The sequence below is a fragment of the Cornus florida genome, unplaced genomic scaffold (assembly GCF_030987335.1).
Source record: "Cornus florida cultivar Cherokee Brave unplaced genomic scaffold, ASM3098733v1 CherokeeBrave_3.0.0_Hap2_Chr09, whole genome shotgun sequence".
Lineage (NCBI taxonomy): Eukaryota > Viridiplantae > Streptophyta > Magnoliopsida > Cornales > Cornaceae > Cornus > Cornus florida.
The window spans coordinates 45,190,306-45,262,394 of record NW_026775579.1 but is presented as its reverse complement, the minus strand read 5'-3'; the positions used below and the strand labels follow the sequence as shown (position 1 = coordinate 45,262,394).

At 34.0% G+C, this 72,089-nt stretch overlaps 2 protein-coding genes across 2 annotated transcripts; both read left to right on the top strand.

Moving 5' to 3' along the window:
- Positions 1–34,866: 34,866 nt before the first annotated feature.
- On the top strand, positions 34,867–35,629 carry LOC132273269 (zinc finger A20 and AN1 domain-containing stress-associated protein 1-like). Its single transcript, XM_059774262.1, has one exon. The coding sequence runs from the start codon at positions 34,945–34,947 to the stop codon at positions 35,464–35,466; it is 522 nt and encodes a 173-aa protein (XP_059630245.1). The 5' UTR covers positions 34,867–34,944; the 3' UTR covers positions 35,467–35,629.
- Positions 35,630–71,072: 35,443 nt separating this feature from the next.
- On the top strand, positions 71,073–71,835 carry LOC132273268 (zinc finger A20 and AN1 domain-containing stress-associated protein 1-like). Its single transcript, XM_059774261.1, has one exon. It carries the CDS (start codon positions 71,151–71,153, stop codon positions 71,670–71,672), a length of 522 nt encoding a protein of 173 aa, XP_059630244.1. The 5' UTR covers positions 71,073–71,150; the 3' UTR covers positions 71,673–71,835.
- The last annotated feature ends 254 nt before the right edge of the window (positions 71,836–72,089 follow it).

Below are 72,089 nucleotides of genomic sequence, written 5' to 3'. Positions count from 1 at the left end.
AAAAAAAAAAGAAGTTACATATCTCCCCATTCTTCAAGTACACCATATATTTTTCCTTTTCTAATTTTTGTTTCATTTTTCAAAAATTTTTTTTTTTTTTTGGGATACATTTGTGATTGTATTTAATTAAAATATTATTAATCAACATTTTGATTCTTATATTTGTCAATTATACTCTTCCTTGTTTCTTCCTCCTCCTTGCCTTTATTAAACTTAAACACTACACATATTTTTCTTCTTCTCCCTTTTAACTTAACACTATACTTACTCATATGAGAAAGACCTGAGTTACATAAAGCAATAGTGGGAATAAGAGCGAATTTGAGTGCGGGAGCGTAAAAACGGCAAAATAGAAGACGATCAGAACGTAAGGGCAACACTCATTAAAAAGAGGGCGACACTCATTAAAAATAATTTTGTGATTTGGACAACGACATTATAAATTACTAATTTAATAAGGAAGGCGACATTCACACTCCACTTTTCTATACTTACACTCCACTTGTCTTTTTCTTTTAAATAAAATGACAAAAAGTCCATAAACTCATTAATGCACTATCTTGTATTTAAAAATACCATAACTATTCTTTATACAATAAATTATATATATATTTTTTACCTTATTTATCTTCTTTAGTACTTTTTTTTTTTTAATCCAATCAAAATAAATGATTTATTTAGGAGAGATAGGTGTGGGGGGACTTGGTCAAAAGAAATAATTTATTCAAACACAAATAACTAATATTTTTAGTCTCAAAAGATAATTTTTCAACAAAGATAACTCTCTCTTTTTTTCTTTTTTTTTTCTTCTTTTTTTTTTTTTGGGGGGGGGGGGAGGGGGGGGGGGGGGGGGGGTTCTTTTTGTTATTGTGAAATCAGATAATTTATTTATATTTTGGGTTGGGGTCCGTCAAAGAGACTAAAAATATTAAAGATGGGAGAGAGTCCGATCATATCTAGAACCTAGGGTGGTCGTGTAATTTAAAAATAAATAACTATTCACTTGTGAAGTTAGGGTTAGAATAATCATTTTCATTTTAAATTGGCACGCAATTGTAGAAAAGTGGAGTGCGAATATCGTCTCCCAAAATTAGTCCATATCATCCCACTCATGATTTGTTTGAAGAAAGCATATTTTCTCTAGTAATCTTCAATGTCACTTGAGAGCATTTATGGTGAAAGTTTCTTGCATAAGCTTTTTTAATTTTATGCTATGTTTGGTTGGAGGGAAGGGTTGAGGAGGGATAGATGTATGAAGCTTTTCATGTTTGGTTGGAGGGAAGGGTTGAGAGGGAGGAAGCATGTCTCATTTCTTCATATTTTTCTATCTGTCCAATTTTGAGGGGAAGGGAGAAGAGAGAAAAAGAATAACTACCTACAAATATGCAATTTTCAATTTTAACATTTTCAAAAAAACTTAAATGAATCTACCTTTTATTATTTTATATAGTGAGATTATATTGGTAAAATATATATAAAAATTTTCCTTTCTTTCCAACCAAATAAAAAAAGAGGATCATCTCATCCATCATTTCTATCATCCATTCCATTCAACCAAACAAAAAATCAGGGAAACACATTCCCTTTCCTAAGGATTCCTCATCCATTCCTCTCTTTATCTCTTCCATCCATTTTTCTCTCCCTCCAACCAAACAAAGCATTAGTATAAAATTTGACCATAAATGCTCCCAAGTGACATTGAAGATTACAAGAGAAAATCAGTTTTCTTCAAACAAATCATGAGTGGGATAATATGGACTCATTTTATGATTAAGATTACGTGTGTGTGTGTGTTTTTGATAAATATATTATACTGTAATACATTTCCATAATTGAAATAGGAATATAGATGTTAATGGTAGGGTTGAATAGAAAAGATAGAGTAAGGTACGAAAGAGAATTTAGAATTAATAATTTAATAACGTCACCTGGCTCAGCTCTCGTTAAAAAAGAAAGAGTAGTTTGTAGTAATATTAGAAAGTGAGGCAGACCAAAACTAACATAAAATCAAATAATTAAAAATAATTTTAGAATATTAAATATTACAGGCAACATAGTGTATAATAGAATATGCTCTAGATCAGACAACAGAATAGTCCGCTCCATTAACTTAGGAAAAAACAAAGAAGGCGATGAGGATTTATTTAAAAAACTTTCAGACTCTACAAATTACGTGCTATTAATAGCTCGTTTGGGATTGCTGTTAAAATATTAAAAGAGTTTTTGCTGTTATAAAAGTGCTAGTAAATCTGTTATAAAAGTGCTATCAATAATAGAACTGTTATAAAATTGTTGTCAGTAAAACGCATTTAAGACCACTTTGTAAATTAAAACTCCAAACTCAATGTAATTATAGCTTTCCAAAGATTAATCAGAATACCATTTGTCCTGTTCTAGAAGAAAAAAATACATAAATAAATAAAAATAGGAGTGGGAACTACATGAAGAAGCTACTGTAATCTGGCCAATAAAATAACACTATATAAATAAAGTATACTATAAAGAGTTTAATGGACTGAATGTTTTCTTTTTAATTAATTGATAATTAGTTTACATGAGGTGGTGTATATATATACATTTAGCTATTGACTACGTTATAGGAAGAGTTCCTAATATCTCTCAACTATAAAACTGAATTTTAACTGCATGATCTGTTACTCCAAAGGAGGACAATCTGTTGGAGTTGGTTCTGATTTGGCATGATATGGTGGAGAGACTGTGAATGGTGGAGAATCAGATTTTGGTGGAGGAGATTATCTGATATGCCCCCACAAGACAGTGCTCCTGTTGGAGATACCTGTAATACCCGTAATTTTAGAAAGGATAGTCCTGGCATTTATTTTAATTATGTATGTGCGTTTTTACTAAATTTATTGTTTAAATTGTATTTTGTTTGTTTAAATAAATTGTTTGCTGGATTAATTGCATTACTTGAATTAAATTGTTTTAAATATTTGGTTAATAAATTATTTACTTGATTATTTGCATTTCGTGAATTAATTGTTTAAATAAAACTGTTTTAGGTTAATTGGTTATTTAATTGTGTTTCTTAAGTTTTCTTAATTACGTGCTTATGTAAAATTAACTGTTTTATAATATACGGTTTAGTTTATTTAGCTGACTATTTGGCCGACACAGGTTTTAATTATGTTTTATGGGCCGGTTAGGATTTAGTTAGGGCTTGAATTAATTTAGGGTTTGGTATAACTCTATAAATATATGGGTATATATCTGCCTAGGGTTTTTGATAAACCCTACTCACCACCTTCAATAACAGAGTCGTACAGAGAGTTGTGAGGGCAGAGAAACAGAGAGGGAGCTTATGTGGTTTACTGAGAGAAACTTTAGGAGATTAAGAGAGGGATTCAAGGAGGAATTCTGGTCCTAACTAGGAGTGGCAGAGGTTAATAACAACAAGTTGACGTTGCCGGAATTTATAGAGACGGTGAATTATAGTTTCAAATCTGAAACTGCAGGCAAGTCTTGTTCTTCTCTATCTCTTTAATCTGTGTTCTGTGCATGTTTAGGAAGACTCCAGGGATTAATCAAAGATTAAAATAGATGAAACGAATGCATGATTCATCTAATATGCAGGTTTAAATCAGTTTTTAGTTCCATTGAATTAAACTGTTTAGTGTTGATTTAAAGTGCTAACTAAAATCTTGTTGCGGATTGTTTTTAAACCTGGAGTTAAATTCTTATTGTGAATATATATTTATGTTTGAGGATTGGTCTGAGACATTAAACGAACCCTTGAATACGTAATAAACACAGTATTGAATTTTCACCAAATTAATCTGTTGTGGGCTGCTTAAAGTTTCAGACTAAGGTTCTGTGATCGTTGTTTCAAAACTTACGTTCCATGCATGTTATCATTGAATATCAGTGGTTTAATATGTACCTAGGACTGAGATTGAACCTAGAATAAGAATTAAAACATACTACAGAGGCTCTGGTAATCACCGGAATTGGAGAAGATAAAGCTGGAACGGACAACGGCTGCTAGGGGAAAAGAGAGCAGGCTCTCAAATACCTTAGAGCCGGCTCCAAACTTATTTGGAGGCGGCTCCAAGTGTCTTAGAGCCAGCTCTAAGTGGTTTAGAGCCGGCTCTAAAAGAAAAATAGAGCAGGCTCCAAATTTTAGAGCCTGCTCAATCTTAAAATGCACAGAATTGAAGTTTTAGGAACTTTTGGCTGAAATTGGTTTTTCTAAAATTATTTAAAGGCTACTGGATGTTGTAATTTAATGTTTAAGACTTGTAAAAATGTTTGGAAGCATGATTACAAGTAGGAATTGAGGACGGGATTAATCTAAGATTAAACAGTGAACCCGTGGGTGGATGATTTGAAAATTAATTTCTGTTGTTTACTATTTTTGGAACTTTATTTCTCTGCATGACTTGGATTTATAAATCATGTTTTGCAGCTGTGTTATAAGCATACTGTGGTATTGTTATATGTATGTTTAGTTGGGATCAACTGGTGTTAAAATCTGTTTTACATTGCATCAGTTATGGTACTGTTTGGAGAGGTAGACTGTGTAACTCTACTTTATCAATTTAACGGACTGTAATTGGGATTCTAAAGCTTATATTGAATGCATAAGTTGGTTATATACATGTTAAACTATATTTATGCTAATTCTGGAGTATGGTTGATAAATACTTATTCCTGTTTTTATCAACTTCGTTAACTGGAGGATTGTATGTACCGGTATGGGACGGTGACATACTAGGTGGACTTGTTCAAACACTGAGTTCTACCTAACTTGGATTAAGGTATGGATTAATCATATAGGTTAAGTCCATCACCTACTTGTCTCATATCAATTGAGAATTGAATGACCTACTATGGTTTCAGGATGAATTTGTTATACATATATCAGACCACTACATAGATGGATGGTATTTTGTATTAGGAGGAGTACGGACTTTATATATATATTATATGGTGCCGTGGTATGAGCTTGAGTCTCATGACCATGGTTAGGGCGCGTATATTGCCTAAGATGGATAACTGGACATAGGTGTTGTTCCCTGGTAGGTCTAGGTACTCATGCCCACCTTCGGGTGCGTATTTGCATGTTGCCTTCTATTCAGGCTGAGACAGACCTACTGGACTAGCGAGCGTCCTATAGTGTGTACTATATACATATATGGACTACTCTAGATATTGTTGAGTCTTCTTAGGATGTATCTGCGTATCGGATTACTGTTTGGATTGTAGTAGATCAGGACTTGCATGTGGGCCTGACCCATTTCTTTATTTTTCAGGTGCTCGTCAGTTCCAGGGTTAGAGTTTGGACGTGCAGAGCAGATACAGCTATTCACTCCTCCCATTATGTAGGAATTTTCTCTATGTTAGCTTTGGATTTTGTTTTTATTATTTCAGTATCACTTAGAGAATTTAAATAAGGGGTCCAATGGATGGATTCCCGAGTTGTAAACTAATGGAGTTTTGGAGTTTGGGTTTGATGGATTTTAATAATTATAATATTTTGCGGATTCTGTTTTTAGTTCCTTTCAGCTTTAATTTCATTTCTTAATTCATTTTGTATTCCGTGTTCATTATAAATACTTTAATTCTTTGATATTCCCTCGGGCTCGGGCCTGGGCCTGATCAACCCGTATCTCGGATCCGAGGGGTATCACAATACCGATCTTGGACCTAAACTGGCGGAAGAGAATGGAGGACAAAGGCTTTGTGAGAGCATCGACAAGATGACCCTTAGATGATATGTGAGAAACACCAAACGAGCAACTGTTGGGAAACGTGCAAATTTTAAAAACTTTTCGAGGGATTTAAATTCGTAGATCTTGATTTATCACATAGAGACAAGTTTTATGCAAAAATAAAACATGATGTATCATTCAATTAAAAGATTGAATACTTACATCAAGGTTTGAGTAAACCTTAGATCTCTCCTCTAAAGTGAATGTTCTCACTTATTGTAGATCCCTTTTGCTAGACACCTTTTCCATTGATCTCCATCTTCTTGGTGATGGTCTTGCCTTTAGGAATCACTCATAAGCCTCCATGAATGACCTTGGAAAACTAGGCTTGTGGGAGCCTCCATTAGATGAGAACACTAACCCTAATTTTCTAGAGAGAGAAAATTTATTCCTTTTTCTTTCTTCCAAAAATCACACCCCAAAATATACATAGACCATGTATATTTATAGGCAACATAAAAATAAAGAAAAGGAAATAACAAATCCTTCTCAATCTCTAATTCATATGTCTCAAATCTAATATGATTCCAATATCAAGTTGGGCTATGAGTGAGAATCCATTGGGCCTATTATTTTATTGGCTACAATGAATTAATAATTGGCCCGGTCCATGGACCCAATTCAATTAATTAATAAAAAAGTCTATAATTTTCTCATGCTTAAGAGTCAAATGTTATGACGGTGATAGGGAGCAATTGCATACGACGGCTCTCGCAATATATCTCAACCTAACGCGGATCCAGTTCAAATCTTAATTAATTATGAGTCCATCCATAATTACCGACTATGAACCATTTATGATTACTATTTATATATCATGCATTGATTGCCATCACATACATATATATAAATATTTCTTGTAATCAAATCGACACTATCAATTCTATAATGAATCGAAATATAATACATTGAATTCACCAATTGTATAAAACATAATTATTTCAGAAACGTCAGGAACATATGTTACTTTAATCCAAACAGGAATTTACTATGCCAGGGCATATAAATCCCAACAGCTCCCACTTGCCCTCATAGCCAATTCAAATTGCACCTAACTCCAATGTTATCCAGATGATGATCAAAATTATTGATCAATGACACCTTTGATAATGGATCAACAAAGTTGTGTTCCAATGCAATGTTCTAGCTACAAGTACATTTTCTTGCCGGACAATATCATGTAGAACATGATACTTCCTCTCAGTGTATCTTGTTCCTCTATAGAACCTTGTGTCATTGGTTTGGACTACTTCTACACTATTGTCGCAACATAGCTCAATAGGCAGGCTAATATACTCCACAACCTCCAAATCAGTGAGATCAAACCAATAGGCTTCCTTTGCCGCCTTTAAGGCAGCAATATATTCCACCTGCAGGTTTGAGTCAGTAGTTGAAATCTGCTTAACAATCCCCTTCCATTAAGTGAACATACACTAAGTCATGAACCTCATAGTATCTACTTCTGATTAAAAATCTGAACTAGCATACCTGACTAGGACCATATCATCACATCCATAAATGAGTATGATATCCTTGGTCCTCCTTAGATACTTAATGATATTTTTCACAACAGACCAGTTATCAAGTCCAGGATTGGATTGATATCTTTTGACTATCCTACTATGTAGCGGATGTCCTATTTGGTATAGACCATGGCATATATGAGACTTCCAAATACCAAAGCATATAGTTCCAGTCTCATTTACTCAATCTCCTCTGCTAGTCTTGGAAAACTACTTACTAGAGAGAGCAATCCATATCAATAAAGCAAGAACTCATTCTTTGAGTTATGCATACCAAACCTGGTCAAAACTTTATTAATGTAGGGTTATTAAGATAAGCCTATTTTCCTTTTAACCTGATCTTGTAAAAGCTTGATCCTAGGAATATAGCTTATATCTTGAAGATCCTTCATTTAAAAGTAATTGAACAACTACCTTTTTATTGATGACAAAACTTCCATATCATCCTAAATGAGTAGGATGTCATCAATATATATAGAATCAGAAAAATAATGACATTCCATTGTACACTCATGATTTATTCACTAAGAAATCTTCTAGTGTCTTCTTGTAGATTAACTTGCTTTCCATAGGTATCACCCTACTAGAAAGTTCTACAAGATCCCATAATTTATTAGATTACATAAATTCCAACTCTGATTTCATAGTAACTCGCCAAAACGATCTGTATCCATATCGGTTCACGCTTCCGTGTAACTTACTAGGTCCAACTCATGTTTAACAGGGATGTCCATAACAGTCTCACCTAAAAACATGATTCTGTTGGATTGGATGATAATCCTCCCACTACATCAATGTACCGATGCAGGAATCTGTGTACTAGATGATGCTAACGCATCAATAGGGAATTCATATATTATTCTCAATCTCTATTATAATAAATGTGTTCATATATGGTACATCTGGTACTCATACCATATTCTCTAACACTATGCTACTAGGTATGTGATTCATAATATGATTCTCCTATAGATAAACAGTGAGTGTAAACAATCAACTTTTATCATTGAGATCATAAAATAATCCGTCCTAGTGACATTTTAGAGTAGCTATTAAATCTATCATGCATATGATCTGTTTCTAACTTACTTGTCCATATCAAGCGCACATGTGCAAGACTACCCCATATGTGCATGTGATTCAAACTAAGATTTAGTCAAAAACACAGCTCAACGGTATCCTTGAGACAGACTAAGATGGAATGCAGTTCATAATGCGCATCGATGTCATTAACGCTAAACTCTTAAATGAAAGAGATAATGTGGCATAACTGATCATAGATCTAACCATGTTAAGTGGAATTCTGTTATTCCTATTTGACACCTAAATTAATTTAGCGTCAATTGCGGAAAACTGGTACATAACACCCTCATTGACCATATAGTCTTTGCACTATCCCAAGAAATACTCATATACTCGATCAGATCAAATTGTCTTGATAAGTTTACCTAATCTGTGCTCCACATCAGTCTTGACCCTCTCGGAATATACCAAAAGTATAAGACTTGTGTCTCAACAGGTAAATTTATCCAAAACGTGAGTAATCTTGATTGGATGTTCATAAGACCACACGTGTCCATGTGTACCGACTCCAATTGTTCTTTATGTCTATTTCATTTGGCTGATTAAGCCCTTAGAGTTATTTATCCTTCAAAACAGGATTCACAAGTTTGGTTTAGGCTCCTCTGCCTCACTAGGTAATAAACCTTCTTTGACCAATCTTTGAATCTCATTTTGATTGATTACAACCCAAAAATAGACACCAAAAAATACAATGAGTCAGGAATAACAAATTTTCTCTTAACATTCAATCTAGAGATGTAACATTAGTTTCTACATCTTGCAAATCTTAAGAGTTTGTGATTATAGTATATTAACCATCTTTCAATGCACCAGAAGCAATCGCATATCTATTTTATAAAACCAGTTTTATAAAATAACGATCTAGTTTTTCATAAACCACAAGTGAAACAAAAATTAGATAGCGTCTAACCTCTGTGCATAAAGATAATTCTCTAATACTAATATCCTCATACTCTCTAATTTCAGATGTAATACTCCCACTGACTTAGCTACAACCTTGACATCAGGTCAAGTACAAATATATTCCATATCATCGAGGTTTCTGGATTCCTGAAATCCTTGCAATGAATTGCAAACATGTTTAGTGGCTCCAGAATCTATTCATTAGGAATTAATAGATACAACCACATAACATGGATCAATGATTAAATATATATTTTCCTATGCCACGTCATTGCTTAGACAGTTTGTCCTTTAGTGTCTTAGTTAGCGACAAAAGAAACAGTTTTCTTTGCCCTCAACATACACTGCCTTATTCCCTTTAACCTTTTGGATACCCATGTTTTGTGCTAGCCTAGTCCTATTATCATCCTTCTTCTTTACTTTGCCCTTCCACTTGGGCCTAGAAGAAGATGGTATAGACTAGGTTAGATTGATAGGAATATTTATACTATTTGATTATCCTTTCATTTGTTACCAATTCTATAAGAATATTAGCGAGTATGAACTCAAACTGATTCCTTATTTAGTTCACTCTAAAAGAGTCGAACGAGTTTGGTAACAAGGCAAAAATCATGTCAACTTGAAACTTACCACCCAAGTCAGCCCTATTGATCTCCAGTTAATTTTTTAAATAATAAACAATCATTTTCAAAATACAATTTCATATTGGAGTTCTTTAGGCTATCTTGATGCTATTCAAGTCTGACATAGTACTTTTGCATACTCTCTATCTAATCTCACCAAAACATCTTATTGACATTTAACATGATGCTTGAAGAAAATAAAATAATGTAAATGTCAGCTTTGGAGCGTATTCGAGGTAAACTCTAGAATATTGCACCAAGTCATCTCATTTACCTTATTTCACTTATTCAAAGCATTAATGTTCTCTTGGGTATCTTAAAGTAAAAGGATTAGGTTTAGGAGTAGTAAATACATTTGTACCCTTACGTTGTGAATAAAATATCTAAGTTCATTTCTCAGTCAATATTAATGAGGTCCAGTTACATTGAATATGTAAGTAAGCAGATAAATTGGATTAGACATAATTAATCTGAATATAAATACATTCATACAATATGCAAGGTGAATTATTAATACTGTAATGCATATTTAAAATTAAAATGAGTTTGTTAACCACATAATATAATAAATCTCAATTGAACAAGATATCATTATCATTATTGGTGAACAATCCTTTTTAATTAATGCGGGTCCCTCAACTCTGTAGCATAATAAATCAACCAATCAATATGTCAATAACTTATCCTGTTGGAGGAGTTCATTATTACTATTGTTGAGATTCATCTACTATTAGGTGAGCACTTCCATTAAAATAGTATGTGGGTCCCTTAACCACTGCATGAAAAATCGGATAACCAATACACCAATAACTTATTCGGTTGGCAAAGTTCATTACTGCTATTGGCGGGCAAATCCCATCATCTCCATATCTCTTAAAACAATGCCTTGTCTATCTATATGAAATGATTCCCGATTATGTTTAGCCTTTTTAAAATCACCTAGTGTAGACCACTCCGTTGGGGAGCTAACACTATTGATTTTAGATTGAGTGTATAACATTATTAATGCTCTAATGAAAAATAAAACATTAAAGATCTTGTCATTATAATCTAGACTCTTTAAATCATGCGTAGGGCCTTATTTTTAAAGATCTAATTTCAATGAAAATTTAATATTATTATTTTCATGAGACAACTATTTTTGTAGTATTAAGACTCTTCAAATCATGCGTGGGGCCTTATTTTTGAAGATCTAATTACAATGGTGTTAATAACGAAGGCCATGTGGCAATATATAAAAATCCCCGCTCCCACTCAATTTTTAATCATTCATAATTAGGGTTTTCAATTTATACAAATACATGATATGATGCATGCAAAACGCCTTGATCTTAATCCAATTAAATTTAGAAAATATTTAGACTTTAAATGGTTCACTAATATTTAATTTGAGGCACACTTTTTTAAAAATACTTTTCAAAAATAATTTTTCGTTTCCCAATAAGTGCCCTCAAATTAATTAGTAATCAAATCCAATTAATTTTCATAATTTAATTAATATAAATCAAGTCATTTAATAAAATATCATGGATCCAATGCATGAATAATAAATAATCAGTATTAAATTATTCCATGCATCATATATATAATTAAACCACAGATAAAGCAAATTAAATGGCCAATGGACTTAGCTTTTAACATTTAAAAACTATTCTTGCTGTGCGGGCGTCCTTCAACAGTCTATAAATATCCATAGGAAGCTTGTACGCGTTAAGAGAAGTAAAATACTGCTTGAAACGAACCCTGAGGACCCCACACGCGCTCACACGCGCCTGGAGCATACAGAAGGACAACACACGAGCCCCCATGCGCTCCCACGCGCCTGGGACGCGTGGGACGCGCCCCCACGTGCCAGGGGCGCGTGGGACGCGCCTGCACGAGCCTGCACGCGCGTGGAGGAATGTGGCTTTGGCTGGCGCGTGCATCTCACGCGCCAGCATGTTCTTTAAGTCCTTTCTCCTAACACGTGCTCCTCACGCTCCAAGCTCACCATCCCTGCGCCACATGTGATTCTAGCCTCCTCCGACGCCTCTTCTCGCCGCCGGCGAAGCTCCGGTCATCGGAAAAACGCCGAAAAATTTCAGAAAAATCAGAAAAATTACCAGAAAATTAAATTAAGCTTCAAAAAATTGCAGAAAAATTCCAAAAAATTCAAAAAAATTCCAGAAAATTACTAAAGCATAATTTAACCCTTTTGGACCTTCTTGAAGCTTCATAGCATCCTTTGATGAATATTACATGGCTTTAAAAATATTTACAACTTGAAATACAATGGAAAAAATAAATTACATCATTGAACTTTCAAACGGCTAAATCAAAGCCTTAATTACATTCATCCAAAGATAAAATTACATTCAATGAACCTATAAGCTTCATCCATGGCCCAAACACAAATCATCATCCATTCACAATTATACATACATCATTATCTATCAATATATATCAACATATTAAATCATACATCAACATACATCAATAAAAAATATATATGAATATAATTTTGGATCCATGAATGATGAATTTTGATAAAAACATGATCTCTAGTAATGAATCAAACCATGCTCTGATACCACTGTTGGGAAACGTGCAAGTTTTAAAAACTTTTCGAGGGATTTAAATTCATAGATCTTGATTCATCACATAGAGACAAGTTTTATGCAAAATTAAAATATGATGTATCATTCAATTAAAAGATTGAATACTTACATCAAGGTTTGAGTAAACCTTAGATTTCTCCTCTAAAGTGAATGTTCTCACTTATTGTAGATCCCTTTTCCTAGACACCTTTTCCATGGATCTCCATCTTCTTGGTGATGGTCTTGCCTTTAGGAATCACTCATAAGCCTCCATGAATGACCTTGGAAAACTAGGCTTGTGGGAGCCTCCATTAGATGAGAACATTAACCCTAATTTTCTAGAGAGAGAAAATTTATTCCTTTTTCCTTCTTCCAAAAATTACACCCTAAAATATACATAGACTATGTATATTTATAGGCAACATAAAAATAAAGAAAAGGAAACAACAAATCCTTCTCAATCTCTAATTCATATGTCTCAAATCTAATATGATTCCAATATCAAGTTGGGCTATGAGTGAGAATCCATTGGGCCTATTATTTTATTGGCTATAATGAATTAATAATTGACTCGGTCCATGGACCCAATTCAATTAATTCATAAATTAATTTCTACTCCACTAAAGGAAATTAATTGAACTCCAATTAAATAATAAATAACATCTAAGTCAATATTGCACTTTGACCCCTCTATTCTTAATTAGTTATCGGATATATAAAGCCATCAATCCGACTACTTAATTAATATATTTATTTTGGTACCATTGATTATTTCTGGCTCGATCACAATAAAACATTTGTTTGACAAAAATAATAATTTAAATAAATAAATATATAGTAAATCATTTTGTCTAAAAACACACGAAGGCCTTCGAATTTACTTTGTGATCAACCGTAATCAATACAAAATAAATATAAGTAACAATGATGCAAATATTAAAAATATAACCCTCTAACTATTAATTACATAACTACCCAAAGTGTCGGTCTAAGGATACCAAAAAATCCGCCGAACAAATCAAAGTAATTATTAATTAATAAAAGAATCTATAATTTTCTCATGCTTAAGAGTCAAATGCCATGACGGTGATAGGGAGCAATTGCATACGACGGCTCTCGCAATATATCTCAACCTAACGCGGATCCAGTTCAAATCTTAATTAATTATGAGTCCATCCATAATTACCGACTATGAACCATTTATGATTACTATTTATATATCATGCATTGATTGCCATCACATACATATATATAAATATTTCTTGTAATCAAATGGACACTATCAATTCTATAATGAATCGAAATATAATACATTGAATTCACCAATTGTATAAAATATAAATATTTCAGAAACGTCAAGAACATATGTTACTTTAATACAAACAGGAATTTGCTATGCCAGGGCATATAAATCCCAACAGCAACATGATCACGAACGAAGTGATAGTCAATTGAGATATGAGTAATAACGCACAAAACTTATTTTTTTATACTTAATAATAAATGATTAATTAATATTTTTTATTAAATAAATATGCTTATATCTGTTTTTCATGTTTTATAGGGGCTGATTTCGGAATAAGAAGAAAAGAGACAAAAATAGCAGAAATGTGGGATTATACAATCAATCAAAGTCAAATTAAGAAATTGCCTTTTCCATTAAATCAGCAAAGATCAAGCCAAATTGAAAAATATCAAGACAGATTGGGAAGTACGTCAAGTCAAGGATATCAAGCCAAATTGGAAAGCAACAAGATTTAAGGTAGATTTTATTTTATTTTATTTTATTTTTACTTCTGTAATTAGAATTTTCTCCCCCCCCCCCCCCCCCAGGATCGTTCCATTGTAAACTCTATAAATAGGGACATATGTAGAGGAGGTTTGAGGTACATTGTGAGTGAGATAAAATAATAAAATTTAGAGAATTTTTGTCTTCAATTTACTTCTTATAATTTTTGTTATGAAGATTGTTTTTATTTTTTTATTTTGTTTTCTTATTATGCTAGCTTAAACACCCCTTCTCAAGGGAGTGATGAAGCCACCATGGCTGAAATATAATTAAATTTAGTTTAATTCTTTTATGAAATTTTCTTCTGAGACCCTTACTCTACTCCTCTATTCTGTGTTTTTTTTGGAGAATAACTATTTCTATTTACCAAAGATATATCAAATTAAGTAAAATATGTTCTCAAGCAATTGTTATTTCACGCTATTATTTTCATTCATCTTTCCAAGTTGTAATTGGACTGGTGAAGTGATTTGCTTATAATAGGAAAATTTACATAAAGATAAATATACAAATTTATTTATAGTAAACTGTGGTGGTGGATTCTTTCCTTGAGATTTTTCTTATTATTTGATCAGAATTTATTTCGTCTTATTTAGTTATTTTATTTTTAGTTCATTAGTAAAAAAAAAAATCATTAAATTGTTTTAAAAGTGTTCTTCTTTCAATTTTGGTTTTAATTTTGAGTTCAAATCTTGGATGTGTGCTCGACCCTGCTTATCACTATTTAATTGTTAATTTAATCTTTGCAGGTTTTTCTTTTATTATTTTTGAACGAGGTGTAGAAAAGTAACCACAGAATTCATAATTCTAAACTTGTCGATGAGAGAGATAGGTCGCACCAATGTTGTCTCAAAAGATTTGCGGAAGTGATGAACAAGTAATATGCAGCTCATGGAGTAAATTTTTAATCCAAAACAATTCGGCTGCACAAGAAACAAGCACTCTATATTCTGACTCGGTAGAGGAATGAGCAATACTCTTTTGTTTCTTAGAACACCAGGTGATGGCATTGCCGCTGAGGTAGAAAATGTATGCCAAAGTGGATGTGCGATCATCGCAATTACCAGCCCTGTCTGCATCCACAATGCTGAAACGTGAAGATTCTGATGACATTTGAGAAAGAGACCATGATGGATGGTGGACTTCAAATACCACAAAATTCTTTTGGCAGAAGTCCAGTGATTCTCATAAGGAGTGTGTATGAACTGGGCTAGCTTGTTGACTACATAAGAAACATCTGGTCTAGTGAGAGACAAGTACTGTAGTGCACCAATCACTTACCTGAACTTTATAGCATCTGTCGGAGGGAAGCCATCATTGAGCTAAAGAGATTAAGTGGAGGACATGGGCGTTGCACATTCTTTTGCACCAGACATATTAGTCCGTCCCAACAAATCACGGATATACTTGTGTTGAGTGAGAAACAAACCGAATTTAGTTGGAAGGACTTCAATGCCAAGAAAATAATTGAGATCGCCAAGATCTTTTACAGAGAATCTGTTGGCTAGAGCATACAGAAAGCAGATAAGAAAGTCATTGTTATTGCCGGTCACGATCAAGTCATCTACATAGACCAAAAACTAAAGGGTGATAGAGGATTTATGATAAATAAAAAGGGATGTGTCATTCTTGGAGTTAACAAACCCATAGGAGAGCAAGAACCCCTTCAATTCATTATACCACGCCCGCAGAGCCTGTGTGAGACCATAAATAGCTTTTATAAGTTTGCACACAAAGGCCGGATAATTTCGATCCACTAAACCTGTAGGTTGTTGCATATAGACGAAAGTGTACCTTGTAAAAAGGCATTGTTCACATCCAATTGGTGGAGAGACCACCCATTGGATAATGCAAGACTAAAAACGAGCCGAATACTAGCAGGTTTAACAACCGGACTGAAAGTATTATGAAAGTCCACACCAAGGCGTTGATGACATCCTTTAGCAGTAAGACGACCTTTGTACTTGGAGGTAGAGCCATTAGGGTGGCGTTTTATTCGAAATACCCATTTGCAACCAACAACATTCTAAAAGGGAGAAGAAGGAACTCCCATATACCGTTTTGAAGAAGTGTAGTAAGCTCATCGGACATAGCATGCCACCATTCAACATATTTAATTGCTTGAGTAACACATGTGGGTTTAATAGAATTAGGCAGAGGATGACATGTGTTGACTTTGTTGGGATTTATATGCCCTGGCATAGCAAATTCCTGTTTGGATTAAAGTGACATATGTTCCTGACGTTTCCGAAATATTTATGCTTTGTACAATTGGTGAATTTAATGTATTATGTTTCGATTTATTATAGAATTGATAGTGTCCTCTTGATTACGAGAGATATTTATATATGTATGTGATGGCGATCAATACATGAATATAAATAGTAATCATAAATGGTTTATAGTCGGTAATTATGGATGGACTTATAATTAATTAAGATTTGAACTAGATCCGCGTTAGGTTGAAATATATTGCGAGAGCCGTCGTATGCAATTGCTCCCTATCACCGTCATGGCATTTGACTCCTAAGCAAGAGAAAATTATAGACTCTTTTATTAATTAATAATTATTTTGATTTGTTCGGCGGATTCTTCGGGATCCTTAGACCGACACTTTGGGTAGTTATATAATTAATAGTTAGAGGGTTATATTTTTAATATTTGCATCATCGCTACTTGTATTTATTTTGTATTGATTATGGTTGATCACAAAGTAAATTCGAAGGCCTTCATGTGTTTTTAGACAAAATGATTTATTATATATTTATTTATTTAAATTATTATTTTTGTCAAACAAAAGTTTTATTGTGATCGAACCAGAAATAATCAAAGGTACCAAAATAAATATATTAATTAAGTAGTCGGATTGATAGCTTTATTTATCCGATAACTAATTATGCATAGAGGGGTCAAAGTGCAATATTGACTTAGAGGTTATTTATTATTTAATTGGAGTTCAATTAATTTCTTTTAGTGGAGTAGAAATTCATTTATGAATTAATTGAATTGGGTCCATAGACCGAGCTAATTATTAATTCATTGTAGCCAATAAAATAATCGGCCCAATGGATTCTCACTCATAGCCCAACTTGATATTGGAATCATATTAGATTTGAGACATGTGAATTAGAGATTGAGAAGGATTTGTTGTTTCTTTTTCTTTATCTTTATGTTGTCTATAAATATATATGGTCTATGTATATTTTAGGGATGATTTTTAGGAAAAGAAAAAGAATATATTTTCTCTCTCTAGAAAATTAGGGTTTATGTTCTCATCTAATGGAGGCTCCCACAAGCTTAGTTTTCCAAGGTCATTCATGAAGGCATATGAGTGATTCCTAAAGGCAAAACAATTACCAAGAAGATGGAGATCCAAGGAGAAGGCATCTTGCTAAGGGATTTACAATAAGTGAGAACATTCACTTTAGAGGAAAGTTTTAAAGGTTTATTCAGACCTTTAATGTAAGTATTCAATCTGTTAATTGAATGATACATCATGTTTTTTTTTTTTTTTTCGCTTAAAACTTGTCTTTATGTGATGAATCAAGATCTATGAATCAAAATCCCTCGAAAAGTTTTTAAAATTAGCACGTTTCCCTGCAGTGGTATCAGAGCATGGTTTGATTTATTACTAGAGATCATGTTTTTATTAAAATTCACCATTCATGGATCCAATTTTGATATGCATATATTTATTTATTGATGTATGTTGATGTATGAATTAATATATTGATATATGATGATGTATGTATAATTGTGAATGGATAATGATGTGTGTTTGGGCCATGGATAAAGCTTATAGATATATTGAATGTAATTTTATCTTTGGATGAATGTAATTAAGACTTTGATTTAGCCGTTTGAAAGTTCAATGATGTAATTTAAATTTTTTTTTTTCCATTGTATTTCAAATTGTAAATATTTTTAAAGCCATGTAATCTTCATCAAAGGATGCTATGAAGCTTCAAGAGGGTCCGAAAGGGTTAAATTATGCTTCAGTAATTTTCTGGGATTTTTTATTGATTTTTTAAAATTTATCGGCGATTTTCCGGCGGCCGGAGTAATGCCAGCAGCTAGGGACATTGCCGGAAGGTAGAAGGATGATCCGATGTGGCGCAGTGCATATGCACGCGTACCAGCAGCCTTCAGATCAAAGATCAGAAGCAAAAAAGATCCTATGCAGCGCATTCCATGGTGCGCTATATGAGCGCCCAATGGGAATGCACGTGAGTTGCACGTGCCGAGTGATGTGGCCCAAGTACAAGACAGGCGCGTGGAATGATGCGCTGCAGCATCTACAAAGCGCGTGCAGGTGCGTCTCACGCGCACACATAGCGCGTGTAGGCGCGTTCCACGCGCCCCCGGCGCGTGCCAACGCGTGGGGGCGCGTGGAGGCCCGTGCAGTGTCCTGCTGCTTGCCTCACGCGCGTGTGAGCGCGTGTGGGGCCCCCCGGGCGCGTTCCAAGCGGCGTTTTGCTTCTCCAAACGAGTACCAGCTCCCTGTAGGTGTTCACAAGCTGATAGAAGACCCTCGTGTAGTTATTAGAACAATTGAATGTTAAAAGCTGAATCCGTTGGTCATTTAATTTATTTTTGTCTGTTGTTTATTTATTTATGTGATGCATGGAATTAGATAATTGTTAATTATTATTATTCATGCATTGGATCCATGATATTTTTTTAAATGACTTGATTTATATTAATTAAATTATAAAAATTAATTGGATTTGATTACTAATTAATTTGAGGGCACTTATTGGGAAACGAAAAATTATTTTTGTAAATTATTTTTAAAGTGTTCCTCAAGTTAAATATTTGTGAATCATTTAAAGTCCAAATATTTTCTAAATTTAATTGGATTAAAATCAAGACGTTTTGCATGTATCATATCATGTATTTGAATAAAATGAAAACCCTAATTATGAATGATTAAAAATTGAGTGGGAGCGGGGATTTTTATACATTGCCCCATGGCCTTCATTATTAAAACCATTATAAGTAGATCTTTAAAAATAAGGTCCCACGCATGATTTGAAGAGTCTTAATATTACAAGAATGGTTGTCTCATGAAAATAAAATTATTAAATGTTCATTGTAATTAGATCTTTAAAAATAAGGCCCTACGCATGATTTAAAGAGTCTAGATTATAATGACAACATATTTAATGTTTTATTTTTCGTTAGAGTATTATTAGCGTTATACACTCAATCTAAAATCAATAATGTTAGCCCCCCAACGGAGTGGTCTACACTAGGTGATTTTGGAAAGGCTAAACATAATCGGGAATCATTTCATATAGATAGACAAGACATTGTCTTAAGAGATATGGAGATGATGGGATTTGCCCGCCAATAGCAATAATGAACTTCGCCAACCAAATAAGTTATTGGCGTATTGGTTATCCGATTTTTCATGCAGTGGTTAAAGGACCCACATACTATTTTAATGGAAGTGCTCGCCTAATAGCAAATGAATCTCAATAGTAGTAATAATGAACTCCTCCAACAGGATAAGTTATTGACATATTGATTGGTTGATCTATTATGCTATAGAGTTGAGGGACCCGCATTAATTAAAAGGGATTGTTCACCAATAATGATAATGATCTCTTATTCAATTGAGATTTATTATATTATATGGTTAATAAACTCATTTTAATTTTAAATATGCATGATAGTATTAATAATTCACCTTGCATATTGTATGAATGCATTTATATTCAGATTAATTATGTCTAATCCATTTTATCTGCTTGCTAACATATTCAATGTATGTGGACCTCATTTATAATGACTGGAAAAGGAACTTAGATATTTTATTCACAACGTAACTGTACAAAATGTATTTAATACTTCTATACTTAATTCCTTTACTTTAAGATACTTAATGAGATGTTTTAGTGAGATTAGATAGGGCATGTGTCTACATACTATGTCAGACTTGATCACCATCAAGATAGCCTAAGGAACTCCAGTATGAAATTGTATTTTGAAAATGATTGTTTATTATTTAAAAAAAAAATTGAACTGGAGGTCAATAGGGCTGACTTGAATAGTAAGTCTTAAATTGACATGATTATTGCCTTGTTACCAAACTGGTTTGGCTCTTTCAGAGTAAACTAAATAAGGAACCAGTTTGAGTTCACACTCGCTGATATTCTTATAGAATTGGTAACAGATGAAGGAATAATTAATAATATGCGTGTTCCATCACTCTAACCTAGTCTATACCATCTTCTTCTAGGCCCAAGTGGACGGGCAAAGGAAAGAAGAAGGATGATAATAGGACTAGGCTAGTACCAAAACATGAGTATCTCAAAAGAATAAAAGGGAATAAGGCAGTGTACGTTGAGGGCGAAGGAAATTGTTTCTTTTGCCGCTAACTAAGATACTGAAGGACGAACTGTCTAAGCAATGACGTGGCATAGGAAAATATATATTTAATCATTAAGCCATGTTATGTGGTTGTATCTATTAATTCTTGATGGATAGATTCTGGAGCCACTAAACATGTTTGCAATTTATTACAAGGATTTCAGGAATCCAGAAGCCTCAATGATATGGATATATATTTGTTTTTTGACCTGATGTCAAGGTTGTAGCTAAGTCAGTGGGAGTATTACATTTGAAATTAGAGAGTATGGGGATATTAGTAATAGAGAACTATCTTTATGCACAGAAGTTAGACGCTATCTAATTCTTGTTTCACTTGTGGTTTATAAAAAACTAGATTGTTATTTTGTAAAACTAGTTTTATAAAATTGAATAGATATGCGATTGTTTTTGGTGTATTGAAAGATGGTTAATGTACTATAATCACAAACTCTTAAGATTTGCAGGATGTAGAAACTAATGTTGCATCTTTTAGATTGAATGTTAAGAGAAAAATTGTTATTCCTGACTCATTGTATTTTTTAGTGTCTATTATTGGGTTGTAATCAGTTAAAATGAGATTCAAAAATTGGTCAAATAAGGTTTATTACCTAGTGAAGCAGAGGAGCCTAAACCAAACTTGTGAATATTGTTTTGAAAGATAGAGAACTCTAAGGGCTTAATCAGCCAAATGAAATAGACATAAAGAACAATTGGAGTCGGTACACACAGACACGTGTAGTCTTATGAACATCCAAGCAAGTTTACTCACGTTTTAGATAAATTTATTTGATGCGACACGAGTCTTAAACTTTTGGTACATTCTGAAAGTGTCAAGACTGATGTGGAGCACAGATTAGGTAAACTTATCAAAACAATCCGATCTGATCGTGGATATGAGTATTTCTTGGGATAGTGCAAAGACTGTATGGTCAATGAGGGTGTGGTGTACCAGTTTTTCCGCAATTTACAAGATTGCATTGTAGGATTAGAGATTGTTTTACATTGTGTTGTGGTTTGAGAGATAAGATTTTCTCACTTTACATCTTCAACACCAATGAGTTGTTGTTGGTATGCCTTGATTGGTTGCTTGCATCTTCGACACCAATGACTTCTTGTTGGTTTTTCTTGATTGGTTGTTGCTCAGGGAGCTGCTGCTACTGGAATTTTTTGATAGGCTTATTAGTTTTTTTTAATGTATCCTAGTTTCAGATTAGGATGGTTGGAAATGGGTTAGTCCATTTTCTTTTACGTATTGGAGAATTTCTCCTGTTGTAATTGAACTACTATTTTGATTTTTTTTTTTTATAAAATACCCCATTCAGGGAAAAAAAAAAAAAAAAAAAAAAATTTTTATCACATTAATTTTATTTTCTTTTATATCATTTTGTTTTATCTCTTTTTTTTTTATTTTATTTTTTGGTCCTTTTTTGACCTACTGCATTTTAGATATTTGCTTCTTTTTTATTAGGTTTAATTATAGTTTTCTTTAAATGTTTACAATATGACTTGGAATGTGCCTAATATTAATATAACTGATGCAAATATGAATGGTGGGAATGGTAGTTGAAAAAGAATGGTGGTTGTGTCAAAAAATAGTATTTTGCATGAAATGCACCATAATAGCAGAATTGCTAAAATGTAGCATTTTGACACTGTAGCACCTATCAAAATATAGATTTGGCATCCGAATTTAGCTTTTAGCATTGGAGATGCTCTTAGGGATGAATTAACTAAAAACTTTAAGTCCTACCTATTCATGTATAAGGAAATGGATTAACTAAAATGTTAAGTCCTACTTATATTCGTGTCAGGTCAACATCATAGTTGGATGACATACCATGGTTTATTTTATGTTTGGATAGGACGGATTATATATATATAGTTATATACCATGATATGAGCTTGAGTCTCAGGATCATGGTTAGGGTGCGTATATTGCTAGGAATGTGTAGTTAGATATAGTGTAGTTTTGTACCCTGGTAAGTCTAGGTATTCATGCTCACTATATGTGCGTTTTGCATGTTGCCTATTATTCAGGTTGAGACAACTCTATAGTCTAGTGAGGTTTCTATAGTGTGTATCTATATATATATATATATGTGTGTGTGTGTATACGTGTATCGGATCTATCCTTGGACTGTAGTAGAGTAGAACTTATTTGTGGGCCGGGCCCACTATTATTTTTCAGGTGTTAATCAGGAGTAGAGGTTGTTCGTGCTGAGCAGGGATCAGTCTACTTCATTCTTCTGATTCTACTTAGGAGATTCGTTTATGTTTCAGTTTTCAGATATAATAATTATTTCACTTACTTATTCAGTTTGGATTTTCTAGGGGTCCACATAGTATGGATTCCTGAGTTGTATTATTTTGGAGGATTAATTGTAGCAGAAGGATTTATTGATCAATGAAAATTTATTCTGAGGTTTTCATTTTTAGATTATCGTTTTAATTTTCTTTTAGCAATTTATTTATTCTTATTTATTCTTTTGTACTCTGTGTTCAATTGTTGCTGATTTATTTTTGATATCCTCGGGTATTCGGGCGTGGGCCTAGCCAACCCGCATCCGAAAATTTGAGGGTATCACAACAACTTCCACACATGATAGTGAATTTCATAAGAGAACAATATAGTGGCCTCCCTCAAAGTGCTCGCATGTACTTAAGGCCTTACACAAAAAGAATTGATAGCTTAAAAATGTTAATTGGGTATCAACCTCCAGAACTTCAACAACTTGACAGAAAAGGCAATACCAAGCAACATGTCGCACACTTTGTGGAAACTTGTGACAATGCTGGTACAAACGGAGATCTCCTTGTCAAACAATTCATTCCCTTAAAGGGATGCATTTGATTAGTACACTGACCTTAAAGCTAGGAATGTTGACAGTTGGAAGCAGATGGAATGAGAATTTCTCAACCGCTTCTATAGTACTCGCAGAATAGTGAGCATGTTAGAGCTTATTAACACCAAACAAATGAAGAACGAATTTGTGGTAGACTACATAAATCGTTGGTGAGCTTTAAGTTTTGATTACAAGGATTGTTGGTCTAAAATTTCTGCAGTTGAAATGTGTATGCAAGGCATGCGTTGGGAGCTTTTATACATCCTATAAGGATTAAGCCTCACACTTTTGAAAAGCTCGTCACACGAGCCCATGATATAGAGCTTAGCATAACAAGTCATGGTACTAGAGAAGATGTTCCAGATATACCCGACAACCTTCTTGAAAACGAGGGAAGTGAGTCCGAAATAGAAGACAAAATACTTCCTAACTCGGACGATGAAGTAGCTTTATCTTTCATTAAAAGCATCATCTCCAAAGACTTGTATCAAGAAATGCACCATATTACTACAATGACTTCAAACGAAAGTGCTAAGTCACATGGGGTATTGAGTCAAAGAACCATTGGTAGAAGAGTGAACTCGACAAGAACATTAACTCTCAAGCACAAGAAATTTGAGGAAACTCTATCTGTCCGTCACAACTTGAACAAGGAAGTTGATTCTTACAAAGTTGAAGAATAATTAAAAATCAAGTGTTCCCCAATACGAGCATAAACTGTCGATTACATTCTTTGACACGAGTACGTATAAATTGTTTGTCAGAAACAAAACAAAACAAGCAAACAAAAAAACTCCTTAACATGAGTATAAACTGTTTACAAAAAAAATAAAAATTATGACATTCCTTGACATGAGTATAAACTACTTGCAAGGAAAAAAGAAAAGAAAAAAGGAGAGGTCCAAATATGGCAAAGTGTGCTCATCGCATGATATCAACGGTGTTCGTTGTTTTAATCAACTTGGCTTGTTGTCAAGATATTGTTGTCACTCGTTACAGGATATCAAAAGTGATCATCGCAATTTGTCAACTTGGCTTGTTGTTAATCTACCTATGAAAGTCATTGAGCAAGTTAAATCAAATCTTAAGAAGCTTCTACTGGTCAGGGGTTGAGTTGAAGAAGAGTGGTGCTAAGGTTGCATGGTCTGCCATTTGTAAACCTAAATCAAATGGTGGACTTGGTTTTGACTGTATTGATTTGGCTAATAGAGTTTCAAGTTTCAAATATATATAGAAGTTATGTTCTAGGAAGAACATCTTTTGGGTGGATTAGACTTATAGGTATCTTATCAGGGCTAAAAGTTTCTGGACTTTTAAATTAACCTCTCTCAGTTCTGGTTTTTGGAGAAAGCTTCTAAAGCAGAGGGATATGGCTAGGGGGTGATCAAGGACAGAGTTTGAGCTGGAACTAATACTATGATATGTTATAGTGTTTTTCAAGTTCATCATAGTTCTTTTGTTCGAAGTGGAGAAATCTTTAATTGAGATAGAGCTATGAAAAGATCCTTGTTCGAGGTAGAGCTATGGAAAAGCATGTAAAGATTCAATTTTGAGCCAAGGTGGAGATTGTTGGGTTTGTGGCTCAAAATTTGTATGCAGAAAATTAGTTTCCTTTTTTGTTTTGGAAGGCTAAAATTTGTGGAGAAAATTGTATCCCATTATGTTTCAATTTTAGAGTTGTGATCATTATGGTAACTTCTTATAGGCGAGTTGAGGAATATTTATCTAATAAGGAATTGGGTTTGAAGACTCTATAAATAGAGATGGGTGTGAGGGGTTTAGAGAGAGAGAGAAGAGAAAAAAGATGTAAGGGGTTTAAGGGTGAATGTTGTGAGGAGATGGGAGAGTATATATAATTCCCGAGTGTATACATGTAGTCTCATAAGAGATGATGAATAAGTAAGTGGGGTTTTGACATGTGATTATATGTTATCTTCCTTGATTTATAATAGTGAAATCTCTCTCTCCTATTAATGTAACCTTAGAGTTGGGTGAACTAAGTAAAATATTGTGTTGTGCATTGATGTGTATGATTGTTATCTCCATATATGCTTGTTGATGTTATGTGATGATGTTTCCGCTGTGTGTGATGAAAGAGGGATTTAACTCTCAACAATAGCCGGCTGTTGAATGGATTGGAGGGAGTTAATTATCCCCAACAACTGGTATTAAAGCCGATGGTGCGCTAGAGCTTGTGATTGGTCCTGAAGATTAGTAGAAGAAGATTGCTGCGAAATTTGTCAGAGCAAAAAATGATCGTGAGATGCTATGGAGATTCAATCAGAGTTGATGATGGCACGAAGGTATAAAGAAGGTGATGGTGTGAAGCCCATGAGGAACAAATCTTGGGACAAGCTGGAGGATGCTCTTTTTCAAGATTGGGCAAATGTGATAGAGGTGAAGCCCATGAGGAACAAGTTTTGGGAACAAGCCAAGAGTGGGTGGTAGTTCTCAAGATAGGGCAAGGGGTGTGAAGAATGAAGTGGTTTGCTCTAAGCTCAATAAAGAGCAAAGGGGAATATGAAAAGTGAAGAGGAGATGTTTGTTACTTTGAACCAGAAAAACAATTGACGAAGATGAGTTGAAGATTGAACACCAATGGGGTGGATAGAGAATATAGAAGAATAAATGAAGAATGATGAATTCGAGAAAAGGTGGAGATTGTTCGAGTGTTTCTCAAGTTCATTATAGTGTTTTTGCTCAAAGTGGAGAAATTTTTAATTAAGATGGAGTTATGAAGAGATCCTTGTTCGAGGTGGAGCTATAGAGAAGCACGTGAAGATTGAATTTTGAGCCAAGGTGGAGATTTTTGGGTTTGTAGCTCAAAATTTATGGGCAGAAAATTATTTTCGTTTTTTGTTTTAGAAGGCTAAAATTTATGGAGGAAATTGCATTAGCCCCATACTTTGCAATCTTGGCTCCGCCCCAGATTTTCTTAATAAAAACGATGAAGTACCAACTACTGCCACTTCACTTTCCTTAGAAGAGACCCACCCTTCAAGTCCTGAATATACAATGTATTGCACTTGATGGTTCCATTCCGGGTTGGTCCGCCGGGGTTTTCTTCTCGCTTGTTAGGTGGTCGCTAAGAGAAACCTTTGCATAAGCCCTCATTTAGAAATTTTGACGGGGGGTTGTCTAGGTCATTCGCTGAACGTAGGGTAACATGGAAGGGTATGAGTATCTCCATTTAACTCTAGTAACTTTAAAGTTATGTAACACAAACATACATGAGCATTAAGGGGGTGGACTAGCTCTTATTTATAGATATAGTTGAGTGAGTATGACTACGAGTATGAGAGAAAGAGGGAGGGTGAATGAGTCTTGAAATATATTTTGGACTTTGAACCGGCCTTTAGACGTTAAGATTTTATGAGTTTTTGTCTAAATAAATTAACTCATCAAATATGGGTCTCATGTTTAATTATTAATTAAATTATTTAATAAACACAAACTTGATCAATTTAAATTATTTTATTAGCGCAACCCATTAGTTAAATAAAAAGATAATTATTTTTAATTAAATATATTTAGGAATAATTATCACAATATAATTGGCTCGGCCCAATTATAATTGTGTCCTTATCAAGAAAGGACACATGCCATCATCATATTCATTCAAGAAGTCTATAAATAGAGGCACGGAGGAAGGTGTCCAGAAATTGAAAGACTCAGAAGTCCAGAAGGCCAAAAATTCAGGGGTGCAGAAATTCAGAAACTCAGAAGTACAGAAGTACAGAAACTGTGATGGCCCAAGTTTTATAAACCTGATGCGTCAGTGATAACCAAAAGATGACCCGATAACGGATCCAAAATGCGGAAGTGAAAGGTGATCAAAGCGAAAGAAAGGAAAGGTTTTGAGGCATGGATGAACGCTTGTCCAAAGCCAAAGCACCGAGCGCCCGTTCGGTACTCACCACTGCTGAGCGCTTTTTCGGCACTCTTCAACACTGAGAGCAACAATCAGCCAAACGACGAAACAGAAAGCAACAATAAGCCAAATGACGAAACAGAAAGTAACAATCAGTCGAACGATGAAACAGAAACAAGTATAAGGCTAACCTTAAGGCTATACATGCATTCCAAATGATCCAAAACAAGTTTAAAACATACTTGTGAACTTTTAAAAATTAATGGCTCTTGGTCTCATGTTATACATACAAAATATGCATTAAAAAGTGTACTTAGATACACATTACATATCAAGGAAGCCATCTTAGCTTTTAAAATACCATACATCAATGGTATGCAAAAATATAACATCCAAAAGTAAAACATGATAAACAAGTGCATGTCAAAACACGAAAATATTCCAAAGTGCTCATAAGCCTCCTAGGATGATAAGTATCTGAGAATATAGTCTCCTTACCTGTAAAATAACCCAAACAACTAGGGTGAGTAATCAAGTTACTCGTAGGAAGAAGCATATGCGTATATCCTAAAGTTTCAATATCATTGCAAGATTAATATACACAAATACAATGGATCATTCCACTTAACGTCTATGTTCAAGGAGAACTCAAACCTCCCGCACTAGAGCCAAACTCTAGCCATAAAAATCGTAACAATGTCCCAAGAGAATCCACAATCATGATTAAGTTCAAAAATTATATACAAAATCAAGGCATGTAACCCACCTTCCATGCACAAGTAATTTGAAACCACACAAACCATGTCTTAGGTTTCCAAGTCTAGAATGGCATAATAAATGACAAGTTCTCATCATGATATAATGTACAATACAATACAACCAACTTATCAATTAAATCATGCCTCAACAATAATATAGAATTATCATCACAATAAATATAACAATTCAAGTCAATAAGAATTGTATATGACATCAATAATTCTACACAATATAAATACATATCATATATGTTTAAATCAATAAATCCTAAGTCACATGTAATGATTTCCTATAATATGTAAGACTACAATATGAAAAGCATGTGCACAATATATATTAAACTCCAAAGGATCATAAAACACTTAAAGCATAAACATACTACCACCATTACCTCAATAGAGAATTGAATCTCTATAATCCAAAGAACCAAGCTTAAAACGGAAAACAAAACTAGGGTTTTATAGAGAAGAGTGAGAGGAAACTTTTACTTCTCAAGGTTAAAGGTCTAAGGTGAGTGGAAGGAGGCCAAAATGAAATAATAAGCTCTAAACCAAACTTTTCTTTAATGGAGGCTAAGTTCTGATTTTGAGAACAAGGGAAATGAAAGAGATAAAATGAAATGTGGTGGGTGGAGGATCTAGTATTCCTCTACTCATTAGGTGTTCTTATACTATCTCTCTCACACACACAATGCAAGACTCAATTTGGTGTCTACACTTGTCACCAATCCATGACTCCTTCCTAGGCTTAATCCTAAGCCTATACTTGTCACCCATCAAAGCCAACAAGTGCACCTATCCTAGGCCAACAAATGCGTGAATCTTCACCCTCCATATGTCAAAAAGATAATGCTTTCAAGTGACTCCACGCCAATGCCAACAAGTGGCTCCATAAGAGTGTAACACTTGTCACACTTTTCAAAAATTACAAAAAGGTCATTTTTCCAAAATATTTTCCAAATTAATCTGTAAAATGGTCCCCAAGACGAAAAATAATTATTTTACATAATTACACTAAAACCCCAAAAATCAAGAATTTTTTCAAGAAAATATGCATCCATACCCTTTACGAAAAAGTAAGTAATCAGCATGCTTTTCTACGAAAGTAAAAATACAAATATCTTGGAAATTAAATATCACGGATGCATACAAAGCCGGAATCAAATCCGAGCATGAAAAGTGAGGTTATGCAATGAAAAACAATAAACGGAAAAAAGACAAATTAGGGAAAAGGACGAAAAGGAAATTACCAAAAAAAAGAATAGAAGGAAAATGACCGGGTCATTACAGAAACTCTGCTGACATTCATCCCCAACACCCAATCCTTGAAGAAGAACAACAACAAGCACAACCAAAGCCCTGCTGTTCTTCCACAAATTTAACAAATTCTCTAAAGACGAAGAACAACAAGTACATCAAAGTCATGTCATTCTTCCTTAAATTCAACAAAGAACAACAAGTATATCAAAATCATGCCGTTCTTTTCTCTGCGATTCAATAAGTTTGAAGAATCACTAAACAACACTGTTCGAGATCAAGCTTCATCAGCCCTCGATCAGAAATTATCGTTAGTCTTCCTCAAGTACAAATTGAAGAAGATTTTTAACAAATCAATTCAAAATCAAACTCCACCAGCCCTTGGATCCAACCAATAAAAGAGATCGAATCAGAGGATATTTTCTTTCTTTTGCAAAGCATACCTCGGAGGATTATACTCAATTTTCAGAAATCAATAAATTATTATTTGCTCCCTATTTCATTCTTTTATTTGCAAATACAAAATATGTGTGTACAAATTTCTGGCACGTCTGGTGGAACATCCTTTGCCTCTCATCTCTTTCTCTTACATCAAATTTTCACCGTGAGAATTTATGGTTTCCGACAAAATTCAGACAAAGAGCAAGAGCACCACTATGGACACCACAATCATAGAAAACAATATCAATATCACCACAAAATGTGGTAAGAAGGTTGCAACTTCGTCAAGTGGTATCAACATCTCTACAAGTCCAATGATGCGGAGTATAGCCAAAGCATCCGTTCCCGTCAAAAGGCAACCCAATGTGGTGAGAGTCAACTCCGTCAAATCCATCAAAGCAATAAATCAAACACATAACACTTTTGCCTCTTTGGGGGGCAAGGGAAAGGTTTTTGCAAACTTAGAGGTACGTTCAACTTATCTCAGAGAAATTGTTGTCAAATCCAAGTTCAAGGTTAGTCCACCCAAGGCCAAAGATTTTTTCTGACTCCATCACTATGCCAGTAATGATGATGAGTATTATCTCGTACGAAGAACAATTGATGAGTATGGCCAGTGCAACTAAAAGATTACAACAGACTCTCAAGGAGCAAGATCTGAAAACTACCTCGCTGACAAAAAAGTTAAAATTACGTGACGATAATGCTGAGTCAAGCAAAGGCCAAATTCCTTTTGATTCCATGCTAGAGATCACTCCAATTGACAATCAAAATGACACGTCCACCAACCCAGTAATTAAAGCTGCCTCTGTCGCCTCACTTTCTGTCCAATAACTTAAAGACATGATAATGAATTGCATAAGAGAACAATATAGTGGCGTCCTTTAAAGTGCTTGCATGTACTCAAAGCCTTATACAGAAAGAATTGACAACTTAAAAATGCCAACCGAGTATCAACCACCAAAGCTTCAACAATTTGACATAAAAGGCAATCCCAAGCAATATGTCGCACACTACGTGGAAACTTACGGCAATACTGGTACAAACGGAGATCTCCTTGTCAAACAATTCATCTGTTCCCTCAAAGGAAATGCATTTGATTGGTACACAGACCTCAAAGCTGGGAGTATTGACAGTTGGAAGCAGATAGAGCTAGAATTTCTCAACCGTTTCTACAGTACTCGCAAAATAGTCAGCATTTTAGAGCTTACTAATACCAAACAAATGAAGAACAAACTTGTGGTAGACTACATAAATCGTTGGCGAGCTCTAAGTCTTGACTGCAAAGATCATTGGTATAAATTTTTTACAGTTGAAATGTGTATGTAGGGCATGCGTTAGGAGCTTCTATACATCCTACAAGGGATTAAACCCCACACTTTTAAAGAGCTCATCACACGAGCACATGATATGGAGCTTAGCATAATGTACAAGTCACGGTACAAGATAAGATGTTCTGGATATACCCGACAGCCTTCTTGAAGACAAGGGAAGTGAGTCTGAAGAAGAAGATAAAATATTTCCTAGCTCGGACAACGAAGTAGCTTCATCTTTCATTACAAGCATTATCTCCAGAGACTTGCATCAAGAAACGCACCATGCTACTACAATAACTTCAAACGAAAGTGCTAAGTCACAGGGGGCATGATTCTTGCAAAGTTGAATAATAATTAAAAATCAAGTGCTCCCCGATACGAGTATAAATTATCGATGACACTTATTGACACGAGTATAAACTGTTTGCCTGAAACAAAACAAAATAAAGAAAAAAAGACAAAAACTCCTTGACACGAGTATAAACTGTTTGCAAAAAAAATAAATAAATAAAATAAAATTATGACACTCTTTGACACGAGTATAAACTGCTTGCAAGAAAGAAAAAATAAAATAAAAAACTCCTTGATATGAGTATAAACAGTCTAAAGGAAAAAAAAAAAAAAAAAAATTAAAATTCCTTGACATGAATATAAACTGCCTCCAAAAAAAAATTCAATCCCTTTGCGACCTTCTTGATTCCCTTGCCACTAAAGAGAGAGACATTAGGGGTAAATAAAAACAAAAAAGAAGTAGAAAACTGGTGACGCGAAATTTTATACAACTAAAAATAAAAATAAAAAATAAAAAATATTGAACAAAGACTCCTTGACATGAGTATAAACTGTTTACAAAAAAAAAAAAAAAAAAAAAAAAAAAAAACGGGAGAGCTACAAATATGGTAAAGTATGCTCATCGCATGATATTAAAGGTGTTTGCCATTTTAATCAACTTGGCTTGTTGTCAAGATATTGCTGTCGCTCGTCACAAGATATCAAAAGTTACCATCGCAATTTATCAACTTGGCTTGCTCCCAAGATATTGTTGTCACTTATCATGCGATGTTTAAAAGTGCGCGTCGCACCCTTTAGACTTGGCACGTCACCAAAGTGTAGTTGAAAAAGAAATTTTGGTCCACCACCGAATTATAGCAGTAAAGGAAATTTGGCCCATTACCAGAGTATCATTGCAAAGGAAAAGTTTTTCGGTTTGCCATCAAGGTGTCACTGAAAAAAATAAAAAATTTTGACTTGCCGCCAAGGAGTCACTGAATAATTTTGGTTCATCACCAGAGTTGTAGCTGCAAAGGAAAATTTGATCCATCACCAGAATGTTGTTGCAAAGGAAAAGATTTTTGGTTCGCCGTCAAGGTGTCGCTAAAATAAATAAATAAATTGACTTGCTTTAAAAGCGTCGCTGAATAGTCCGGTTCGTCGTCGAGGTGTGGCTGGAAGATATAAATAAATTATGCTCGCCTTCGAGGTGTCGCTGAAAAATAATAATAATAATTCTGCTCGCCATCGAGATATTGCTGAGAGAGAAATTTGGATTTTTGTCAACATATTGTTGAAAGAAGAAAAAAAAAATTGCTTTCCCCCAAGGTATTGCTGATAAAAAAAAATAAAAAATAAAAATAAAAAAAAACTACTCGCCTCTGAGATTCGGCTAAAAAAAAAATTCTGCTCACTGTCAAAGTGTTGCTGAAAGAAAATTTTGACTTTTTGTTGAAATATTGCTGAAAAAAAAAAAAAAAGAAATTTTGTTCGCCCCCACGGTGTTGCCAAAGGAGAAATTTGGCCCCATTTGCTCCAGTAAATCGTGTTGGAGTTCATATAATTTAAGTTGATGAAACTCAATATATTTGAATTTGTTTAGGGCAAGTTTTAAATATGGCACTATACAATGTCTATTTTCTAATTAAATTTTTTCTAGGCAACAATTATAGTCACACGGGGCCTATGACGGAGTAATCTACTTCTATGGTGGTAGTAATTTCACCTACAATCAAATTCACATTCTTGCATTCATGAAAAAAGAAAAAGAAAAATCACATCCTTGCCATCACCTTGTCACAATCCTCCTATATATATATTTTCTTTATTATTATTATTATTATTTCATATAGAGTAAGAGTAAGATTCAATTAGTATTCAAAAGATTTGCATGATATTTAATTTACAGAAATGTCGGTTATGTCATTCAAGAAATCAAAGGGATTCGTTCTTTCATCTAGCTTTTAAAGTATTGTTACCATTGAAGACATGACCGGTGTTATGAATCAATAAATGAAATTCATTTTAAAAAAAATCATCACATCAGAAAAGAGTGGAATGGAGTTTTTTTGAAATATCAAAAGAAAAAAAAAAAAAAAAATCCATTTTGCCATATTTATGAAAAAAATATATATTATAATTATTAAGAACTCAATGGACCTTCCCCCTCCAAACATTCTTGCATTGAGCATTCAGGAAAAAAGAAAAGGAAAAATCACATCCTTGCCACCACCTTGTCACAGCCCTCCTATTCTTTCTCTTTTCTATTATTATTATTATTATTAATTTATTATTATTATTCTTTTTCTTATTTTAACAAAATTTTATTATTCCATATAGTATATTATAATAATAATATTAATATTCCATATAGTAACAGAATAGTGATTAAAAATAATCTACCAATCAGGACAATAGTATTTGGTGATTAAAGCTGTAAAATGTGTCGAGTTTTATATTGAGTATAAATTTAGAAGAAGTCTAAAAGGAGAGGTCATATAATTAGGAGAAATGAAAGTGAGAAGAATAAAAAGGATGAAAGAGTCCGAATAAGAGGATTAAAAAGTTAGTAGTTGTTGGCTAGAAATCTCTCACACATGCAGATTTTATTTACATAGAACTAATATATATTGTAAACATTGATCAACAACCAGATCAATAGAACAGCGGCAGCATAACCTGAAACTAGAAACATTGATCAACCACCGTATTGATGATATTCGTACTCCCAGATCAAACCTAATAGACCGACTAAATAGAGTGACAAAATACTAGAGGAGATTTAATAAAAATATGAGTAATGATGGTGAGTTCAACAGTCAGATATATTTTTCTTAATTTACGTTAGTGAAATTAGTGAAGAATGACGTGATGATATAATCTCCGGCTTACATAAAAAAGTCATATACATCTGACTTTTAAACTAAAAATAAATAAATAGAGTAAGAGTAAATTTCAGTTAGAATCGAAACGATTTGCATGATATTTAATTTACAAAATTATGGATTATGTCATCCAAAAAATCGGAAGGATTTGTTCTTTAATCTAACTTTGAAAGTATCCATACTATTAAAAACTTGAGCAATGTTATGAATCGAAGTTCATTGTTTTAAAAAAATATATATATTATGATTATTAAAAACTCAACCGGACCTTTCCCCTCCGGCCGAATTCTTATGCTTTCATGTCTACAACTTTTCAACACTTAAATCCACTTTGATAAATTTTATCCTGATAATTGGATTATCGTATCGTATATTAACATGACAAACTCGTTCCAGAATTGGATGGGAGTTCGGAAAGTGTGTCTTGTTTGGCAAGTTGGATTTTGGTTTAACGCGTCGCCTTTCTGGAAAGAACTAGAAAAACAACCTAGAAATACTTGGAGGAGGGGTATATTAGGAAACTAGAACTCCAAGAAGCACTTTGACCCAACTAACCCATCAATCATTATAAATAAACGCAAGGCGTCACAGTTTTTGGATTCAATTCAAGAACGCGTAAGACTTGAGAGTAATCTTCTCTCTGACTTGGTAAAACCCTAACCCTAGTTTTCTGAATTTGAAGGAAAAGAAGGATAATATATGGGTTCTGAAGATAGCTGGAACAAGATGGACGACGGCACTAGTTTTCAACCATCTGAGCCGGCTCCATGCGCCAACGGCTGTGGCTTCTTCGGCAACCCAGCGACTATGAACCTCTGCTCCAAGTGTTTCAGAGACCTTCGCGTCAAGGAAGAGCAGGCGGCTTCGGCTATAGCCGCCATGGACAAACTGGTGAATAATCAGAATCAGACGGTGTTTTCAGGAGAGGTCCGTGTGGGGCCATCTTCGTCGACCAAATCATCATCATCAGCACCGTTGGTTGTGCCGACTGTTGGCGTTGATCATCAGACGGAGGCCCCGAAGGTGCCGTCGAACAGGTGCTGGAGTTGCAGGAAGAAGGTAGGGGTGTTGGGGTTCGCGTGCAAGTGCGGGAGCACGTTCTGTGGGAACCACAGGTACCCAGAAAAGCACGAATGCCCCTTCGATTATAAGGGTGCGGGACGAGACGCCATTGCACAGGCTAATCCGGTGGTGAAGGCTGATAAGGTGCAAAGGATCTGATTTCTTAATCAAACAATCGGTTTAGATTTAAATTGTTTTTAGCTTTTTTCTTTCTTTTTTTCTTTCTTTCTTGTATCTTGGATATTAATTTTGGTTGGGTTGGTTGAGAAAGCATTGAGGGTCGATTCCATAATAAAGTGGAACAGCCATTAATTGTTTGTAACTTCTGTTGTCTTACCCTTCTTGGTAAGGTTTCATTGTTTCAAGTAAAATTGCATGTTCAAAAAACATGAATCGACTCTATGAATGAATTTCGGTCTTATAATGTTTAATAAATCTAAAATGTAACAAGAGAACTCATCTAAATTGCATGTTCAAAAAAATGGATCAACTCTGTGAATGAATTTTGGTTTTATAATGTTTAATAAATATAAAATGTAACAAGAGAACTCATCACCATGAGAGGCATAGAGACATATCACCATGTCTTTGCTCCAACCTATTATATGTACGTATATATTTTTGCTATATATATGTTCGGTTCTATTACAAAAGTTTTAAACTACTTCGTCATCCTTCATAAATAATATTTAATAAATTTCATAAATAAAGTAAGGATTGAGTTTAATGATAAAAACTTAAAAATTTATTTTTCTTTTATCATACTGGTTTTCAACCGAACAAAAAGAGGGTTTTTTTCATTCTCTTCCATTTAACCGAACAAAAAGAAGGAAACGCTTAATCTCTCTTTTTTTTGAAAAAAAAAAAAAAAAAAAAAAAGAAGTTACATATCTCCCCATTCTTCAAGTACACCATATATTTTTCCTTTTCTAATTTTTGTTTCATTTTTTAAAAAATTTTTTTTTTTTTTGGGATACATTTGTGATTGTATTTAATTAAAATATTATTAATCAACATTTTGATTCTTATATTTGTCAATTATACTCTTCCTTGTTTCTTCCTCCTCCTTGCCTTTATTAAACTTAAACACTACACATATTTTTCTTCTTCTCCCTTTTAACTTAACACTATACTTACTCATATGAGAAAGACCTGAGTTACATAAAGCAATAGCGGGAATAAGAGCGAATTTGAGTGCGGGAGCGTAAAAACGGCAAAATAGAAGACGATCAGAACGTAAGGGCAACACTCATTAAAAAGAGGGCGACACTCATTAAAAATAATTTTGTGATTTGGACAATGACATTATAAATTACTAATTTAATAAGGAAGGCGACATTCACACTCCACTTTTCTATACTTACACTCCACTTGTCTTTTCTTTTAAATAAAATGACAAAAAGTCCATAAACTCATTAATGCACTATCTTGTATTTAAAAATACCATAACTATTCTTTATACAATAAATTATATATATATTTTTTACCTTATTTATCTTCTTTAGTACTTTTTTTTTTTTAATCCAATCAAAATAAATGATTTATTTAGGAGAGATAGGTGTGGGGGGACTTGGTCAAAAGAAATAATTTATTCAAACACAAATAACTAATATTTTTAGTCTCAAAAGATAATTTTTCAACAAAGATAACTCTCTCTTTTTTTCTTTTTTTTTTCTTCTTTTTTTTTTTGGGGGGGGGGGGGGGGGGGGGGGGGGGGGGGGGGGTTCTTTTTGTTATTGTGAAATCAGATAATTTATTTATATTTTGGGTTGGGGTCTGTCAAAGAGACTAAAAATATTAAAGATGGGAGAGAGTCCGATCATATCTAGAACCTAGGGTGGTTGTGTAATTTAAAAATAAATAACTATTCACTTGTGAAGTTAGGGTTAGAGTAATCATTTTCATTTTAAATTGGCACGCAATTGTAGAAAAGTGGAGTGCGAATATCGTCTCCCAAAATTAGTCCATATCATCCCACTCATGATTTGTTTGAAGAAAGCATATTTTCTCTAGTAATCTTCAATGTCACTTGAGAGCATTTATGGTGAAAGTTTCTTGCATAAGCTTTTTTAATTTTATGCTATGTTTGGTTGGAGGGAAGGGTTGAGAGGGAGGAAGCATGTCTCATTTCTTCATATTTTTCTATCTGTCCAATTTTGAGGGGAAGGGAGAAGAGAGAAAAAGAATAACTACCTACAAATATGCAATTTTCAATTTTAACATTTTCAAAAAAACTTAAATGAATCTACCTTTTATTATTTTATATAGTGAGATTATATTGGTAAAATATATATAAAAATTTTCCTTTCTTTCCAACCAAATAAAAAAAGAGGATCATCTCATCCATCATTTCTATCATCCATTCCATTCAACCAAACAAAAAATCAGGGAAACACATTCCCTTTCCTAAGGATTCCTCATCCATTCCTCTCTTTATCTCTTCCATCCATTTTTCTCTCCCTCCAACCAAACAAAGCATTAGTATAAAATTTGACCATAAATGCTCCCAAGTGACATTGAAGATTACAAGAGAAAATCAGTTTTCTTCAAACAAATCATGAGTGGGATAATATGGACTCATTTTATGATTAAGATTATGTGTGTGTGTGTGTTTTTGATAAATATATTATACTGTAATACATTTCCATAATTGAAATGGGAATATAGATGTTAATGGTAGGGTTGAATAGAAAAGATAGAGTAAGGTACGAAAGAGAATTTAGAATTAATAATTTAATAACGTCACCTGGCTCAGCTCTCGTTAAAAAAGAAAGAGTAGTTTGTAGTAATATTAGAAAGTGAGGCAGACCAAAACTAACATAAAATCAAATAATTAAAAATAATTTTAAAATATTAAATATTACAGGCAACATAGTGTATAATAGAATATGCTCTAGATCAGACAACAGAATAGTCCGCTCCATTAACTTAGGAAAAAACAAAGAAGGCGATGAGGATTTATTTAAAAAACTTTCAGACTCTACAAATTACGTGCTATTAATAGCTCGTTTGGGATTGCTGTTAAAATATTAAAAGTGTTTTTGCTGTTATAAAAGTGCTAGTAAATCTGTTATAAAAGTGCTATCAATAATAGAACTGTTATAAAATTGTTGTCAGTAAAACGCATTTAAGACCACTTTGTAAATTAAAACTCCAAACTCAATGTAATTATAGCTTTCCAAAGATTAATCAGAATACCATTTGTCTTGTTCTAGAAGAAAAAAATACATAAATAAATAAAAATAGGAGTGGGAACTACATGAAGAAGCTACTGTAATCTGGCCAATAAAATAACACTATATAAATAAAGTATACTATAAAGAGTTTAATGGACTGAATGTTTTCTTTTTAATTAATTGATAATTAGTTTACATGAGGTGGGGTATATATATACATTTAGCTGTTGACTACGTTATAGGAAGAGTTCCTAATATCTCTCAACTATAAAACTGAATTTTAACTGCATGATCTGTTACTCCAAAGGAGGACAATCTGTTGGAGTTGGTTCTGATTTGGCATGATATGGTGGAGAGACTGTGAATGGTGGAGAATCAGATTTTGGTGGAGGAGATTATCTGATATGCCCCCACAAGACAGTGCTCCTGTTGGAGATACCTGTAATACCCGTAATTTTAAAAAGGATAGTCCTGGCATTTATTTTAATTATGTATGTGTGTTTTTACTAAATTTATTGTTTAAATTGTATTTTGTTTGTTTAAATAAATTGTTTGCTGGATTAATTGCATTACTTGAATTAAATTGTTTTAAATATTTGGTTAATAAATTATTTACTTGATTATTTGCATTTCGTGAATTAATTGTTTAAATAAAACTGTTTTAGGTTAATTGGTTATTTAATTGTGTTTCTTAAGTTTTCTTAATTACGTGCTTATGTAAAATTAACTGTTTTATAATTTACGGTTTAGTTTATTTAGCTGACTATTTGGCCGACACAGGTTTTAATTATATTTTATGGGCCGGTTAGGATTTAGTTAGGACTTGAATTAATTTAGGGTTTGGTATAACTCTATAAATATATGGGTATATATCTGCCTAGGGTTTTTGATAAACCCTACTCACCACCTTCAATAACAGAGTCGTACAGAGAGTTGTGAGGGCAGAGAAACAGAGAGGGAGCTTATGTGGTTTACTGAGAGAAACTTTAGGAGATTAAGAGAGGGATTCAAGGAGGAATTCTGGTCCTAACTAGGAGTGGCAGAGGTTAATAACAACAAGTTGACGTTGCCGGAATTTATAGAGACGGTGAATTATAGTTTCAAATCTGAAACTGCAGGCAAGTCTTGTTCTTCTCTATCTCTTTAATCTGTGTTCTGTGCATGTTTAGGAAGACTCCAGGGATTAATCAAAGATTAAAATAGATGAAACGAATGTATGATTCATCTAATATGCAGGTTTAAATCAGTTTTTAGTTCCATTGAATTAAACTGTTTAGTGTTGATTTAAAGTACTAACTAAAATCTTGTTGCGGATTGTTTTTAAACCTGGTGTTAAATTCTTATTGTGAATATATATTTATGTTTGAGGATTGGTCTGAGACATTAAACGAACCCTTGAATACGTAATTAACACAGTATTGAATTTTCACCAAATTAATCTGTTGTGGGTTGCTTAAAGTTTCAGACTAAGGTTCTGTGATCGTTGTTTCAAAACTTACGTTCCATGCATGTTATCATTGAATATCAGTGGTTTAACATGTACCTAGGACTGAGATTGAACCTAGAATAAGAATTAAAACATACTACAGAGGCTCTGGTAATCACCGGAATTGGAGAAGATAAAGCTGGAACGGACAACGGCTGCTAGGGGAAAAGAGAGCAGGCTCTCAAATACCTTAGAGCCGGCTCCAAACTTATTTGGAGGCGGCTCCAAGTGTCTTAGAGCCAGCTCTAAGTGGTTTAGAGCCGGCTCCAAAAGAAAAATAGAGCAGGCTCCAAATTTTAGAGCCTGCTCAATCTTAAAATGCACAGAATTAAAGTTTTAGGAACTTTTGGCTGAAATTGGTTTTTCTAAAATTATTTAAAGGCTACTGGATGTTGTAATTTAATGTTTAAGACTTGTAAAAATGTTTAGAAGCATGATTACAAGTAGGAATTGAGGACGGGATTAATCTAAGATTAAACAGTGAACCCGTGGGTGGATGATTTGAAAATTAATTTCTGTTGTTTACTATTTTTGGAACTTTATTTCTCTGCATGACTTGGATTTATAAATCATGTTTTGCAGCTGTGTTATAAGCATACTGTGGTATTGTTATATGTATGTTTAGTTGGGATCAACTGGTGTTAAAATCTGTTTTACATTGCATCAGTTATGGTACTGTTTGGAGAGGTAGACTGTGTAACTCTACTTTATCAATTTAACGGACTGTAATTGGGATTCTAAAGCTTATATTGAATGCATAAGTTGGTTATATACATGTTAAACTATATTTATGCTAATTCTGGAGTATGGTTGATAAATACTTATTCCTGTTTTTATCAACTTCGTTAACTGGAGGATTGTATGTACCGGTATGGGACGGTGACATACTAGGTATGGACTTGTTCAAACACTGAGTTCTACCTAACTTGGATTAAGGTATGGATTAATCATATAGGTTAAGTCCATCACCTACTTGTCTCATATCAATTGAGAATTGAATGACCTACTATGGTTTCAGGATGAATTTGTTATACATATATCAGACCACTACATAGATGGATGGTATTTTGTATTAGGAGGAGTACGGACTTTATATATATATTATATGGTGCCGTGGTATGAGATTGAGTCTCATGACCATGGTTAGGGCGCGTATATTGCCTAAGATGGATAACTGGACATAGGTGTTGTTCCCTGGTAGGTCTAGGTACTCATGCCCACCTTCGGGTGCGTATTCGCATGTTGCCTTCTATTCAGGCTGAGACAGACCTACTGGACTAGCGAGCGTCCTATAGTGTGTACTATATACATATATGGACTACTCTAGATATTGTTGAGTCTTCTTAGGATGTATCTGCGTATCGGATTACTGTTTGGATTGTAGTAGATCAGGACTTGCATGTGGGCCTGACCCACTTCTTTATTTTTCAGGTGCTCGTCAGTTCCAGGGTTAGAGTTTGGACGTGCAGAGCAGATACAGCTATTCACTCCTCCCATTATGTAGGAATTTTCTCTATGTTAGCTTTGGATTTTGTTTTTATTATTTCAGTATCGCTTAAAGAATTTAAATAAGGGGTCCAATGGATGGATTCCCGAGTTGTAAACTGATGGAGTTTTGGAGTTTGGGTTTGATGGATTTTAATAATTATAATATTTTGCGGATTCTGTTTTTAGTTCCTTTCAGCTTTAATTTCATTTCTTAATTCATTTTGTATTCCGTGTTCATTATAAATACTTTAATTCTTTGATATTCCCTCGGGCTCGGGCCTGGGCCTGATCAACCCGTATCTCGGATCCGAGGGGTATCACAATACCGATCTTGGACCTAAACTGGCGGAAGAGAATGGAGGACAAAGGCTTTGTGAGAGCATCGACAAGATGACCCTTAGATGATATGTGAGAAACACCAAACGAGCAACTGTTGGGAAACGTGCAAATTTTAAAAACTTTTCGAGGGATTTAAATTCGTAGATCTTGATTTATCACATAGAGACAAGTTTTATGCAAAAATAAAACATGATGTATCATTCAATTAAAAGATTGAATACTTACATCAAGGTTTGAGTAAACCTTAGATCTCTCCTCTAAAGTGAATGTTCTCACTTATTGTAGATCCCTTTTGCTAGACACCTTTTCCATTGATCTCCATCTTCTTGGTGATGGTCTTGCCTTTAGGAATCACTCATAAGCCTCCATGAATGACCTTGGAAAACTAGGCTTGTGGGAGCCTCCATTAGATGAGAACACTAACCCTAATTTTCTAGAGAGAGAAAATTTATTCCTTTTTCCTTCTTCCAAAAATCACACCCCAAAATATACATAGACCATGTATATTTATAGGCAACATAAAAATAAAGAAAATGAAATAACAAATCCTTCTCAATCTCTAATTCATATGTCTCAAATCTAATATGATTCCAATATCAAGTTGGGCTATGAGTGAGAATCCATTGGGCCTATTATTTTATTGGCTACAATGAATTAATAATTAGCCCGGTCCATGGACCCAATTCAATTAATTAATAAAAAAGTCTATAATTTTCTCATGCTTAAGAGTCAAATGTTATGACGGTGATAGGGAGCAATTGCATACGACGGCTCTCGCAATATATCTCAACCTAACGCGGATCCAGTTCAAATCTTAATTAATTATGAGTCCATCCATAATTACCGACTATGAACCATTTATGATTACTATTTATATATCATGCATTGATTGCCATCACATACATATATATAAATATTTCTTGTAATCAAATGGACACTATCAATTCTATAATGAATCGAAATATAATACATTGAATTCACCAATTGTATAAAACATAAATATTTTAGAAACGTCAGGAACATATGTTACTTTAATCCAAACAGGAATTTACTATGCCAGGGCATATAAATCCCAACAGCTCCCACTTGCCCTCATAGCCAATTCAAATTGCACCTAACTCCAATGTTATCCAGATGATGATCAAAATTATTGATCAATGACACCTTTGATAACGGATCAACAAAGTTGTGTTCCAATGCAATGTTCTAGCTACAAGTACATTTTCTTGCCGGACAATATCATGTAGAACATGATACTTCCTCTCAGTGTATCTTGTTCCTCTATAGAACCTTGTGTCATTGGTTTGGACTACTTCTACACTATTGTCGCAACATAGCTCAATAGGCAGGCTAATATACTCTACAACCTCCAAATCAGTGAGATCAAACCAATAGGCTTCCTTTGCCGCCTTTAAGGCTGCAATATATTCCACCTGCAGGTTTGAGTCAGCAGTTGAAATCTGCTTAAAAATCCCCTTCCATTAAGTGAACATACACTAAGTCATGAACCTCATAGTATCTACTTCTGATTGAAAATCTGAACTAGCATACCTGACTAGGACCATATCATCACATCCATAAATGAGTATGATATCCTTGGTCCTCCTTAGATACTTAATGATATTTTTCACAACAGACCAGTTATCAAGTCCAAGATTGGATTGATATCTTTTGACTATCTTACTATGTAGCGGATGTCCTATTTGGTATAGACCATGGCATATATGAGACTTCCAAATACCAAAGCATATAGTTCCAGTCTCATTTACTCAATCTCCTCTGCTAGTCTTGGAAAACTACTTACTAGAGAGAGCAATCCATATCAATAAAGCAAGAACTCATTCTTTGAGTTATGCATACCAAACCTGGTCAAAACTTTATTAATGTAGGGTTATTAAGATAAGCCTATTTTCCTTTTAACCTGATCTTGCAAAAGCTTGATCCTAGGAATATAGCTTATATCTTGAAGATCCTTCATTTAAAAGTAATTGAACAACTACCTTTTTATTGATGACAAAACTTCCATATCATCCTAAATGAGTAGGATGTCATCAATATATATAGAATCAGAAAAATAATGACATTCCCTTGTACACTCATGATTTATTCACTAAGAAATCTTCTAGTGTCTTCTTGTAGATTAACTTGTTTTCCATAGGTATCACCCTACTAGAAAGTTCTACAAGATCCCATAATTTATTAGAATACATAAATTCCAACTCTGATTTCATAGTAACTCGCCAAAACGATCTGTATCCATATCGGTTCACGCTTCCGTGTAGCTTACTAGGTCCAACTCATGTTTAACAGGGATGTCCATAACGGTCTCACCTAAAAACATGATTCTGTCGAATTGGATGATAATCCTCCCACTACATCAATGTACCGATGCAGGAATCTGTGTACTAGATGATGCTAACGCATCAATAGGGAATTCATATATTATTCTCAATCTCTATTATAATAAATGTGTTCATATATGGTACATCTGGTACTCATACCATATTCTCTAACACTATGCTACTAGGTATGTGATTCATAATATGATTCTCCTATAGATAAACAGTGAGTGTAAACAATCAACTTTTATCATTGAGATCATAAAATAATCCGTCCTAGTGACATTTTAGAGTAGCTATCAAATCTATCATGCATATGATCTGTTTCTAACTTACTTGTCCATATCAAGCGCACATGTGCAAGACTACCCCATATGTGCATGTGATTCAAACTAAGATTTAGTCAAAAACACAGCTCAACGGTATCCTTGAGACAGACTAAGATGGAATGCAGTTCATAATGCGCATCGATGTCATTAACGCTAAACTCTTAAATGAAAGAGATAATGTGGCATAACTGATCATAGATCTAACCATATTAAGTGGAATTCTGTTATTCCTATTTGACACCTAAATTAATTTAGCGTCAATTGCGGAAAACTGGTACATAACACCCTCATTGACCATATAGTCTTTGCACTATCCCAAGAAATACTCATATACTCGATCAGATCAAATTGCCTTGATAAGTTTACCTAATCTGTGCTCCACATCAGTCTTGACCCTCTCGGAATATACCAAAAGTATAAGACTTATGTCTCAACAGGTAAATTTATCCAAAACGTGAGTAATCTTGATTGGATGTTCATAAGACCACACGTGTCCATGTGTACCGACTCCAATTGTTCTTTATGTCTATTTCATTTGGCTGATTAAGCCCTTAGAGTTATTTATCCTTCAAAACAGGATTCATAAGTTTGGTTTAGGCTCCTCTGCCTCACTAGGTAATAAACCTTCTTTGACCAATCTTTGAATCTCATTTTGATTGATTACAACCCAAAAATAGACACCAAAAAATACAATGAGTCAGGAATAACAAATTTTCTCTTAACATTCAATCTAGAGATGCAACATTAGTTTCTACATCCTGCAAATCTTAAGAGTTTGTGATTATAGTATATTAACCATCTTTCAATGCACCAGAAGCAATCGCATATCTATTCAATTTTATAAAACCAGTTTTATAAAATAACGATCTAGTTTTTCATAAACCACAAGTGAAACAAAAATTAGATAGCGTCTAACCTCTGTGCATAAAGATAATTCTCTAATACTAATATCCTCATACTCTCTAATATCAGATGTAATACTCCCACTGACTTAGCTACAACCTTGACATCAGGTCAAGTACAAATATATTCCATATCATCGAGGTTTCTGGATTCCTGAAATCCTTGCAATGAATTGCAAACATGTTTAGTGGCTCCAGAATCTATTCATTAGGAATTAATAGATACAGCCACATAACATGGATCAATGATTAAATATATATTTTCCTATGCCACGTCATTGCTTAGACAGTTTGTCCTTTAGTGTCTTAGTTAGCGACAAAAGAAACAGTTTTCTTTGCCCTCAACATACACTGCCTTATTCCCTTTAACCTTTTGGATACCCATGTTTTGTGTTAGCCTAGTCCTATTATCATCCTTCTTCTTTACTTTGCCCTTCCACTTGGGCCTAGAAGAAGATGGTATAGACTAGGTTAGATTGATAGGAATATTTATACTATTTGATTATCCTTTCATTTGTTACCAATTCTATAAGAATATTAGCGAGTATGAACTCAAACTGATTCCTTATTTAGTTCACTCTAAAAGAGTCGAACGAGTTTGGTAACAAGGCAAAAATCATGTCAACTTGAAACTTACCACCCAAGTCAGCCCTATTGATCTCTAGTTAATTTTTTAAATAATAAACAATCATTTTCAAAATACAATTTCATATTGGAGTTCTTTAGGCTATCTTGATGCTATTCAAGTCTGACATAGTACTTTTGCATACTCTCTATCTAATCTCACCAAAACATCTTATTGACATTTAACATGATGCTTGAAGAAAATAAAATAATGTAAATGTCAGCTTTGGAGCGTATTCGATGTAAACTCTAGAATATTGCACCAAGTCATCTCATTTACCTTATTTTACTTATTCAAAGCATTAATGTTCTCTTGGGTATCTTAAAGTAAAAGGATTAGGTTTAGGAGTAGTAAATACATTTGTACCCTTACGTTGTGAATAAAATATCTAAGTTCATTTCTCAGTCAATATTAATGAGGTCCAGTTACATTGAATATGTAAGTAAGCAGATAAATTAGATTAGACATAATTAATCTGAATATAAATACATTCATACAATATGCAAGGTGAATTATTAATACTGTGATGCATATTTAAAATTAAAATGAGTTTGTTAACCACATAATATAATAAATCTCAATTGAACAAGATATCATTATCATTATTGGTGAACAATCCCTTTTAATTAATGCGGGTCCCTCAACTCTGTAGCATAACAAATCAACCAATCAATATGTCAATAACTTATCCTGTTGGAGGAGTTCATTATTACTATTGTTAAGATTCATCTACTATTAGGTGAGCACTTCCATTAAAATAGTATGTGGGTCCCTTAACCACTGCATGAAAAATCGGATAACCAATACACCAATAACTTATTCGGTTGGCAAAGTTCATTATTGCTATTGGCGGGCAAATCCCATCATCTCCATATCTCTTAAAACAATGCCTTGTCTATCTATATGAAATGATTCCCGATTATGTTTAGCCTTTTTAAAATCACCTAGTGTAGACCACTCCGTTGGGGAGCTAACACTATTGATTTTAGATTGAATGTATAACATTATTAATGCTCTAATGAAAAATAAAACATTAAAGATCTTGTCATTATAATCTAGACTCTTTAAATCATGCGTAGGGCCTTATTTTTAAAGATCTAATTACAATGAAAATTTAATATTATTATTTTCATGAGACAACTATTTTTGTAGTATTAAGACTCTTCAAATCATGCGTGGGGCCTTATTTTTTATTATCTAATTACAATGGTGTTAATAACGAAGGCCATGTGGCAATATATAAAAATCCCCGCTCCCACTCAATTTTTAATCATTCATAATTAGGGTTTTCAATTTATACAAATACATGATATGATGCATGCAAAACGCCTTGATCTTAATCCAATTAAATTTAGAAAATATTTAGAATTTAAATGGTTCACTAATATTTAATTTGAGGCACACTTTTTTAAAAATACTTTTCAAAAATAATTTTTCGTTTCCCAATAAGTGCCCTCAAATTAATTAGTAATCAAATCCAATTAATTTTCATAATTTAATTAATATAAATCAAGTCATTTAATAAAATATCATGGATCCAATGCATGAATAATAAATAATCAGTATTAAATTATTCCATGCATCATATATATAATTAAACCACAGATAAAGCAAATTAAATGGCTAATGGACTTAGCTTTTAACATTTAAAAACTATTCTTGCTGTGCGGGCGTCCTTCAACAGTCTATAAATATCCATAGGAAGCTTGTACGCGTTAAGAGAAGTAAAATACTGCTTGAAACGAACCCTGAGGACCCCACACGCGCTCACACGCGCCTGGAGCATACAGAAGGACAACACACGAGCCCCCATGCGCTCCCACGCGCCTGGGACGCGTGGGACGCGCCCCCACGTGCCAGGGGAGCGTGGGACGCGCCTGCACGAGCCTGCACGCGCATGGAGGAATGTGGCTTTGGCTGGCGCGTGCATCTCACGCGCCAGCATGTTCTTTAAGTCCTTTCTCCTAACGCGTGCTCCTCACGCTCCAAGCTCACCATCCCTGCGCCACATGTGATTCTAGCCTCCTCCGACGCCTCTTCTCGCCGCCGGCGAAGCTCCGGTCATCGGAAAAACGCCGAAAAATTTCAGAAAAATCAGAAAAATTACCAGAAAATTAAATTAAGCTTCAAAAAATTGCAGAAAAATTCCAAAAAATTCAGAAAAATTCCAGAAAATTACTAAAGCATAATTTAACCCTTTTGGACCTTCTTGAAGCTTCATAGCATCCTTTGATGAATATTACATGGCTTTAAAAATATTTACAACTTGAAATACAATGGAAAAAATAAATTACATCATTGAACTTTCAAACGGCTAAATCAAAACCTTAATTACATTCATCCAAAGATAAAATTACATTCAATGAACCTATAAGCTTCATCCATGGCCCAAACACAAATCATCATCCATTCACAATTATACATACATCATTATCTATCAATATATATCAACATATTAAATCATACATCAACATACATCAATAAAAAATATATATGAATATAATTTTGGATCCATGAATGATGAATTTTGATAAAAACATGATCTCTAGTAATGAATCAAACCATGCTCTGATACCACTGTTGGGAAACGTGCAAGTTTTAAAAACTTTTCGAGGGATTTAAATTCATAGATCTTGATTCATCACATAGAGACAAGTTTTATGCAAAATTAAAATATGATGTATCATTCAATTAAAAGATTGAATACTTACATCAAGGTTTGAGTAAACCTTAGATTTCTCCTCTAAAGTGAATGTTCTCACTTATTGTAGATCCCTTTTCCTAGACACCTTTTCCATGGATCTCCATCTTCTTGGTGATGGTCTTGCCTTTAGGAATCACTCATAAGCCTCCATGAATGACCTTGGAAAACTAGGCTTGTGGGAGCCTCCATTAGATGAGAACACTAACCCTAATTTTCTAAAGAGAGAAAATTTATTCCTTTTTCCTTCTTCCAAAAATCACACCCTAAAATATACATAGACTATGTATATTTATAGGCAACATAAAAATAAAGAAAAGGAAACAACAAATCCTTCTCAATCTCTAATTCATATGTCTCAAATCTAATATGATTCCAATATCAAGTTGGGCTATGAGTGAGAATCCATTGGGCCTATTATTTTATTGGCTATAATGAATTAATAATTGACCCGGTCCATGGACCCAATTCAATTAATTCATAAATTAATTTCTACTCCACTAAAAGAAATTAATTGAACTCCAATTAAATAATAAATAACATCTAAGTCAATATTGCACTTTGACCCCTCTATTCTTAATTAGTTATCGGATATATAAAGCCATCAATCCGACTACTTAATTAATATATTTATTTTGGTACCATTGATTATTTCTGGCTCGATCACAATAAAACATTTGTTTGACAAAAATAATAATTTAAATAAATAAATATATAGTAAATCATTTTGTCTAAAAACACACGAAGGCCTTCGAATTTACTTTGTGATCAACCGTAATCAATACAAAATAAATATAAGTAACAATGATGCAAATATTAAAAATATAACCCTCTAACTATTAATTACATAACTACCCAAAGTGTCGGTCTAAGGATCCCAAAAAATCCGCCGAACAAATCAAAGTAATTATTAATTAATAAAAGAATCTATAATTTTCTCATGCTTAAGAGTCAAATGCCATGATGGTGATAGGGAGCAATTGCATACGACGGCTCTCGCAATATATCTCAACCTAACACGGATCCAGTTCAAATCTTAATTAATTATGAGTCCATCCATAATTACCGACTATGAACCATTTATGATTACTATTTATATATCATGCATTGATTGCCATCACATACATATATATAAATATTTCTTGTAATCAAATGGACACTATCAATTCTATAATGAATCGAAATATAATACATTGAATTCACCAATTGTATAAAATATAAATATTTCAGAAACGTCAAGAACATATGTTACTTTAATACAAACAGGAATTTGCTATGCCAGGGCATATAAATCCCAACAGCAACATGATCACGAACGAAGTGATAGTCAATTGAGATATGAGTAATAACGCACAAAACTTATTTTTTTATACTTAATAATAAATGATTAATTAATATTTTTTATTAAATAAATATGCTTATATCTGTTTTTCATGTTTTATAGGGGCTGATTTCGGAATAAGAAGAAAAGAGACAAAAATAGCAGAAATGTGGGATTATACAATCAATCAAAGTCAAATTAAGAAATTGCCTTTTCCATTAAATCAGCAAAGATCAAGCCAAATTGAAAAATATCAAGACAGATTGGGAAGTACGTCAAGTCAAGGATATCAAGCCAAATTGGAAAGCAACAAGATTTAAGGTAGATTTTATTTTATTTTATTTTATTTTTACTTCTGTAATTAGAATTTTCTCCCCCCCCCAGGATCGTTCCATTGTAAACTCTATAAATAGGGACATAGGTAGAGGAGGTTTGAGGTACATTGTGAGTGAGATAAAATAATAAAATTTAGAGAATTTTTGTCTTCAATTTACTTCTTATAATTTTTGTTATGAAGATTGTTTTTATTTTTTTATTTTGTTTTCTTATTATGCTAGCTTAAACACCCCTTCTCAAGGGAGTGATGAAGCCACCATGGCTGAAATATAATTAAATTTAGTTTAATTCTTTTATGAAATTTTCTTCTGAGACCCTTACTCTACTCTTCTATTCTGTGTTTTTTTTGGAGAATAACTATTTCTATTTACCAAAGATATATCAAATTAAGTAAAATATGTTCTCAAGCAATTGTTATTTCACGCTATTATTTTCATTCATCTTTCCAAGTTGTAATTGGACTGGTGAAGTGATTTGCTTATAATAGGAAAATTTACATAAAGATAAATATACAAATTTATTTATAGTAAACTGTGGTGGTGGATTCTTTCCTTGAGATTTTTCTTATTATTTGATCAGAATTTATTTCGTCTTATTTAGTTATTTTATTTTTAGTTCATTAGTAAAAAAAAAAATCATTAAATTGTTTTAAAAGTGTTCTTCTTTCAATTTTGGTTTTAATTTTGAGTTCAAATCTTGGATGTGTGTTCGACCCTGCTTATCACTATTTAATTGTTAATTTAATCTTTGCAGGTTTTTCTTTTATTATTTTTGAACGAGGTGTAGAAAAGTAACCACAGAATTCATAATTCTAAACTTGTCGATGAGAGAGATAGGTCGCACCAATGTTGTCTCAAAAGATTTGCAGAAGTGATGAACAAGTAATATGCAGCTCATGGAGTAAATTTTTAATCCAAAACAATTCGGCTGCACAAGAAACAAGCACTCTATATTCTGACTCGGTAGAGGAACGAGCAATACTCTTTTGTTTCTTAGAACACCAGGTGATGGCATTGCCGCTGAGGTAGAAAATGTATGCCAAAGTGGATGTGCGATCATCGCAATTACCAGCCCTGTCTGCATCCACGAATGCTGAAACGTGAAGATTCTGATGACATTTGAGAAAGAGACCATGATGGATGGTGGACTTCAAATACCACAAAATTCTTTTGGCAGAAGTCCAGTGATTCTCACAAGGAGTGTGTATGAACTGGGCTAGCTTGTTGACTACATAAGAAACATCTGGTCTAGTGAGAGACAAGTACTGTAGTGCACCAATCACTTACCTGAACTTTATAGCATCTGTCGGAGGGAAGCCATCATTGAGCTAAAGAGATTAAGTGGAGGACATGGGCGTTGCACATTCTTTTGCACCAGACATATTAGTCCGTCCCAACAAATCACGGATATACTTGTGTTGAGTGAGAAACAAACCGAATTTAGTTGGAAGGACTTCAATGCCAAGAAAATAATTGAGATCGCCAAGATCTTTTACAGAGAATTTGTTGGCTAGAGCATACAGAAAGCAGATAAGAAAGTCATTGTTATTGCCGGTCACGATCAAGTCATCTACATAGACCAAAAACTAAAGGGTGATAGAGGATTTATGATAAATAAAAAGGGATGTGTCATTCTTGGAGTTAACAAACCCATAGGAGAGCAAGAACCCCTTCAATTCATTATACCACGCCCGCAGAGCCTGTGTGAGACCATAAATAGCTTTTATAAGTTTGCACACAAAGGCCGGATAATTTCGATCCACTAAACCTGTAGGTTGTTGCATATAGACGAAAGTGTACCTTGTAAAAAGGCATTGTTCACATCCAATTGGTGGAGAGACCACCCATTGGATAATGCAAGACTAAAAACGAGCCGAATACTAGCAGGTTTAACAACCGGACTGAAAGTATTATGAAAGTCCACACCAAGGCGTTGATGACATCCTTTAGCAATAAGACGACCTTTGTACTTGGAGGTAGAGCCATTAGGGTGGCGTTTTATTCGAAATACCCATTTGCAACCAACAACATTCTAAAAGGGAGAAGAAGGAACTCCCATATACCGTTTTGAAGAAGTGTAGTAAGCTCATCGGACATAGCATGCCACCATTCAACATATTTAATTGCTTGAGTAACACATGTGGGTTTAATAGAATTAGGCAGAGGATGACATGTGTTGACTTTGTTGGGATTTATATGCCCTGGCATAGCAAATTCCTGTTTGGATTAAAGTGACATATGTTCCTGACGTTTCCGAAATATTTATACTTTGTACAATTGGTGAATTTAATGTATTATGTTTCGATTTATTATAGAATTGATAGTGTCCTCTTGATTACGAGAGATATTTATATATGTTTGTGATGGCGATCAATACATGAATATAAATAGTAATCATAAGTGGTTTATAGTCGGTAATTATGGATGGACTTATAATTAATTAAGATTTGAACTAGATCCGCGTTAGGTTGAGATATATTGCGAGAGCCGTCGTATGCAATTGCTCCCTATCACCGTCATGGCATTTGACTCTTAAGCAAGAGAAAATTATAGACTCTTTTATTAATTAATAATTACTTTGATTTGTTCGGCGGATTCTTCGGGATCCTTAGACCGACACTTTGGGTAGTTATATAATTAATAGTTAGAGGGTTATATTTTCAATATTTGCATCATCGCTGCTTGTATTTATTTTGTATTGATTATGGTTGATCACAAAGTAAATTCGAAGGCCTTCATGTGTTTTTAGACAAAATGATTTATTATATATTTATTTATTTAAATTATTATTTTTGTCAAACAAAAGTTTTATTGTGATCGAACCAGAAATAATCAAAGGTACCAAAATAAATATATTAATTAAGTAGTCGGATTGATAGCTTTATTTATCCGATAACTAATTATGCATAGAGGGGTTAAAGTGCAATATTGACTTAGAGGTTATTTATTATTTAATTGGAGTTCAATTAATTTCTTTTAGTGGAGTAGAAATTAATTTATGAATTAATTGAATTGGGTCCATAGACCGAGCTAATTATTAATTCATTGTAGCCAATAAAATAATCGGCCCAATGGATTCTCACTCATAGCCCAACTTGATATTGGAATCATATTAGATTTGAGACATGTGAATTAGAGATTGAGAAGGATTTGTTGTTTCTTTTTCTTTATCTTTATGTTGTCTATAAATATATATGGTCTATGTATATTTTAGGGATGATTTTTAGGAAAAGAAAAAGAATATATTTTCTCTCTCTAGAAAATTAGGGTTTATGTTCTCATCTAATGGAGGCTCCCACAAGCTTAGTTTTCCAAGGTCATTCATGAAGGCATATGAGTGATTCCTAAAGGCAAAACAATTACCAAGAAGATGGAGATCCAAGGAGAAGGCATCTTGCTAAGGGATCTACAATAAGTGAGAACATTCACTTTAGAGGAAAGTTTTAAAGGTTTATTCAGACCTTTAATGTAAGTATTCAATCTGTTAATTGAATGATACATCATTTTTTTTTTTTTTTGCTTAAAACTTGTCTTTATGTGATGAATCAAGATCTATGAATCAAAATCCCTCGAAAAGTTTTTAAAATTAGCACGTTTCCCTGCAGTGGTATCAGAGCATGATTTGATTTATTACTAGAGATCATGTTTTTATTAAAATTCACCATTCATGGATCCAATTTTGATATGCATATATTTATTTATTGATGTATGTTGATGTATAAATTAATATATTGATATATGATGATGTATGTATAATTGTGAATGGATAATGATGTGTGTTTGGGCCATGGATAAAGCTTATAGATATATTGAATGTAATTTTATCTTTGGATGAATGTAATTAAGGCTTTGATTTAGCCGTTTGAAAGTTCAATGATGTAATTTAAATTTTTTTTTTTCCATTGTATTTCAAATTGTAAATATTTTTAAAGCCATGTAATCTTCATCAAAGGATGCTATGAAGCTTCAAGAGGGTCCGAAAGGGTTAAATTATGCTTCAGTAATTTTCTGGAATTTTTTCGAATTTTTCAGATTTTTTCTAGAATTTTTTGAGGCTTAATTTAATTTTCTGGGATTTTTTATTGATTTTTTAAAATTTATCGGCGATTTTCTGGCGGCCGGTGTAATGCCAGCAGCTAGGGACATTGCCGGAAGGTGGAAGGATGATCCGATGTGGCGCAGTGCATATGCACGCGCACCAGCAGCCTTCAGATCAAAGATCAGAAGCAAAAAAGATCCTATGCAGCGCATTCCATGGTGCGCTATATGAGCGCCCAATGGGAATGCACGTGAGTTGCACGTGCTGAGTGATGTGGCCCAAGTACAAGACAGGCGCGTGGAATCATGCGTTGCAGCATCTACAAAGCTCGTGCAGACGCGTCTCACGCGCACACATAGCTCGTGTAGGCGCGTTCCACGTGCCCCGGGCGCGTGCCAACGCGTGGGGGCGCGTGGAGGCCCGTGCAGTGTCCTGCTGCTTGCCTCACGCGCGTGTGAGCGCGTGTGGGGCCCCCCGGGCGCGTTCCAAGCGGCGTTTTGCTTCTCCAAACGAGTACCAGCTCCCTGTAGGTGTTTACAAGCTGATAGAAGACCCTCGTGTAGTTATTAGAATAATTGAATGTTAAAAGCTGAATCCGTTGGTCATTTAATTTGTTTTTGTCTGTTGTTTATTTATTTATGTGATGCATGGAATTAGATAATTGTTAATTATTATAATTCATGCATTGGATCCATGATATTTTTTTAAATGACTTGATTTATATTAATTAAATTATAAAAATTAATTGGATTTGATTACTAATTAATTTGAGGGCACTTATTGGGAAACGAAAAATTATTTTTGTAAATTATTTTTAAAGTGTTCCTCAAGTTAAATATTTGTGAATCATTTAAAGTCCAAATATTTTCTAAATTTAATTGGATTAAAATCAAGAAGTTTTGCATGTATCATATCATGTATTTGAATAAAATGAAAACCCTAATTATGAATGATTAAAAATTGAGTGGGAGCGGGGATTTTTATACATTGCCCCATGGCCTTCATTATTAAAACCATTATAAGTAGATCTTTAAAAATAAGGCCCCACGCATGATTTGAAGAGTCTTAATATTACAAGAATGGTTGTCTCATGAAAATAAAATTATTAAATGTTCATTGTAATTAGATCTTTAAAAATAAGGCCCTACGCATGATTTAAAGAGTCTAGATTATAATGACAACATATTTAATGTTTTATTTTTCGTTAGAGTATTATTAGCGTTATACACTCAATCTAAAATCAATAGTGTTAGCCCCCCAACGGAGTGGTCTACACTAGGTGATTTTGGAAAGGCTAAACATAATCGGGAATCATTTCATATAGATAGACAAGACATTGTCTTAAGAGATATGGAGATGATGGGATTTGCCCGCCAATAGCAATAATGAACTTCGCCAACCAAATAAGTTATTGGCGTATTGGTTATCCGATTTTTCATGCAGTGGTTAAAGGACCCACATACTATTTTAATGGAAGTGCTCGCCTAATAGCAAATGAATCTCAACAATAGTAATAATGAACTCCTCCAACAGGATAAGTTATTGACATATTGATTGGTTGATCTATTATGCTATAGAGTTGAGGGACCCGCATTAATTAAAAGGGATTGTTCACCAATAATGATAATGATCTCTTATTCAATTGAGATTTATTATATTATATGGTTAATAAACTCATTTTAATTTTAAATATGCATGATAGTATTAATAATTCACCTTGCATATTGTATGAATGCATTTATATTCAGATTAATTATGTCTAATCCATTTTATCTGCTTGCTAACATATTCAATGTATGTGGACCTCATTTATAATGACTGGAAAAGGAACTTAGATATTTTATTCACAACATAACGGTACAAAATGTATTTAATACTTCTATACTTAATTCCTTTACTTTAAGATACTTAATGAGATGTTTTAGTGAGATTAGATAGGGCATGTGTCTACATACTATGTCAGACTTGATCACCATCAAGATAGCCTAAGGAACTCCAGTATGAAATTGTATTTTGAAAATGATTGTTTATTATTTTAAAAAAAAATTGAACTGGAGGTCAATAGGGCTGACTTGAATAGTAAGTCTCAAATTGACATGATTATTGCCTTGTTACCAAACTGGTTTGGCTCTTTCAGAGTAAACTAAATAAGGAATCAGTTTGAGTTCACACTCGCTGATATTCTTATAGAATTGGTAACAGATGAAGGAATAATTAATAATATGCGTGTTCCATCAATCTAACCTAGTCTATACCATCTTCTTCTAGGCCCAAGTGGACGGGCAAAGGAAAGAAGAAGGATGATAATAGGACTAGGCTAGTACCAAAACATGAGTATCTCAAAAGGTTAAAGGGAATAAGGCAGTGTACGTTAAGGGCGAAGGAAATTGTTTCTTTTGCCGCTAACTAAGATACTGAAGGACGAACTGTCTAAGCAATGACGTGGCATAGGAAAATATATATTTAATCATTAAGCCATGTTATGTGGTTGTATCTATTAATTCTTGATGGATAGATTCTGGAGCCACTAAACATGTTTGCAATTTGTTACAAGGATTTCAGGAATCCAGAAGCCTCAATGATATGGATATATATTTGTTTTTTGACCTGATGTCAAGGTTGTAGCTAAGTCAGTGGGAGTATTACATTTGAAATTAGAGAGTATGGGGATATTAGTAATAGAGAACTATCTTTATGCACAGAAGTTAGACGCTATCTAATTCTTGTTTCACTTGTGGTTTATAAAAAACTAGATTGTTATTTTGTAAAACTAGTTTTATAAAATTGAATAGATATGCGATTGTTTTTGGTGTATTGAAAGATGGTTAATGTACTATAATCACAAACTCTTAAGATTTGCAGGATGTAGAAACTAATGTTGCATCTTTTAGATTGAATGTTAAGAGAAAAATTGTTATTCCTGACTCATTGTATTTTTTAGTGTCTATTATTGGGTTGTAATCAGTTAAAATGAGATTCAAAAATTGGTCAAATAAGGTTTATTACCTAGTGAAGCAGAGGAGCCTAAACCAAACTTGTGAATATTGTTTTGAAAGATAGAGAACTCTAAGGGCTTAATCAGCCAAATGAAATAGACATAAAGAACAATTGGAGTCGGTACACACAGACACGTGTAGTCTTATGAACATCCAAGCAAGTTTACTCACGTTTTAGATAAATTTATTTGATGTGACACGAGTCTTAAACTTTTGGTACATTCTGAAAGTGTCAAGACTGATGTGGAGCACAGATTAGGTAAACTTATCAAAACAATCCGATCTGATCGTGGATATGAGTATTTCTTGGGATAGTGCAAAGACTATATGGTCAATGAGGGTGTGGTGTACCAGTTTTTCCGCAATTTACAAGATTGCATTGTAGGATTAGAGATTGTTTTACATTGTGTTGTGGTTTGAGAGATGAGATTTTCTCACTTTACATCTTCAACACCAATGAGTTGTTGTTGGTATGCCTTGATTGGTTGCTTGCATCTTCGACACCAATGACTTCTTGTTGGTTTTTCTTGATTGGTTGTTGCTCAGGGAGCTGCTGCTACTGGAATTTTTTGATAGGCTTCTTAGTTTTTTTTAATGTATCCTAGTTTCAGATTAGGATGGTTGGAAATGGGTTAGTCCATTTTCTTTTACGTATTGGAGAATTTCTCCTGTTGTAATTGAACTACTATTTTGATTTTTTTTTTATAAAATACCCCATTCAGGAAAAAAAAAAAAAAAAAGAATTTTTTATCACATTAATTTTATTTTCTTTTATATCATTTTGTTTTATCTCTTTTTATTTTATTTTATTTTTTGGTCCTTTTTTGACCTACTGCATTTTAGATATTTGCTTCTTTTTAATTAGGTTTAATTATAGTTTTCTTTAAATGTTTACAATATGACTTGGAATGTGCCTAATATTAATATTACTGATGCAAATATGAATGGTGGGAATGGTGGTTGAAAAAGAATGGTGGTTGTGTCAAAAAATAGTATTTTGCATGAAATGCACCATTATAGCAGAATTGCTAAAATGTAGCATTTTGACACTGTAGCACCTATCAAAATATAGATTTGGCATCCGAATTTAGCTTTTAGCATTGGAGATGCTCTTAGGGATGAATTAACTAAAAACTTTAAGTCCTACCTATTCATGTATAAGGAAATGGATTAACTAAAATGTTAAGTCCTACTTATATTCGTGTCAGGTCAACATCATAGTTGGATGACATACCATGGTTTATTTTATGTTTGGATAGGATGGATTATATATATATAGTTATATACCATGATATGAGCTTGAGTCTCAGGATCATGGTTAGGGTGCGTATATTGCTAGGAATGTGTAGTTAGATATAGTGTAGTTTTGTACCCTGGTAAGTCTAGGTATTCATGCTCACTATATGTGCGTTTTGCATGTTGCCTATTATTCAGGTTGAGACAACCTTATAGTCTAGTGAGGTTTCTATAGTGTGTATATATATATATATATATGTGTGTGTGTGTATATACGTGTATCGGATCTCTCCTTGGACTGTAGTAGAGTAGAACTTATTTGTGGGCCGGGCCCACTATTATTTTTCAGGTGTTAATCAGGAGTAGAGGTTGTTCGTGCTGAGCAGGGATCAGTCTACTTCATTCTTCTGATTCTACTTAGGAGATTCGTTTATGTTTCAGTTTTCAGATATAATAATTATTTCACTTACTTATTCAGTTTGGATTTTCTAGGGGTCCACATAGTATGGATTCCTGAGTTGTATTATTTTGGAGGATTAATTGTAGCAGAAGGATTTATTGATCAATGAAAATTTATTCTGAGGTTTTCATTATTAGATTATCGTTTTAATTTTTTTTCAGCAATTTATTTATTCTTATTTATTCTTTTGTACTCTGTGTTCAATTGTTGCTGATTTATTTTTGATATCCTCGGGTATTCGGGCGTGGGCCTAGCCAACCCGCATCCGAAAATTTGAGGGTATCACAACAACTTCCACACATGATAGTGAATTTCATAAGAGAACAATATAGTGGCATCCCTCAAAGTGCTCGCATGTACTTAAGGCCTTACACAAAAAGAATTGATAGCTTAAAAATGTTAATTGGGTATCAACCTCCAGAACTTCAACAACTTGACAGAAAAGGCAATACCAAGCAACATGTCGCACATTTTGTGGAAACTTGTGACAATGCTGGTACAAACGGAGATCTCCTTGTCAAACAATTCATTCCCTTAAAGGGATGCATTTGATTAGTACACTGACCTTAAAGCTAGGAATGTTGACAGTTGGAAGCAGATGGAATGAGAATTTCTCAACCGCTTCTATAGTACTCGCAGAATAGTGAGCATGTTAGAGCTTATTAACACCAAACAAATGAAGAACGAATTTGTGGTAGACTACATAAATCGTTGGCGAGCTCTAAGTTTTGATTACAAGGATTGTTGGTCTAAAATTTCTGCAGTTGAAATGTGTATGCAAGGCATGCGTTGGGAGCTTTTATACATCCTATAAGGATTAAGCCTCACACTTTTGAAAAGCTCGTCACACGAGCCCATGATATAGAGCTTAGCATAACAAGTCATGGTACTAGAGAAGATGTTCCAGATATACCCGACAACCTTCTTGAAAACGAGGGAAGTGAGTCCGAAATAGAAGACAAAATACTTCCTAACTCGGACGATGAAGTAGCTTTATCTTTCATTAAAAGCATCATCTCCAAAGACTTGTATCAAGAAATGCACCATATTACTACAATGACTTCAAACGAAAGTGCTAAGTCACATGGGGTATTGAGTCAAAGAACCATTGGTAGAAGAGTGAACTCGACAAGAACATTAACTCTCAAGCACAAGAAATTTGAGGAAACTCTATCTGTCCGTCACAACTTGAACAAGGAAGTTGATTCTTACAAAGTTGAAGAATAATTAAAAATCAAGTGTTCCCCAATACGAGCATAAACTGTCGATTACATTCTTTGACACGAGTACGTATAAATTGTTTGTCAGAAACAAAACAAAACAAGCAAACAAAAAAACTCCTTAACATGAGTATAAACTGTTTACAAAAAAAATAAAAATTATGACATTCCTTGACACGAGTATAAACTACTTGCAAGGAAAAAAGAAAAGAAAAAAGGAGAGGTCCAAATATGGCAAAGTGTGCTCATCGCATGATATCAACGGTGTTCGTTGTTTTAATCAACTTGGCTTGTTGTCAAGATATTGTTGTCACTCGTTACAGGATATCAAAAGTGATCATCGCAATTTGTCAACTTGGCTTGTTGTTAATCTACCTATGAAAGTCATTGAGCAAGTTAAATCAAATCTTAAGAAGCTTCTACTGGTCAGGGGTTGAGTTGAAGAAGAGTGGTGCTAAGGTTGCATGGTCTGCCATTTGTAAACCTAAATCAAATGGTGGACTTGGTTTTGACTGTATTGATTTGGCTAATAGAGTTTCAAGTTTCAAATATATATAGAAGTTATGTTCTAGGAAGAACATCTTTTGGGTGGATTGGACTTATAGGTATCTTATCAGGGCTAAAAGTTTCTGGACTTTTAAATTAACCTCTCTCAGTTCTGGTTTTTGGAGAAAGCTTCTAAAGCAGAGGGATATGGCTAGGGGGTGATCAAGGACAGAGTTTGAGCTGGAACTAATACTATGATATGTTATAGTGTTTTTCAAGTTCATCATAGTTCTTTTGTTCAAAGTGGAGAAATCTTTAATTGAGATAGAGCTATGAAAAGATCCTTGTTCGAGGTAGAGCTATGGAAAAGCATGTAAAGATTCAATTTTGAGCCAAGGTGGAGATTGTTGGGTTTGTGGCTCAAAATTTGTGTGCAGAAAATTAGTTTCCTTTTTTGTTTTGGAAGGCTAAAATTTGTGGAGAAAATTGTATCCCATTATGTTTCAATTTTAGAGTTGTGATCATTATGGTAACTTCTTATAGGCGAGTTGAGGAATATTTATCTAATAAGGAATTGGGTTTGAAGACTCTATAAATAGAGATGGGTGTGAGGGGTTTAGAGAGAGAGAGAAGAGAAAAAAGATGTAAGGGGTTTAAGGGTGAATGTTGTGAGGAGATGGGAGAGTATATATAATTCCCGAGTGTATACATGTAGTCTCATAAGAGATGATGAATAAGTAAGTGGGGTTTTGACATGTGATTATATGTTATCTTCCTTGATTTATAATAGTGAAATCTCTCTCTCCTATTAATGTAACCTTAGAGTTGGGTGAACTAAGTAAAATATTGTGTTGTGCATTGATGTGTATGATTGTTATCTCCATATATACTTGTTGATGTTATGTGATGATGTTTCCGCTGTGTGTGATGAAAGAGGGATTTAACTCTCAACAATAGCCGGCTGTTGAATGGATTGGAGGGAGTTAATTATCCCCAACAACTGGTATTAAAGCCGATGGTGCGCTAAAGCTTGTGATTGGTCCTGAAGATTAGTAGAAGAAGATTGCTGCGAAATTTGTCAGAGCAAAAAATGATCGTGAGATGCTATGGAGATTCAATCAGAGTTGATGATGGCACGAAGGTATAAAGAAGGTGATGGTGTGAAGCCCATGAGGAACAAATCTTGGGACAAGCTGGAGGATGCTCTTTTTCAAGATTGGGCAAATGTGATAGAGGTGAAGCCCATGAGGAACAAGTTTTGGGAACAAGCCAAGAGTGGGTGGTAGTTCTCAAGATAGGGCAAGGGGTGTGAAGAATGAAGTGGTTTGCTCTAAGCTCAATAAAGAGCAAAGGGGAATATGAAAAGTGAAGAGGAGATGTTTGTTACTTTGAACCAGAAAAACAATTGACGAAGATGAGTTGAAGATTGAACACCAATGGGGTGGATAGAGAATATAGAAGAATAAATGAAGAATGATGAATTTGAGAAAAGATGGAGATTGTTCGAGTGTTTCTCAAGTTCATTATAGTGTTTTTGCTCAAAGTGGAGAAATTTTTAATTAAGATGGAGTTATGAAGAGATCCTTGTTCGAGGTGGAGCTATAGAGAAGCACGTGAAGATTGAATTTTGAGCCAAGGTGGAGATTTTTGGGTTTGTAGCTCAAAATTTATGGGCAGAAAATTATTTTCGTTTTTTGTTTTAGAAGGCTAAAATTTATGGAGGAAATTGCATTAGCCCCATACTTTGCAATCTTGGCTCCGCCCCAGATTTTCTTAATAAAAAAGATGAAGTACCAACTACTGCCACTTCACTTTCCTTAGAAGAGATCCACCCTTCAAGTCCTGAATATACAATGTATTGCACTTGATGGTTCCATTCCGGGTTGGTCCGCCGGGGTTTTCTTCTCGCTTGTTAGGTGGTCGCTAAGAGAAACCTTTGCATAAGCCCTCATTTAGAAATTTTGACGGGGGGTTGTCTAGGTCATTCGCTGAACGTAGGGTAACATGGAAGGGTATGAGTATCTCCATTTAACTCTAGTAACTTTAAAGTTATGTAACACAAACATACATGAGCATTAAGGGGGTGGACTAGCTCTTATTTATAGATATAGTTGAGTGAGTATGACTACGAGTATGAGAGAAAGAGGGAGGGTGAATGAGTCTTGAAATATATTTTGGACTTTGAACCGGCCTTTAGACGTTAAGATTTTATGAGTTTTTGTCTAAATAAATTAACTCATCAAATATGGGTCTCATGTTTAATTATTAATTAAATTATTTAATAAACACAAACTTGATCAATTTAAATTATTTTATTAGCGCAACCCATTAGTTAAATAAAAAGATAATTATTTTTAATTAAATATATTTAGGAATAATTATCACAATATAATTGGCTCGGCCCAATTATAATTGTGTCCTTATCAAGAAAGGACACATGCCATCATCATATTCATTCAAGAAGTCTATAAATAGAGGCACGGAGGAAGGTGTCCAGAAATTGAAAGACTCAGAAGTCCAGAAGGCCAAAAATTCAGGGGTGCAGAAATTCAGAAACTCAGAAGTACAGAAGTACAGAAACTGTGATGGCCCAAGTTTTATAAACCTGATGCGTCAGTGATAACCAAAAGATGACCCGATAACGGATCCAAAATGCGGAAGTGAAAGGTGATCAAAGCGAAAGAAAGGAAAGGTTCTGAGGCATGGATGAGCGCTTGTCCAAAGCCAAAGCACCGAGCGCCCGTTCGGTACTCACCACTGCTGAGCGCTTTTTCGGCACTCTTCAACACTGAGAGCAACAATCAGCCGAACGACGAAACAGAAAGCAACAATAAGCCGAACGACGAAACAGAAAGTAACAATCAGTCGAACGATGAAACAGAAACAAGTATAAGGCTAACCTTAAGGCTATACATGCATTCCAAATGATCCAAAACAAGTTTAAAACATACTTGTGAACTTTTAAAAATTAATGGCTCTTGGTCTCATGTTATACATACAAAATATGCATTAAAAAGTGTACTTAGATACACATTACATATCAAGGAAGCCATCTTAGCTTCTAAAATACCATACATCAATGGTATGCAAAAATATAACATCCAAAAGTAAAACATGATAAACAAGTGCATGTCAAAACACGAAAATATTCCAAAGTGCTCATAAGCCTCCTAGGATGATAAGTATCTGAGAATATAGTCTCCTTACCTGTAAAATAACCCAAACAACTAGGGTGAGTAATCAAGTTACTCGTAGGAAGAAGCATATGCGTATATCCTAAAGTTTCAATATCATTGCAAGATTAATATACACAAATACAATGGATCATTCCACTTAACGTCTATGTTCAAGGAGAACTCAAACCTCCCGCACTAGAGCCAAACTCTAGCCATAAAAATCGTAACAATGTCCCAAAAGAATCCACAATCATGATTAAGTTCAAAAATTATATACAAAATCAAGGCATGTAACCCACCTTCCATGCACAAGTAATTTGAAACCACACAAACCATGTCTTAGGTTTCCAAGTCTAGAATGGCATAATAAATGACAAGTTCTCATCATGATATAATGTACAATACAATACAACCAACTTATCAATTAAATCATGCCTCAACAATAATATAGAATTATCATCACAATAAATATAACAATTCAAGTCAATAAGAATTGTATATGACATCAATAATTCTACACAATATAAATACATATCATATATGTTTAAATCAATAAATCCTAAGTCACATGTAATGATTTCCTATAATATGTAAGACTACAATATGAAAAGCATGTGCACAATATATATTAAACCCTAAAGGATCATAAAACACTTAAAGCATAAACATACTACCACCCTTACCTCAATAGAGAATTGAATCTCTATAATCCAAAGCAACCAAGCTTAAAACAGAAAACAAAACTAGGGTTTTATAGAGAAGAGTGAGAGGAAACTTTTACTTCTCAAGGTTAAAGGTCTAAGGTGAGTGGAAGGAGGCCAAAATGAAATAATAAGCTCTAAACCAAACTTTTCTTTAATGGAGGCTAAGTTCTGATTTTGAGAACAAGGGAAATGAAAGAGATAAAATGAAATGTGGTGGGTGGAGGATCTAGTATTCCTCTACTCATTAGGTGTTCTTATACTATCTCTCTCACACACACAATGCAAGACTCAATTTGGTGTCTACACTTGTCACCAATCCATGACTCCTTCCTAGGCTTAATCCTAAGCCTATACTTGTCACCCATCAAAGCCAACAAGTGCACCTATCCTAGGCCAACAAGTGCGTGAATCTTCACCCTCCATATGTCAAAAAGATAATGCTTTCAAGTGACTCCACCCCAATGCCAACAAGTGGCTCCATAAGAGTGTAACACTTGTCACACTTTTCAAAAATTACAAAAAGGTCATTTTTCCAAAATATTTTCCAAATTAATCTATAAAATGGTTCCCAAGACGAAAAATAATTATTTTACATAATTACACTAAAACCCCAAAAATCAAGAATTTTTCCAAGAAAGTATGCATCCATACCCTTTACGAAAAAGTAAGCAATCAGCATGCTTTTCTACGAAAGTAAAAATACAAATATCTTGGAAATTAAATATCACGGATGCATACAAAGCCGGAATCAAATCCGAGCATGAAAAGTGAGGTTATGCAATGAAAAACAATAAACGGAAAAAAGACAAATTAGGGAAAAGGACGAAAAGGAAATTACCAAAAAAAAGAATAGAAGGAAAATGACCGGGTCATTACAGAAACTCTGCTGACATTCATCCCCAACACCCAATCTTTGAAGAAGAACAACAACAAGCACAACCAAAGCCCTGCTGTTCTTCCACAAATTTAACAAATTCTCTAAAGACGAAGAACAACAAGTACATCAAAGTCATGTCATTCTTCCTTAAATTCAACAAAGAACAACAAGTATATCAAAATCATGCCGTTCTTTTCTCTGCGATTCAACAAGTTTGAAGAATCACTAAACAACACTGTTCGAGATCAAGCTTCATCAGCCCTCGATCAGAAATCATCGTCAGTCTTCCTCAAGTACAAATTGAAGAAGATTTTTAACAAATCAATTCAAAATCAAACTCCACCAGCCCTTGGATCCAACCAATAAAAGAGATCGAATCAGAGGATATTTTCTTTCTTTTGCAAAGCATACCTCGGAGGATTATACTCAATTTTCAGAAATCAATAAATTATTATTTGCTCCCTATTTCATTCTTTTATTTGCAAATACAAAATATGTGTGTACAAATTTCTGGCACGTCTGGTGGAACATCCTTTGCCTCTCATCTCTTTCTCTTACATAAAATTTTCACCGTGAGAATTTATGGTTTCCGACAAAATTCAGACAAAGAGCAAGAGCACCACTATGGACACCGCAATCATAGAAAACAATATCAATATCACCACAAAATGTGGTAAGAAAGTTGCAACTTCGTCAAGTGGTATCAACATCTCTGCAAGTCCAATGATGCGGAGTATAGCTAAAGCATCCGTTCCCGTCAAAAGGCAACCCAATGTGGTGAGAGTCAACTCCGTCAAATCCATCAAAGCAATAAATCAAACACATAACACTTTTGCCTCTTTGGGGGGCAAGGGAAAGGTTTTTGCAAACTTAGAGGTACGTTCAACTTATCTCAGAGAAATTGTTGTCAAATCCAAGTTCATGGTTAGTCCACCCAAGGCCAAAGATTTTTTCTGGCTCCATCACTATGCCAGTAATGATGATGAGTATTATCTCGTACGAAGAACAATTGATGAGTATGGCCAGTGTAACTAAAAGATTACAACAGACTCTCAAGGAGCAAGATCTGAAAACTACCTCGCTGACAAAAAAGTTAAAATTACGTGACGATAATGCTGAGTCAAGCAAAGGCCAAATTCCTTTTGATTCCATGCTAGAGATCACTCCAATTGACAATCAAAATGACATGTCCACCAACCCAGTAATTAAAGCTGCCTCTGTCGCCTCACTTTCTGTCCAATAACTTAAAGACATGATAATGAATTGCATAAGAGAACAATATAGTGGCGTCCTTTAAAGTGCTTGCATGTACTCAAAGCCTTATACAGAAAGAATTGACAACTTAAAAATGCCAACCGAGTATCAACCACCAAAGCTTCAACAATTTGACATAAAAGGCAATCCCAAGCAATATGTCGCACACTACGTGGAAACTTACGGCAATACTGGTACAAACGGAGATCTCCTTGTCAAACAATTCGTCTGTTCCCTCAAAGGAAATGCATTTGATTGGTACACAGACCTCAAAGCTGGGAGTATTGACAGTTGGAAGCAGATAGAGCTAGAATTTCTCAACCGTTTCTATAGTACTCGCAAAATAGTCAGCATTTTAGAGCTTACTAATACCAAACAAATGAAGAACAAACTTGTGGTAGACTACATAAATCGTTGGCGAGCTCTAAGTCTTGACTGCAAAGATCATTGGTATAAATTTTTTACAGTTGAAATGTGTATGTAGGGCATGCGTTAGGAGCTTCTATACATCCTACAAGGGATTAAACCCCACACTTTTAAAGAGCTCATCACACGAGCACATGATATGGAGCTTAGCATAACGTACAAGTCACGGTACAAGAGAAGATGTTCTGGATATACCCGACAGCCTTCTTGAAGACAAGGGAAGTGAGTCTGAAGAAGAAGATAAAATATTTCCTAGCTCGGACAACGAAGTAGCTTCATCTTTCATTACAAGCATTATCTCCAGAGACTTGCATCAAGAAACGCACCATGCTACTACAATAACTTCAAACGAAAGTGCTAAGTCACAGGGGGCATGATTCTTGCAAAGTTGAATAATAATTAAAAATCAAGTGCTCCCCGATACGAGTATAAATTATCGATGACACTTATTGACACGAGTATAAACTGTTTGCCTGAAACAAAACAAAATAAAGAAAAAAAGAAAAAAACTCCTTGACACGAGTATAAACTGTTTGCAAAAAAAATAAATAAATAAAATAAAATTATGACACTCTTTGACACGAGTATAAACTGCTTGCAAGAAAGAAAAAATAAAATAAAAAACTCCTTGATATGAGTATAAACAGTCTAAAGGAAAAAAAAAAAAAAAAAAAAATTAAAATTCCTTGACATGAATATAAACTGCCTCCAAAAAAAAATTCAATCCCTTTGCGACCTTCTTGATTCCCTTGCCACTAAAGAGAGAGACATTAGGGGTAAATAAAAACAAAAAAGAAGTAGAAAACTGGTGACGCGAAATTTTATACAACTAAAAAAAAAAAAAAAAAAAAATATTGAACAAAGACTCCTTGACATGAGTATAAACTGTTTACAAAAAAAAAAAAAAAAAAAAAAAAAAAAAAAAAAAAAAAAAAAAATACACACGGGAGAGCTACAAATATGGTAAAGTATGCTCATCGCATGATATCAAAGGTGTTTGCCATTTTAATCAACTTGGCTTGTTGTCAAGATATTGCTGTCGCTCGTCACAAGATATCAAAAGTTACCATCGCAATTTATCAACTTGGCTTGCTCCCAAGATATTGTTGTCACTTATCATGCGATGTTTAAAAGTGCGCGTCGCACCCTTTAGACTTGGCACGTCACCAAAGTGTAGTTGAAAAAGAAATTTTGGTCCACCACCGAATTATAGCAGTAAAGGAAATTTGGCCCATTACCAGAGTATCATTGCAAAGGAAAAGTTTTTCGGTTTGCCATCAAGGTGTCACTGAAAAAAATAAAAAATTTTGACTTGCCGCCAAGGAGTCACTGAATAATTTTGGTTCATCACCAGAGTTGTAGCTGCAAAGGAAAATTTGATCCATCACCAGAATGTTGTTGCAAAGGAAAAGATTTTTGGTTCGCCGTCAAGGTGTCGCTAAAATAAATAAATAAATTGACTTGCTTTAAAAGTGTCGCTGAATAGTCCGGTTCGTCGTCGAGGTGTGGCTGGAAGATATAAATAAATTATGCTCGCCTTCGAGGTGTCGCTGAAAAATAATAATAATAATTCTGCTCGCCATCGAGATATTGCTGAGAGAGAAATTTGGATTTTTGTCAACGTATTGTTGAAAGAAGAAAAAAAAAAATTGCTTTCCCCCAAGGTATTGCTGATAAAAAATAAAAAAAAATAAATAAATAAAAAAAAAAAAAACTACTCGCCTCTGAGATTCGGCTAAAAAAAAATTTCTGCTCACTGTCAAAGTGTTGCTGAAAGAAAATTTTGACTTTTCGTTGAAATATTGCTGAAAAAAAAAAAAAAAGAAATTTTGTTCGCCCCCACGGTGTTGCCAAAGGAGAAATTTGGCCCCATTTGCTCCAGTAAATCGTGTTGGAGTTCATATAATTTAAGTTGATGAAACTCAATATATTTGAATTTGTTTAGGGCAAGTTTTAAATATGGCACTATACAATGTCTATTTTCTAATTAAATTTTTTCTAGGCAACAATTATAGTCACACGGGGCCTATGACGGAGTAATCTACTTCTATGGTGGTAGTAATTTCACCTACAATCAAATTCACATTCTTGCATTCATGAAAAAAGAAAAAGAAAAATCACATCCTTGCCATCACCTTCTCACAATCCTCCTATATATATATTTTCTTTATTATTATTATTATTATTTCATATAGAGTAAGAGTAAGATTCAATTAGTATTCAAAAGATTTGCATGATATTTAATTTACAGAAATGTCGGTTATGTCATTCAAGAAATCAAAGGGATTCGTTCTTTCATCTAGCTTTTAAAGTATTGTTACCATTGAAGACATGACCGGTGTTATGAATCAATAAATGAAATTCATTTTAAAAAAAATCATCACATCAGAAAAGAGTGGAATGGAGTTTTTTTGAAATATCAAAAGAAAAAAAAAAAAAAAAAAATCCATTTTGTCATATTTATGAAAAAAATATATATTATAATTATTAAGAACTCAATGGACCTTCCCCCTCCAAACATTCTTGCATTGAGCATTCAGGAAAAAAGAAAAGGAAAAATCACATCCTTGCCACCACCTTGTCACAGCCCTCCTATTCTTTCTCTTTTCTATTATTATTATTATTATTAATTTATTATTATTATTCTTTTTCTTATTTTAACAAAATTTTATTATTCCATATAGTATATTATAATAATAATATTAATATTCCATATAGTAACAGAATAGTGATTAAAAATAATCTACCAATCAGGACAATAGTATTTGGTGATTAAAGCTGTAAAATGTGTCGAGTTTTATATTGAGTATAAATTTAGAAGAAGTCTAAAAGGAGAGGTCATATAATTAGGAGAAATGAAAGTGAGAAGAATAAAAAGGATGAAAGAGTCCGAATAAGAGGATTAAAAAGTTAGTAGTTGTTGGCTAGAAATCTCTCACACATGCAGATTTTATTTACATAGAACTAATATATATTGTAAACATTGATCAACAACCAGATCAATAGAACAGCGGCAGCATAACCTGAAACTAGAAACATTGATCAACCACCGTATTGATGATATTCGTACTCCCAGATCAAACCTAATAGACCGACTAAATAGAGTGACAAAATACTAGAGGAGATTTAATAAAAATATGAGTAATGATGGTGAGTTCAACAGTCAGATATATTTGACTAAATTTACGTTAGTGAAGTTAGTGAAGAATGACGTGATGATATAATCTCCGACTTACATAAAAAAGTCATATACATCTGACTTTTAAACTAAAAATAAATAAATAGAGTAAGAGTAAATTTCAGTTAGAATCGAAACGATTTGCATGATATTTAATTTACAAAATTATGGATTATGTCATCCAAAAAATTGGAAGGATTTGTTCTTTAATCTAACTTTGAAAGTATCCATACTATTAAAAACTTGAGCAATGTTATGAATCGAAGTTCATTGTTTTAAAAATATATATATATTATGATTATTAAAAACTCAACCGGACCTTTCCCCTCCGGCCGAATTCTTATGCTTTCATGTCTACAACTTTTCAACACTTAAATCCACTTTGATAAATTTTATCCTGATAATTGGATTATCGTATCGTATATTAACATGACAAACTCGTTCCAGAATTGGATGGGAGTTCGGAAAGTGTGTCTTGTTTGGCAAGTTGGATTTTGGTTTACCGCGTCGCCTTTCTGGAAAGAACTAGAAAAACAACCTAGAAATACTTGGAGGAGGGGTATATTAGGAAACTAGAACTCCAAGAAGGACTTTGACCCAACTAACCCATCAATCATTATAAATAAACGCAAGGCGTCACAGTTTTTGGATTCAATTCAAGAACGCGTAAGACTTGAGAGTAATCTTCTCTCTGACTTGGTAAAACCCTAACCCTAGTTTTCTGAATTTGAAGGAAAAGAAGGATAATATATGGGTTCTGAAGATAGCTGGAACAAGATGGACGACGGCACTAGTTTTCAACCATCTGAGCCGGCTCCATGCGCCAACGGCTGTGGCTTCTTCGGCAACCCAGCGACTATGAACCTCTGCTCCAAGTGTTTCAGAGACCTTCGCGTCAAGGAAGAGCAGGCGGCTTCGGCTATAGCCGCCATGGACAAACTGGTGAATAATCAGAATCAGACGGTGTTTTCAGGAGAGGTCCGTGTGGGGCCATCTTCGTCGACCAAATCATCATCATCAGCACCGTTGGTTGTGCCGACTGTTGGCGTTGATCATCAGACGGAGGCCCCGAAGGTGCCGTCGAACAGGTGCTGGAGTTGCAGGAAGAAGGTAGGGGTGTTGGGGTTCGCGTGCAAGTGCGGGAGCACGTTCTGTGGGAACCACAGGTACCCAGAAAAGCACGAATGCCCCTTCGATTATAAGGGTGCGGGACGAGACGCCATTGCACAGGCTAATCCGGTGGTGAAGGCTGATAAGGTGCAAAGGATCTGATTTCTTAATCAAACAATCGGTTTAGATTTAAATTGTTTTTAGCTTTTTTCTTTCTTTTTTTCTTTCTTTCTTGTATCTTGGATATTAATTTTGGTTGGGTTGGTTGAGAAAGCATTGAGGGTCGATTCCATAATAAAGTGGAACAGCCATTAATTGTTTGTAACTTCTGTTGTCTTACCCTTCTTGGTAAGGTTTCATTGTTTCAAGTAAAATTGCATGTTCAAAAAACATGAATCGACTCTATGAATGAATTTCGGTCTTATAATGTTTAATAAATCTAAAATGTAACAAGAGAACTCATCTAAATTGCATGTTCAAAAAAATGGATCAACTCTGTGAATGAATTTTGGTTTTATAATGTTTAATAAATATAAAATGTAACAAGAGAACTCATCACCATGAGAGGCATAGAGACAT

Coding starts and splice junctions, on each gene's coding strand:
- LOC132273269 (XM_059774262.1), top strand. CDS start 34,945: ATGGGTTCTGAAGATAGCTGGAACAAGATGGACGACGGCACTAGTTTT.
- LOC132273268 (XM_059774261.1), top strand. CDS start 71,151: ATGGGTTCTGAAGATAGCTGGAACAAGATGGACGACGGCACTAGTTTT.